Source organism: Melanerpes formicivorus, unplaced genomic scaffold (genome assembly GCF_026170545.1).
Source record: "Melanerpes formicivorus ecotype bairdi unplaced genomic scaffold, bMelFor1.0.p_v2 SCAF_12, whole genome shotgun sequence".
NCBI classification, from domain to species: domain Eukaryota; kingdom Metazoa; phylum Chordata; class Aves; order Piciformes; family Picidae; genus Melanerpes; species Melanerpes formicivorus.
The window spans coordinates 9531036-9591983 of record NW_027142364.1 but is presented as its reverse complement, the minus strand read 5'-3'; the positions used below and the strand labels follow the sequence as shown (position 1 = coordinate 9591983).

Here is a 60948-nt window from a genome sequence, read left to right as displayed (position 1 = left end):
TCCTTAGTCCTCATTCTGTTGCTTATGAGTTGTAGAAACATTTCCTGTCCTCTTTAATGGCTGAAGTCAAATTAATTTCCAGATGGGCTTTGTCCCTTCTGATGTTTTCCCTGCACAGCCTCATGACAAATTCGTAGTCTTCCCCAATGGCCTGGCCCTTCTTCCAATGACCACAAACTCTCCTTTTCTCCCTGCGCAGCAGCCAGATCTCTCTGTTCAGCCAGGCCAGCCTTCTTCACCACCAACTCAACCCTTCAACAGTTTAGGTCAGCCACTAGAAGAAAATTCATCACTGAAAGGGTTATTAAATACTGGAACAGGCTCCCCAGGGAGCTGGATGAATCATCATCCCTAGAGGTGTTTAGAAGACCCATTGATATGATACTAAGGGACATTGTTTAGCACCAGACTTGGTAGAGTTAGAGAATGGTTGGACTTGATGATCTTAAAGTCTTTTTCCTGCCAAAACAATTCCATTATGTTTTTTTAATTATTTTAGTTTTATTACATAAGGCCAATGTGGACAACATGCAAGCCACTGCCTAAGTGTCTTACTCTGTTAGCAATCTTAGGAAACATGTCAAAAGTTGGCATTCTAGATAGATTTGGTTAGTGAAGGCTGTCCAGTCCATTCAGGTGAAGTTGATTCACAGCTGGAGAAACTTCCACTACAAGAGCCTGTAGTACTGTTTCTATATAGGAAACATCCTTCATGAGGAATGTTAATTTGGCATCTGCTTAAACACAGTGTGTATTAAAAACCCTTAAGTACTCTCAAAAATTTTGCCTAAAATCTTCTGTGGCTTTAAAAATATTTGATTACATATTAAAAGTTTTTATTTATATTCTCACTTTGCTCTTTGCACTTGCAAAGCTGGGTGGATGTACCATGTACTCCTTTTCTATGCTAGCAATATCATTGAGATTGATACATGGTCTACAAAATGACTTGGAGATGATTTACTTTACAGTAGCTTGAACTCTGTCTAATTAATGTCTAATACTAGTAGGTGTTAACGTGAGGAGAAGCTAACACGTTTTGTGCTGGCTTTGTGGGGATGCCCCCCAGCCCCAAAACTTGGACAACTCGGTGTGTGATACGGGCTCATTGCACACTGAGGGAAAGAACCCGGTTTTCAGACAACTAACCTGGCCAGACTCCCACTGCTGCCTCACCCCATGGCTGGAGCTCTCCAGGCCCTGTTAAGCAAGCTGTTCTCATGCACATCGTGGAAACAGGACAACTGCTCCTCGGGCGCCGGTGGAGGGACGGGGGCTGCCTCCACAGCTTGGCCTCCTGCTCTCAGCAGACGCATCCTCTTCACCAGTTTTGAATAGTATTGTTTTGCCGAAACCTTGAGGCACAAATGCGAGTACAGCTTCCAGACAGCTCGCCCCCGTCCTTAGTACAACTGCTCACAGCTGTCCCATGGGAGCGTGGGTCTCGCCCCACGGCTAACTGATAAAAGAGCCACTTTGCGGGTGGCTGCTCGCCAGCTTTATATTCTTCTCGGCCACCTGGTTGCCGTGCCCGGTGAAGCCTCCCGATAGCTCCTCGGCGCCGGCAGCGCACTCCCGCCATAAGACAGGGGTGTCGGGCACTGATGTTGCCGCTGCCGCCGCGGGGTGGCGCTACAGCCCCGCGCTGCCTCCAGCCCGGCGCCGCGTCCCCGCCCCTCCGCCATGGCCGATGTGGAGGACGGGGACGAGCTGGGTGCCCCCCACTCGCACCCGGGCTCGGCGGGCCCCAAGGCGGGCACCCCCGACAAGATGTTCTCGCTGAAGAAATGGAACGCGGTCGCGATGTGGAGTTGGGATGTGGAATGCGACACCTGCGCCATTTGCCGAGTGCAGGTCATGGGTAAGAGCCGGCCAGCAGGCCCCGGCCGCCATAGCCGCCGCCCCCGCTGTGGGGCAGGTGGCGCCGGCGCTTCAGCGGCGCCCAGCCCGCGAGCCAGAGCGGGTGCCCGGCCGCCGCGCCCTCCTCCCCTCGCACGGCGGGCGGAGGAGAGAGACGCCGTTTCCGGCAGGAAGGGGGGCTGCCCCTTCTGCGCCCTCCCCTGCGGCCCTTCGTGCTGCTGTACCGGTCTTCTCGAGGTGACCGTGCTGCAGTGCTTCAGAGTGCTGCAGACGAGTGCAGGCCCGTGCGGCCTCCTGGGGCTGCGCACTCCCGTCGGGGAGCATATGCCTCTGCCCCGTCGGGCGCTCGCTGCCCCGGCTGGCCTTGGGCAGCCCTCCCTGCGCCGCTCTCGGGCCCGAGCGCCAGGTGGGTCTCTGCCGTGTGCCTGTGGGCAAGGAGAGCGTCAGGAGGGCTGAGCGTGTGCCTCCTGTGCCCGGCCTCTGCAAAGAGGCCTTCTCCCTGGAGTCTTTGTGAATGTACTGAAAAATGTCTTGAAAAGTAAGGGGTTAATTTACCTGGTTTTGAATTCGAGAATCCCTTGGAAAGCAGCCTCATCGTTTAGTGGCTTTGCTGTTTTCTGACATCTCTTTAACAAATGAGATTTCAGAAAATTCTTTAAACTCTACTGTATATCCAGTTTTTACTGTTGTGTCGAGTCATCTCAGGTATGACTGCCTTAGCAGATGTGCTTGGTGAAGTCTGGCAGAAAATTTCCTCCAGAATACCTTCCTTTTATAGGTCGGAGAACTGTGATACTGCAAATCCAGTCAGGTTTTGGCTTAATAGAAATACAGTGCTGTCATTTCTCACATATTTTTAATGAGACTCTTCTGTGGAACAGAGACAGCAAAAAAATGTACTAGAAGAAAGAAGGGGCAGCCCAGACTCCAGAAGTGGTGGGAGATTTACCTTTTGCACAAGCATGTTTTGGAGATTATGTGCTTTAGTATGATGAACAGAGACCACCCTGGAAGTAATGAAATTGGCTTTGTCTGCTGTGTAAGCCATAATTTAAAAAATGTGTATCCCTGTCCTTGCTAGTTTGATCTCTGAAATTAACAAAATCTTACTCAAGAGTTGTTATAAAAATGTTAAAGTTAGTTTGTATTTTTTCTTAACTGGACCAAGGTAGTACATCAGAAACTTATCTGAAAAATTTGGTAATCATTTTTTCAGAACAAACCACATTGTTAGAAAATGAAACTTGAGCATTACTGACTTCACTTTTGCTGTTTCATATTGACCCTGCTGGACCCAGTCTGGCTTCTGTAGAGCCACTGCATCTGTAGTAGTATTATAGAATCAATAAGGTTGGAAAAGACCTCAGAGATCATCCAGTCCAACCTATCACCCAACACTTCATGACTAACTAAACCATTGCTTAACATGCCATCTCCAGCCCTCTTTCAAACACCTCCAGAGACGGTGACTCCAGTAACCTTAGGTTGGAGGCAATGCCAGACTTAAGCTGGCACTTACTGAAAGTTAGTTTGATTTTTTGCAACGTTTTTTAACAAAATGTTAGCTGGCTTAATTTTCTGCTGGTTTCACTCTTTGCACAAACATGGCCTTCAAGGATCACAGAACTACAAGAAAAAGAAAGATGCAGATGTTAGCTGGGAAGTGTAGGATTGCTGCACTACCGACTCAGATTTGCTTAACCTTTCAGGCTGACACCCTTAGGATGGAGGAGCAGGGACACTTGCCTTGGTATGGGTGCAGTGGTTTCAGTCCTCTGGTCTCTGTGCTGCTGCTCTGCCTGAAACTGCAAATCTAGGACTAGGACAGAAAAGCTGCTTTGGTCGTGACTGTTGGTCTGCCATTGCTTACTGCCCTGCGTATTGAGGTGATCTCAGTCAAGTTTGCTTCAATGTATTGTAAAGCAGTTTGGCTGAATCTTCGGGGCAGCTTGGCTTTTAAATGCTGTGGAAAAACAAATTATAGGAACAGACAATGGGAAACTTTATGTACTGCCTTGCTGTCTTGCTTTTATCTCAGTGAAGAGAAGGCAACTCTTTCAGAGTTTCTGCCCTCATTACACTTTATCACCTGGAAAATGTGGAATGTCTGGGAAGATGAATGCAAAACAGAAGTACTGGCGACACCTGGCAGAGAAATTAAAAAAATACTCAAATCTAAGTTCCTGTAGCACATTGTGGTTCTGGCTTCTAGGAAATATGGTCCAACTAGTGATGTGTAGGCCAGGTCCAATCAGCAGGACACTTGTTTATTACCTCTTCTTTAGAGGAGATGATGTGTTTGCTCCCATAATAATTGAACACTTCCTGTTGTGAGTGGTATGTGCACATGCTTGGATGGCAGCCCATGTTGGGGCAAAGGAGGAGCAAAAGTATTTCTCCATTGTTTGTGTGTAGCACAGTACTAAGCCTGGAATTGGTTATTTCTGTATCTTACCGAGTCCTTAACCTCCCATACAGTCTTATAGTCACAGACTGCAGTGCATAAAGATGATAAATATTTTTAAACAGATACTGTTCCATGTTTTTCCATGCATTTCTGTGGTCAGATTGGCCAGTATGTTCGCATGTGTTGTGCATGTGACTCTTGTGAAAAATGACATGCAGGTACTTAACAAGGCCAACTAGTATATAAAAGGTAGGAGGAGGTGTAGGGGTTGTGGTAAGAGGTGCACAGCCTAAAAAAAAAAAGAAATTGAAATTCTGAATGATTTCCCTAAAAGGAGATGCTGACATCAGAAAAACAAAGACCTGTAATTAGGGTTTGGCTTTGTGCTTGCTTTGGTCTCAATATGCCTGAGAGCCTTGGCACAAATCTACTGGTTGTTACAGCTACAAAATGGAGAAGGCTTTTTTTCAGCAGAAGTTAGAAAAATAAGAAGCCAATGGAAAATAAACAAAACTTGTTGGACAATTTAGAGTCATTATGATCTCTTTCAAATATTCATTTCTTTGTTTTATGTATTGATTTAGATATTAGGAAGGTTATTTAATGATAAAGGGCTGAATTAGACATCAAAACTTGAGATTTTTACCTTTGTATATTGGTTCTAGAGTTTATATTTTCCTCTGTCAAACCTATTCTTAAGATGGAATCCTGAGAATCAAATTCTTCTTGTTGTTTACTTTTAGATGCCTGTCTTAGATGTCAAGCTGAAAACAAACAAGAAGATTGTGTTGGTATGTAGTGATTTCATTCGCTTGTTTTTCAATTGAAGCTTCTCTCAGTGGGATGCATTTTAAAGTTTGGAGGGAACACTGCTTTTATTAGTGCTCTAAAGTAAATTGGTGTTGTGTTCTACATTGTGTCATCTTTTTACACTAGTAATACTTTGTGCTTTAATAAAATTAGTTTTCACTTCAGACTTTCTGTAGAAGAAAACAACTTCAATTTTGCAGTCAGCACATATACATTTGAGAAGTTTAAGTTTCTCTGACCCTGAGCACGACTTAGGAAAGGATAGTGTACACTTTTGAAGTGGGTCGGAAAAGGCTGCCTTTTTTTTTTCCCCTTCTGAGATGCATGCCAGAAAGGACAATGGTAATACCAATAAAAATCTTGTGTTCTGAAATAAATGTCTTGGTTAGAAAGCATTCTGTTCCCCAGTCTTAATTCAGACACAGTAGAGGCAGTTGCTTGTTTGTTCACTTTCCATTTGAAAAAGCAGAATCACTTGAGTTTGCTGCAATACTGTTTAAACATATCTTCAGTTCCATACCAGTACATGCAAAAGCAAATCTTAACTTAGTTCTGATGTATTAGAATTAGAAATAGTGAAAATTGTCTCAAGGAGTTTGCTTTAAACCATTAAGTCAATTTGTAATCCAGCAGTAAACCTTTCCACGCCCTTGTTCTTTCTATTTTGAAGTATGTTGTCTTAAACTTAATCCACTGTTCAGTTTGCAATTACAATTTACATTGTTTTAATGAGAACAAGAATTTCCTGTTCCAGATATCCTATTTTGCTTGCTAGGTGTTCTATTTAAGATAGAAAGAAGAAAATTAAAAAGCATAATTCAAAACATTCTTTTGATTGGTACCCTGGTATAGCAGTAAAGAAAATGTGAACTGCTAAGGGAATAAACTAAAGTAGCAATAGTATTCAGGGTTAGATGGACAATAGATAACCCTTCTTGTTATGTTGAAACAGTTGTAGCTTGTGAATTACTTAGGTTTTAAGATCCCATTTTGAGACTATATGCTGCATCAGATGTGTCTCTGTGGTATCATACATTTAAGTTTGAACACTGCATTTCAGAGGATAATTTGGTTATTATACTCTTATGTACATGGGCTGTATTTTGATACAGAGGATGACAAAGGGAAGAACCTAGACTGTTGCGCTTGTTTCCTGGACAAAACTGGTAGATGCTTTCATACGTTCACAGAATTGTGTCACTTTATACAAGAAGGTGGCAATATATGCTTTAGTTAGTTAGTTAGGTACTAGTAATTGAAAATGAGTAAAAGGATTGATGACAGAGGACTGACTGTGATCAGATTTACTGTAATAGACCAAGCTCAGTGGATACATCAGTGATGACCTGTTTTGACTCTAAAGCTTGCAGTTATTATAGACATCTGAGAATGATCGTTTGGACCCTGCTATAGGTATTGATTGAACAGCAGAGTGACTGGAACATGCTCTTTCTTTCTTCTCTTTCAGTGGTTTGGGGAGAATGCAATCACTCCTTCCACAATTGCTGCATGTCCTTGTGGGTGAAACAGAATAATCGCTGTCCCCTCTGCCAGCAGGACTGGGTAGTCCAGAGAATAGGCAAATAAAAACACTGCTTTGTTTTTGTTTTTTCTGTTTAAATTTGTTGAAATAGTGTATGTATTACACCATATGCTCATTACAAAAGAATGGAACATGTTGATCATGGCATGATTTATTTGGTTTTTTGCCACAAGATCAATGTGTTGTATGCTCTTTATTGTAGGAGGAGGCAGCGGTTAGTCTTACTGCAGATATATCAACAACTGAACAAAGAGAGACACTACATTAACAAGTCTGTTATGATTTGAGTGTTCACTGCATCAGAGCACAGAAATGTGATGGTGCAGATCCTACCTTAATTGCAGTTTATTTAATGTTTTTGCATAGGTAAATTAATTCATTGGAAAAAAAGCAACCTTACCTGTAAGTCTGATATGTGCATAGTTTATTGTCAGGATAAAAATTGTTTCCTAAGTAAAATTTTACACAAAACCACAGTTTCTGAGTTCTTCAGAAAGTATTCTGGTCATTAATCTAAAATGGTGTGTAAAGCATTTGCCAAGTGCTTTTTCCATCACGCTGTACTAAACATTTCTAATTGAGGTTTTCTTCTTGACCTCAGAAGATTTTGTTCTGTTGTATCTCCGAGTCTGTTGCTCTCTTATATTCTATACATGGTTTCTACAACCATAGTATTAAAATTTATGGACATTAATAGTTTTTTAACTTATATTTCTGTTAAAGATTGCAGATGCATTCTTAACAAAGAGGCTTTTGGTACAAAGACACATGTTTGTTTAACTGGGGGCATAACCAGTCTCTCTGGTTAGATGACTAATACAGAAGGCTAACAAAACAGATACAATTTTAAATTGTGGCTTCATGAGGATTCAGTAAGTAGGCATTTCTGTATCATCGTTTTATGGGTTACAATAGATTGCAAATACTGAAATGGGAAAAGCATTGTTTCATTTTTGTGGGAATCTTCCTATGAATTGTGATACTATTTTTTTTTTCTTGCAAATATTTAAGTGTTTGCCTCTGTCATTTCCCTGAACATGCAAAGTAGTTACTATTAATCAGAACGTACACTGGTGAGAGGAGGGGGAGTTTTAATATATGTAACAGAGAGGTTGAATTACTGCTGAAGTCTGTAACAAATTCAGGCTTAATAAAATGGTTAATAAACCTGGGTGAAATTAAAGCAATATATGTCCATATTATTATTGCCCTCAAAATTATGATCTTAAATGCATTTCTCATCAGATGTATTTCTATCTAGTTCTTTTTAAGTGTATTTAAAGAGGTTTATCTTCACTGTATAAAGTGGTTCCAATGGCAGCCTTTGTGTAATCAGGCATACATGCAGATTTTACTGTGTATTTGTTTAATACTTGTAATCTTGTTTTAAAAATGTTTTGTATTTTTTTTAATGCAGTTGTTTGTCTCTTTACACACTGAGATAAAAAAAATCCTCAGTGTCACTGTTACAGTCTATCACATTGTCTATTATCCCACGTAATGCGTGTCTTGAAAACAAATACAAGGATTTACAGTAGTAATTGAAGTGTCTATAGCATTTACACTGTTGTGGAGTATTTCTGTTTGTGTAAAAGGATTGTTGCTAAAATGATTGCAAAAGAATTGAAGTGTCTATAGCATTTATATTGTTGTGGAGTATTTCTGTTTTGTGTAAAAGGATTGTTGCTAAAATGATTGCAAAAGAATTGAAGTGTCTATAGCATTTATATTGTTGTGGAATATTTCTGTTTTGTGTAAAAGGATTGTTGCTAAAATGATTGCAAAAGAAAACCTGGTTGGATGTGGAAATAATTTTTAGCTGTCAAAGTTAAACTATATCTTATCTACCACCTCTTTTCTCTGCCAGAAATTGGTGCCAGGCTTCACCCTCTGACATTTCTTAGTTCTATCTAGTCCCATCAGAGGACTTCTTTGTTCATTTTGCTTTGGTTTTTTAGGTGAATGTGGGAGGAGTCAAAGTAATTTTCACCATGTTTTCAGTTCACACCAAATATGTGACAACATAGTATCATAGTATCATTCAGGGTTGGAAGGGACCACAAGGATCATCTAGTTCCAACCCCCTTGCCGTGGGCAGGAACACCCCACACTAGATCAGGCTGGCCAGAGCCTCGTCCAGCCTGGTCTTAACTGGTCTTAACATTAACTGAGAATTAAAATTGTAGAATAGTTTTCCAAGATGCCCACTCAAACACAGATGCAGTGTTAGGAAAATTAATGTTGAAATCGAAGCAGCTGATATTTGTGTATCATAAGTGTCTTGTTAACCCGTAATTAGAAGTTCCCCTAGAACATGGGGTAATTAGAGAAAACAGGCAGGACTTAAAATTCATTTAGAGATTATCTTGTCCCAGTCTTTCTGTGAGCTTCACACCAGAGAAAATTTCTTCTGTTCTGAATCATACCCTGATACTCCATTAGTGTATTTCTATATAAGTACCCATTTTTAGTCATGAGTTTTTCTTGTACATGCAAAATGAATCTGTTTTGTTTCTCCCTGAAACAGATTGTCTTATGAGTTGGTAAAACTAACTTAAATAGCTATTATTGACTAATAGATTATTGCTGTCTACTTTGCCCTGTTGTTTAATGAATGCAGGGCAGATTTGGATAATTCAGCAAATCTAGCTAAGAGCGTTCTCTGAAAAGTGACTGGAGTAGTGTGTGTGTCCAAAGACTGTATTGTTTCCCTCTGCTTTTTATGAATTTCAGTTCTCTTAGGGCAAGTTTATGTTCTGTAGGAACTGGGAACAATTGTAATTAACAAAGCAGAATGATCTTTGGAACTGCTAATGTGTCTTTCTTATCCAGATAAAAATCAGAGGGTTTGGTTTTTTTGTTTCCTTAGACATGAGTATATCGATAGTTGGTATAAGCTTGAGTTCACTCTTTAGTCCCCAGCTACCAGCCATTTGTACTTCTGCTGTTTGAGCTGTGGTGGCATACTTGCTGAATGTGAAAATGACCTTGATGAATGCTAGGACTTGAAATTAAAGCTTTTATTACCTCCTTTCTTGCCTCTCTGTACCCAGGATACTGTAGGCATATGTTGCTGTGGGTGCCATTTTCAAGAAAGCCACCAACAGAATTCTGCCTGTCTTTGATCTTTTCCAGTTCTGCTTATTTACTGATTGATTGCATGATTTAGCCCTTCATGCAGTCTCCTGCTCCATGCTTGCTTTCACCTGGCAGAGTTAGCAATTGCTGTACAAACCAGACTTTCAGATGCTCTACTTTAGAGTGCACTGTGTTCTCATGCACATAACAGCAGTTTGTGATGGGTGGCCCTTGTAATCACAGTGGGAAAACCACTCCTCTCATGCCATTTTGTAGAGCAGAAGTATGAGTTTATGTCAGATGGATTCAGTGCTGAGAGAATTAAACATGTAAACAAAAAATATTACATAATAGTAGTGACAAAAACAGCCAAGAAAGGCTTAGCACTTACTACAGGGTGTCTGAGAGGTGTCTGTTCTTACTGCTAATGTGTAGTGTTTGTGATGAACACTTAAGCTTGCTCTGAGTGAAGAAAAAGAGGAAAGGAAACTTGATCTCAAGTACAGCTTGATCTCATTGCTACTGGAAGAATTGTGGAACTGCTTTTCTTCCTCCCACAATATCTTCCTAATATTTAAAGAAATTTTTAGCAGCCAAATCACATGACCCCACAGCAGAAGGGGGCTGTAGCCTAGTAAGTGTTGCATGTGATTTTTATTACTTGGGGGGGAGGGAATGAGACACAGACTTCTGGTAGGTAGCCAGTAAGTCAGGTGGAATTTGCATTCACTTGATAATAAGCTTTATCCCTTTGCTGATGTCACTTCAGCCATATGCTTTTGCCATCCTTTCATCCTGCCACTTGCTGTCATATAGCTTAGCAGGGAAAGTAAATGGAGGCCACAAAGCTTGCTTGTCTTGGCAAGCTTTGGCTGGTCAGTTGAAGTGTTTTTTCCTTTTTCTGTGGGAAGGGGATGAAGCAAGAATTGTACCATTTTTTTCCTACATAGGGATTGTTATTTTTAGACCAGCAGCAGGTCTTAGCCGTTGCATGTAATGCGCTCAGACAGAGCCACCTGAGGCATCAAGGTTTGCACAGTGGGGTGCTTAGGGTCATAGATGTTGACTTGAGTTTTGGAAGTGTGGATGCCCAAAGCACTGAATTTTTGGTAATTTAAAGCTCAGTGGTTGGTGTTTGTCTATGTCAGCTTCTGTTCAGACATGGCAGATTTATAATAAAAGCTTTTTATTAGAGTGAATCCCAATTTACATAATTCTTCATACATCACACTCTTGTGTGTTGAGCGTGGAGATACAAGGCTGTCTCATTAACTGTGGCCAGTGTACTGCTGAGTTTGGAGTGTACAGGTGTTGCAGCGAGGAATCTCTTATGTTCTCAGCAGCCAGGGACAGTGCACATAGAGGAAATCTTGGTACCTTTAAAGGTCATCAGGGCTCGTTCTGAAAAACACCAGCTGAAATGCATGCCTAGGATGTCATCTCTCAGCTATACATAGCAAACTCAAAGCTTCTTACAGAGAAACCTCTTACCAGTCACTTTCCACAAATGGTGCATATACCTAAAGGTACTTAGTGAAAATCCTTGAGAAGTATTTAATGCAAAAGCAGTTAGTCTCTCTGGTGGTTTTCAGGAGCCACACACACCACTAGCTGGGAGAAGTGCAGACCAGCTACAGCACAACATCTGGGCCAGTTACTCATTTTGTCTTGACCACCCCAAGAGCTTGCCAAGATGTGTGACATGGGGGGGCTTGACAACCTGATTGCCAACACGGCCTACCTGCAAGCAAGGAAGAGTGGAGAGGGAGACACCAAGGAGATGCAAAAGAGACGTAAAAGCCTCTCGCTGCCCAAGATTGAACAATGCGGAGAGGTCAGACAGTCCATGGTTGCCGATTACGACAACATCTGTGAGCAGCAGCCCATTGGCAAGAAATTCTTTAGAGACTTCTTAGAGACCGTGCCAGAATATATGGTAGCTAGGGACTTCCTGGATGAGGTGTCAAACTGGGAGCTGGCAGAGGACAATGTCAAGAGCAGTACCATGGAGAATATGATCACCAATTTTCTTAAGGCGGGTTCCAAAAATTCTTTGGCTTTCCTGAGCTCTGATTTGTCCAGCAAATGCCAGGCAGCTACTGAGAAAGACTATGAGAATGTCATACAGTTGGCCAAGGAGGAAACCAAAGTCTTTCTTAAAGACAAACCCTTTCAGGACTTCCAGACCAGCCCCTTCTTTGACAAATTCATACAATGGAAAGTTTTTGAGAAGCAGCCGGTAACCGAGAAATACTTCTACGAGTTCCGAGTGCTGGGCAAAGGTGGCTTTGGAGAGGTAAGAGCTGTGCTTTTAAGGATATGGGTTGCCCCTTCCCTTTCAAGACCACCAGGTGGGTTTGCAAAGAGGAACTTGGCAATGGATTAAGAAATTGTCTAAGGTTCTGCAAAACTTGCTTCAGATTGTCTGTTTCCTAGAAATGAGGCTGTTCTCTGTACTGTGATAGTCTCCAGATGCCTGCTAGTGAGGAGCTACTCTAAATTTTTTTTATCTAGGCTGATAAAACAAAAAGGCTTCTTTTGTAATGCTTGCATTGCTGTCCATGGAGTTAATTATTGGTCCACTCCTTGGCACTGCTTTAGTCAGTTCTGGCTCACACACTTCTAGATAATTTTTGGTGCACTTTGGGGTATAGCACAGATCAGGATCTGTTCCCAAAACACAGTATTAATGAGGCTACCTTTTTTGAAATGGAAGAGAGTTTAGCTATATAAATGCAAGAGGTATATGCCACAATGGTCAGAGAATGGGTTCTCATTCATTTTACTTGGTAATACATGGCTAAAAGTGGCATCCTCAAGAACTTTGCATAAGGTCCACCACCAGTCCGGAACAGATTATTCGCTTGTTTTTAACTCTTTTTTTCTCAGCTAATATATTCTGCCAGGAAAGCTAGCATCAGCAACTAGTAATAGACATGAGGTTCCCCATGTCCTGTGTATTACTGTCCTTGATACTCCAGTCTGTAAGTGTAAAATTCCTCCATTTCTTCATACACCTTGCTTCTCTAGGTTTGTGCCATCCAAGTGAAAAATACTGGCAAAATGTACGCCTGCAAGAAACTGGATAAGAAAAGATTGAAAAAGAAAGGAGGTGAGAAGATGGCACTGCTAGAGAAAGAGATCCTGGAGAAGGTCAACAGCCCCTTCATAGTCACACTAGCTTATGCCTATGAGAGCAAAAGCCATCTGTGTCTTGTCATGAGCCTCATGAATGGAGGGGATCTGAAGTATCACATCTACAATGTGGGAGAAAGGGGTTTGGAGATGAAGAGGGTCATCTTTTACTCTGCTCAGATCACCTGTGGGATTCTGCATCTCCATTCCATCAAGATTGTGTACCGGGACATGAAACCAGAAAATGTCCTACTGGATGATAATGGTAATTGTAGACTGTCTGATCTCGGATTGGCAGTACAAGTCAAAGAGGGAAAAAGCATCACTCAGAGGGTAAGTACAAATTCACTGAACACGGGCGGTGGGAAAGGAAGCTGTTCTATTTGTAATGCATTATGAGTCCAAGACTTAATTCCCTGGGATTTGCTCTTTGCTAAAGACCTTACATGGTCATTTCATTCTAAGAGAGATGTGGTAAGAAGATTTGGTTAATTAACTCTCTAGACGCTATATGTAGTAAAATAATTTCTCTTACATAGAAACAGTGGAATTGACCAATTGTTTATCTTAAGGAAAACTCTTGAACCGGTTGTTTTAGGGAGGCTAACACAGATGTCTTGAGCAATAGTGCACAGAGGTTTAACCAAGTACTTGTTTGTTTGAGCAGCAAAGATAAGACTCTTTCTGTATTCAGTTTTTGCTCCTAGAAGAAAATTTCTTCCAGGTAACTCTTAAATGGTGCTACTGATTGTATTGCAGGTGTTCATGGTGCTGCACAATAAACTCCTTCCAACCCTCCCTCCTCCCCCCAGAAGGGAGTTCCTGAAAAAGTGAGCAGACTTGAAGACAATCTCTAAATGTGTGCATATATAGGAACAAGATATGGATGATGGCTGAGTTTTGCTCTGTAAATCAGACTCTGCAGCACTTCAGTTGTGCCTTTGGTCATCCTAGACGAACCTAGATTTGTAAAAACGCCTTGAGGTTTACACAAGAAAGATGTATTCATGTAGCTGAACTAGGAAAAAAGCATGTTTCTCCCAAGGTGTCAGGAGTTTAAAGATATATATATATATATATGTAAAGAATGGAAAGTGTTCCTGCCCATGGCAGGGGAGTTGGAACTAGATGATCCTTGAAATCCCTTCCAACCCTGATGCTTCTGTGATTCTGTAAGTCTGAAATGTGTCTGAAATGAAACAGCATTCTAAACTGGTCTAACTGGCTTATGTTAAACTTCCCAACTCTTTCAAGTTACTCCATACAAAGTCAGTAGAAGAGAGGATAACCTTTTGCACCATGCCTGAAATACACAGGTCTTTTGATGTTTTTACCTTTGGTAGTAATTTTTTTGTTTGAAGGCTGTTTATTTTCCTGGAAATCAAAAAAGCTTGTGCTATGAGTGTTTTCAGTTCTCAGAGAAAGAACATTTGGAAATTGATTTAATTTTTAAATAGGAAATTATTTTAGAATGGGACTGGATTTTGTGTTTTAGATACAAAAATAAACATTTCTGTGAAAGCTGAGGCAGATTTTAACACAGAACTTAAGGGAAGTGGAATGTTGTGTTGTTTGTGAAGGTGGCATTTTGATCAGTGAACCCACAGCTATAAATCTTAGTCTTCTTTGGAGGTTATAGATGCATGCAGTTGTGAGCAGGAAAAATCTTTTTGTACATGGGCACTTTTCATGCTTGTAAATGTGTGGGGTTTGGCAGAAAAAACAAGCAAACAAAAACACAGAATGAAAGCATGTATTTAGACATGTCTAACCCCTTTCTTGGTATTTAGGATAGCATCTCAAAGCGGTGGTGAATAAGGCAGTGTTTCCTCCTCACTTTGTGACAGTCATCAAGTCACTATAATGATTTTTCTTCTGTTGTTCACTTCTGTTGAGGGAAGATATTTGTATAAGTCTGGGGTTTTTTCACCCCAATAACGTAAATGGTTCCAAGGTAGTTTCAGTGAATGATATTTGATCAGTTGAACCAGGCCAAATCTGTATTGCACTGTATCTCCAAGTGAAGTGCCTAACATCATAATGCTGTTTCTAGATTTTGGATGATGATCTAAACTGACAATTTATGGGACAATACTACTGATCTCTAATATAAAACCTTTTCATTGTAATGTATTTATCCATTTGCAAGGAATCCTTCTGTTTTGATGGATGTTGCAATACACTCAGTGTGTGATACATTCATCTTCATTCCTATCTCCAAAACTTCTGACTTCACAGCCTCATAACCCTGTAGGCCTCTCTTATGACCTGGTTCTTCAGTATCATACTCAAAGTACTCTTCTATTCCACTATGAGAATAATGCGTGACTTTGCTTTAATCATGCTCATAAGTCATTCTATTGATTGAAAGTCATTAAGTAATATCCCTAGTGCCAAATGAACCCATGGTTTAGCTGTCTGGTACAGTGAATGGTCGTTCTGTGATTCTGGGGTTTATTTCATCTGTAAGATAAATGTTACTTAGCCAGTCTGACACACATTATGAAGAATTAAAATAGTTGATTTCTGAAAGGCAAGGTAGAAGTGATTTCTAGAATTACATCTCTTGTGGCCTTTCTGTAAGGTGCTATTTTCTTAAAGTTTGGGGTTTTTTATCTGCTGTCTATTGAAAGTTTGTGAGCTGGAGTTGCTTGGTCTTTTCTGTTGTTCCTTGGGTTTTGCCAGAGAAATGTAAGTAGCAGCAATTGTTGAATTCCTTGTTTTTCTGAAGTGCCATTCCAAAGCAAGCTATCCTTGTATTCAGTAAAGCTACCTTTATTACAAGACTGTATGCATTGAGTATGGAGATCCTCATACTCTTAGGAGACCTTTCTAAAACCAGAGCAATTCCCTCCAAAATGTTTTCTGCAGGTGTGAACTAAAGTGATGCTGAAGTAAAATAAACGAGGATTTTCAACAGCTATTTAGAAATCTCTTTCAGTGATGCAAGTTTTTCTTCCTGAGTGCTAATCTCTTCACGATCTCTCTAGTTCTTCAGGTATTAAGTGCTCTTCCTTGTGAATAAGCAAACTAAACCAGAGAACTTTTCCATACCCTTTATATATCAGGAGGATCCAAGTAAACAAATGTGGAGTAGACATCTATCTCAGGCATCTGCTTAAAAAACATTCATCTCCATGTGTTTGACTCTGGCTATACTGGTACAAAAATGTTTCTTAAAGCATCATCGTGAAATAAAGCAACAGGTTTTTTTTTTTTGCTATATATTATGAAGTAGAAACATCATATGATGACTTTCATTGTTCCTTATACATGGCTAAATAGTATGTAATATAAGGATTTATCTGTGTATTTATTTTATTAGAGATTGCAATAAATACCCATATTTCAGTGCATTCTCAAAGTTTTGTCCACCTCTCCTGAGTGTACAAGCCAGTAAAGATCAAACTGTTCTGCTCTCAAAGCATCGAAAAAAATGCCTAGCCTCTCATGTACAAATGCACATCACCCATACATCAGTTGGAGGACCCATAAATCCCCTCTGTAAATCTTGTTAAGTGATTAGGTTATCACATGGCACATGTGATAAGCTAGTTAACAAGTTCCTGTTTTAGACCTTTTCCAAGTTTTCAGTGAAGATTTCTACGAAACTATGATGCTTATATACTGCTTATCAACCAAAGTTGATTTTCTTTATGGATGGAAGGTGGTGGGTTTTTTACTTTAGAAGGGTGACTTTAAAGTGGTCTTCTTAAATACTTGCATGTCCTTTTGCTGTACAAAAAGCATTGTGCAGCTGATAGTTTTAATACTCATATAAGTGAAGAAGTAGCTTTTGTAGCCTTTATAAGTATTATCACTACATTTACTCCTTTTGAGAAATATTTGTGTGCTCAATACCCATTGTCCATAACTATTATAAATCAAGATATCCTCCTTTCAGAAGTGGTACTTACCAAGGTCTAGAAAGAGTTGGAAACCCAGCCTTAGTTTTCTCCCTTTTTCAGTTGCTAAAGCAACAAATACAATCATCTAGCTGTAATTGGTACAGTCATAATTACAGACTTTAGAAAACTTTGCACTAAGGTATACAGATTTGTATTTGTGAAATGTTGGCTGGTTTAGAATAGAGAAATAAAAAAAAAACAATAAAGTACACAAGTCTGAACAATAGCAGTGTTAGAAATAAAAGGAGAAGGCAGTTGAAAGCTACTGAACAACCGTGGATTATGTGGGCTTTTCTCATGCTACACACATGTACCTGTGCACTTTAGCCAGCAGTGTGTCTATGCATACTTAGTCAGGCAGAGTTCTTACTGACAGTACTGGAAACAGAAATAGACTCTTTGCCAGTGATAATAGAATTACTCAAGAATTTAGGAAACATCATTATGGCTTTTTGTATCAATGTGCCTTTAGCATCTGTTCTGTCATACTTAGATTGTATATTAAAATTACAGCTTTTTAAATGGTGATCTTAATTTTGTCTTCTATAATTGAAAAAGGAAATAAGGGGAAAGTGCAAAGATGGAATGTGTACAGGCAAAATATTTTGTCTAGTTAGGTATTTGGTCAATTCTGGAACTAGTTATTTTTGCATATGGCAGAAATGAGGAACCTCCCCCCAGGTTTCTCCACTTGAACAGTGTGACCTGGCGTCTTTTGTCTTGAAGGCTCTGCAGCTTTTTCTCATACAATTCAAAAGTAATTTGTTGTCTGTGAGTCAAATACTTCTGCCCTTAACCAAAAGATCTAAGACAATACTTAATTCCCTGGGAATGGTTGTGAGAAAAGCGAGCATGTTCTTCTGTTTAGATCCCTCATATCCTCTCCATATGGAAATACAGAGGACTTAATTCAGTTTTACCAGAAGTCAGTGCATATTTGCTGCTTATTTTGGGAAGAACTTTCTGCCCCTACTGGGTACAGCTTTTGTGCTAAACAGCTGTCCCATGTAAATAGTGAAAGTGCTTTTATGCAGATTCTCATGAGGTAGAGAGCTTAAATATTGACATAATAACTGTGAAAAATAAGATAAACATATTTTTGTAGTATTTATTAAAGTGCATTCATATCTTCAGAGGTTTCAGGCTTCTTCACCGTTTTCCTGGGTTATGTTTTATATGTTTGAAGGACATAATAATATTTTAATAAGAAAAACATGTTTTGGTTAAAATCTTACTCAAAATGTCCTTTTGCCCTTCTGTATGTTTGTTTATTGTAAGATTCTATTTCTTAGGAAAACAGAAAGAAATCTATTTAGATGTTCCTGAAACTTGCAGTTTAATTTCAAGGCAGTTGAGAAGTGGGAGGAGGGTTTAGACTTGTGAAATAAAAAATAACTCAGCAAGCTATTCTACAGTTGACCTTTAGTCATTATCACATGGCATTCTTGTTGGATAAGATTCTCTAAAAATTTATTCTTTCTTTGCACTTTAAAAAAAGACAGCCCTGCATTTGATCAGGATTAGAGTGACTTCCTGCTATTTTATGGTTTCAAACCCACCATTCTACTTATGCACTTTCAAGGTTGACAGTGACAGCTGATGATGTTTCACTAAGAGAACTTTGCTCCTAAAAATATTGCTAATCACTGTTGTTATGAAGTGCATCATCAGGACAGGTGTTTCAGATTTTTTTTCTTATCTGAAGCATAGGCTTTACAGAATGCAACTTTATCCACTATGAATGTCATGGTCATGAGATTGAAGGGAGCAAAAATTATTGCATGGGATGATTCTGCCTCCTGCAGTTTTGGAGGTGGGAGAAAAAATACTGTAGTCATGTAAAATCGTGAGAATGCAATGTGCCTCATGAAATGCTTTTCCTGTGCAGGGTGTGCCACCCATGAGACACAGTCTTCTGTATGAGGTCAGGAGGAAGTTTTACACAGAGAGAGTGATTGCCCATTGGAATGGGCTGCCCGGGGAGGTGGTGGAGTCGCCATCAGTGGAGGTGTTCAGGAGGAGACTTGACAGGGTGCTTGGTTGCATGGTTTAGTTGGTTGGGTGGTGTTGGATGATAGGTTGGACACGATGATCTCGAAGGTCTCTTCCAACCTGGTTTATTCTATTCCATTCTATGGGAAAAGACATTGAACCCCTTTAAGAGGTTTCTGCATGACTTTCAACCTCATTCTTAATTCAGTTTAATCTGACAGGTAATAAATGCTATAGCATGTTCTAACAAAATGAAGAGACAATATTATTTACCAAGTGCCTAGAACTGGTAGAAAGCTAAATTAAGCTCTTTGAACATGAAAAATGCTATTTAAAGTAATAAATATTACTGTTCGGTCCTTTTGTGTCTTGAGACTATTTATTAGAGAAAAATAATATGCATTCTAGAATGACCTCTTAGGTAAATCATCTAGTGGGGTACTTGTTGGTTCACCATTGTCAAAGATGGTGTTTATTTTATTGAGTAAGAAAGGCAACATTTAGCTGACAATATCATTCTTTAAATTGTTGATTTAGCAGCTTTGACCAGAAGTAGTATTGCAGGAACTGTAAGCTCTGGGAGAGTGAGAAATGTAGTAGTTCTGTGCTTATTGGACCACATGTGTTTACTGTGATGGGCAGTAAATTTTAACAAATGTCTAACGACTCTTTATGGAGACAAAATAAAATCCTGAAATTACAGACAATAATGGGCTTAGTTTTGCCTATTTTTCAAGTTTAAAATCTAGTGAAAGGCAGCAAGCTCAAAATAAATGGAGGAGGCTCTTAACACAATATGTAGTTAAGCTGCAGGAGTCCTTTGCAAAAGGTATAAGAATCCTGGAATCATTTTGATGGGAAAAGACCTTTAAGATTCTCAACTCTTAACTATCAACCCAGCACCACCATGCTCACTAAATCATGTCCTGAACTGCCATGTCTACATGTTTTTTGAACGCCTCCAGTGATGGTGACTCCACCACCTCCCTGGGCAGCCTGTTCCAATGCCAGATCACTCTTTCTATAAAAGAGGGTTTTGTATTATCCAACCTAACCCTCCCCTGGTGCGTAGAATCATAGAATTATTTCAGTTGGAGAAGGCCTCTAAGATCATTGAGTCCAATCATTACAGCTTGAGGCCATTTCCTCTCCTCCTACCATTAGTTTACTTGGGAGAAGAGAACTACCTCCTTTCAGGTAGTTGTAGAGAGCAATAAGATCCCCTTTCAGCCTCCTCTGGACTGAGCAGCCCCAGTTCCCTCAGCTGCTCCTCACAAGACCTGTTCTCCAGACCCTTCACCAGCCTTGTTGCCTTTCTCTGAACACAAACATCTTTATTGTAGTGAGGGTCTCAGAGCTGAACCCAGTACTCAAGGTCTTACAGGGTCTAAGACTTCATCTAGGTTCAGGAGGCATGGACACTGATGGAAGACAACTTTGTGTGAGAAGCTGTCTCTGTGTCCCAAAGCCTTGAGCTGCAAACAATTGAAGTCTAGGAAAGTATTAGAGAAGTATCAATGTGCAGACCAGGTTCTTATAGTCTTTCCTATGTATCCATTTTGTGTTCAATTTACAGACAGTATGACAGACAGGCCCTATGGGCCTTTGATTTGATGCAACCAGTACCCATCTAACTTGATTTACATGTAAAAGTATTGTACTTCCAACATTAGACATTGTCCCAAAAGCTAAGGTGGATGAAATCCTGTGAATTTCAGTGATAGACAGGAGGTGGTTGAATCCCCATCCCTGGAGGTGTTTAAAAGATACAGAGATGTGGTGCTGAGGGACATGGTTTAGCACCAGCCTTGGCAGAGTTAGATGAAGATTGGAATTTGTGTCCTTGAAGGTCTTTTCAAACCAAAATGATGCTATGATTCTATGCACAATGCTTAACTTACAGGTGCTGTCCCTACACTGGAGGGCAAATACCCTTCTCAGGCCACCTCACAGTCTTGTCCCCACAGTCACACTGGAACTGAACAAAGTGTCTCTTCAACATCCCCTTTTTGGGAAAGCCACCTACACATACACTGGTAGTCTGTTTGCATTCCTTATAAAGAGCTTCATAAAATACTGACCATACTAAGTAGATGTAGAGTTTTCTCTCTTGTTAGTATTGTTTATAGAATATCCTGTACTCATGAAAGAATAAGCCATTAACATCTCTGAAATAAAGTATTACTATTCCTACATTATAGATGGGAAATGGTCAGGAGAAATTTACAGGGAAATTAAGGGGAAAATCATGTTACAGAAGAGCAGAGAATTCTGATAATTCTTGATTTCTAATTATGTGGTTACAGGTCTGTACCAAGTGTCCTATATGCTCCATCCCTGTAATATCTGATTGCTTCACCATCTATGAATGCATATTTCTTCTGATGACACCTCATCAAGTTGGGCATGCTAGCAGGTTCTATCTCCAGCAGGAGTCTGAGGCAAAGAGTGACTTAGGTGGGATAACACAGGAGGAAAGCATGAAGAAGCTCTAGAGTCCGAAGTTGAATTTGGTGCCCAGTTACTGGACTGTCCTTCCTTTAAGCATTTATTCCTTTATATTTATGTTATATGAAAATCAGACTGTAAAACCCTGCTGTAACTGGGTCTATTTCTCTTCCCAAGTGTGAGCATAGGGGCAGCCTGCCCTTAATTGTCACAGAGTGGCTTTCTCTTTTCGTTTGTGCAACTTCCTTGATTTCAATGACTACTGATCTCCAGCCTTAAAAGATGAAAAAATGGTGGTAGAGTTTTTTATTGCCCCAGTTAGTTACTTTGAACCCAGAGGCAATTTTATCTCCTTATTTTCCTAACGCAACAGAAATTTGTTTTATCCCTTTTGTGCTTTTATCTTTGTGGATTTTTTTCCAAGTCAAAGCAGCTGTCCCTGTTAAAATTATGTCCCTGTGTGAAAATGAAAAACACTTTGGTCTTGAATTTTGTAGCTCCTGAAGTCTTATACTATTTTACTCACTATCTTTTCCTGGTACTCTGAACAGTCCTCCTTGTGTTCTTCTGAATCAGCAGCCCGTCAGTTTATGATGAGGCATCCTGTAAGGTCCTTCCCCTTGCTAATCATTAACAAGATGCTAAAATCTTTGTTTGAATAAGATTTGATTTTATCTTCTTTTAAAATATTGTTGCCTGATCATTTTATCATCTGGTTCCTTGCTACTGTGCGCACATGTGGTGTGAAAGTGTGGAGGACTTACAGTTCTCTGACTCACTGAAATTATCCTCCATTCCTCCTCACATTGGCTTTTGGGAGAAAAATGAAGATTGTAAAGTGAGTAAGAGAGGCAGACCAGTTGTTCTTCTCTACATTTAGGGCCTGTTAGCTCGTGTGCAGAGAAGAATTTTCTGTGGTCTGTTCCTGCATTCCTGCAGGGTCTATTAAGGCCATTGCTGAAGGAGTGGAGGAACAGCTGGACAAGAGAACAAAGCAGGCAGTGGCACCCCTTGGAGGAAGGAAGGACCAAGCCCCAGGATACAGCTGATAGAGCTAAACTCAGCTTGCTTTTTTTTCCTCTGTTCAACAGTTCTTGTGCCATGGCAAACAAAAGATAGACATTCTGATTTGCTTTACTGTTTGGTTTGTGGTATCAATTGAGTTTGTTTTGCAGAGATCTGTGGGAAAAGGTAAGAGATCTAAATCCCATTTCTTCTCATTTGTCTGTTTCTGTGCTGGTGAAAGCTCCAGAGAGTTCTGTTTCTTTCTCCCTGTGCATCTGCTAGACGCTGGGATAACAACAGTGTTCAAGGGATCTTCCCATCTTGGGACAGCAGTTTGAATAGGATGGATGAGTGCACTTGCTGTGGGCCTCCTTCTGCTTGAAGCTGTGGTGTATCGAGTGCCCGCGGACTGTACTGGGAACTAAGTACGCTTCAGGATCACACCTTGTATTATTAACAGATTATAATTATGTGACCTTTTAAAAATTTATACAGGATCATGTTTCACAAAGGAAAAAGTTGTGTAGTTTCAGATGAGTCATCTCTGTTGTGCCCTGTCAAACCACATTCAAGGCAACAATTCTACTTAACAGAATTTAATCACTAATGTGTCCAAAGACAACATTTGGTCATTACATTTTAAAGGATTATTGAAAAATTGCATTTTTGGGTAGCTCTCAAGATAGAGAAATAAAGGGAGAAGTAGCTCTGTTAACCCTTTTGAAAAGCAAGTTAGTAAAAATGTGATCAACTGCAATGTAATGACTATTTTTGTGTTTCAAACAGCAGGTGCCAGTAAGGCATCCTGCTCATCATCACAAAAGACAGTGTTAGCTGGAGAGTATGCAGAAAATAACTAGTGTTACACTAACTACACTTCAAAAAGCCCTGTGCCTCTGCACTTGCATATGATTTCTGCCTTCTGTGAAAAATGTGGGGTAGTGTAACATTGTTTGGCTCCTTTTTAATGTTTGGACTTTGTTTGGTTTGGTTTGGGTTTTTATTCACAGAATCACAGAAACATTCAGGTTGGAAAAGACCCTCAGGATCACCAAGTCCAACCAATAACCCTACTCTACAAGGTTCACCCCTAAACCATATCCCCAGGTACCATGTCTAAATGACCTTTAAACACATCCAGGGTTGGTGACTCAGCAGCCTCCTTGGGCAGCCTATTCCAATGCCTGACCACTCTTTCTGTGAAAAATTTTTTCCTAACATCCAGTCTAAACCTACCCAGTCGTAGCTGGAGGCCATGTTGTGTCCCATTAAACACTTCCAGTACACTGAATGGGTAATTCCATGTGCTTATCTGTCACTATAAAGAGGACTCAAGCAATTGGCACATATGGTCAAATGGTTCCTAGTCTTACCAGGAATCCTGTAGGAAAAAAGAAAACAATGTACTTGGTCTTGGTCAATGTCCAATGCACATCTTAGAATAGAATAGAATAAACCAGGTTGGAAGAGACCTTCAAGATCATCGCGTCCAACCTATCATCCAACACCACCTAATCAACTAAACCATGCAACCAAGCACCCTGTCAAGTCTCCTCCTGAACACCTCCAGTGATGGCGACTCCACCACCTCCCCAGGCAGCCCATTCCAATGGGCAATCACTCTCTCTGTGTAAAACTTCCTCCTGACCTCCAGCCTGAACTTCCCCTGGCGCAGCCTGAGACTGTGTCCTCTTGTTCTGGTGCTGGCTGCCTGGGAGAAGAGACCAACCTCTGCCTGTTTACAGCCCCCCTTCAGGTAGTTGTAGAGAGCAATAAGGTCACCCCTGAGTCTCCTCCTCTCCAGGCTAAGCAGCCCCAGCTCCCTCAGTCTCTCCTCATAGGGCTTGTGTTCCAAGCCCCTCACCAACTTCGTTGCCCTTCTCTGGACTCGTTCCAGCAAGTCAACATCCTTCCTAAACTTGGTAGTATAGACCTGATAGTGATGAATGTGGGTTTTTAAATTTTCCCTGTTCCCATTAAAAGAGCATAATTTATCCATGTAATATAAGATGTAGTAAGAAAATATGGGGTTTGGTTAATAACTTTTGAATGTATTTCTAAATAGTGTTCAGTGGAAATAACTACAAAATCATACAAACCAAGTGACAGACATGCTTGACATGACAGACCTACTTGGAGGTATCTATTCATGGCCAGATAATTCTAATGGAATTACATATTCATTACCAGCTCATGGTAAATAGACCTCCTTCTCCAAAATAACACAGTTAGCTTTGAATTAATTTGCTCTCTGTCCTTTTTATCCCTTTTGACATTTGAGTAGAGTTTACAGTATATTTATTTGACCTGTCAAGAGTAACTTCACTCATGGCTTTGATTCACTTCTGCTTTGGGAATCAGTGAATACATTCTCCACCTAACATTCTACTCTTTTGGTGCTCAGATCTCACTACTGCTAGTCACAGTTGTACAGTTTAAAAACTCCTATCACTAAGCTGCCATTTTACATGCTTAAATAAATGTCTCTTGAGTCATTCAGGATGCTTTTCATGTCACCACAGAATCTTTTACCACGAAAGAAGATCTGATTTTTGACATCTGGTTTTCCATAATGATTAGAGGAGGGATCTGAGATTTTGGCTTCTCTCTATTGCTGTCTACTGCCCAAAGATAAAATTAAATCTTCATTTGAAAGATGTGTGTTCTTCCACTTCCAGGGGTTGAATAATTAATCTTTGTGTGTGTGTGTGTGTATGATCCCTAATACAGCAAATGTCTGTGGCTTTATCATCTTTCTTCCCCAGATTGCAGAGACTTGTCTTTCTTCCCCTTGCTTGTTTATGTGTTTCTTCCCTCTTAAATATCACTGCTGACTACTTGTGAAGTGTGTTTGTTTCTGCAGAAATTATAATGTTTGAGTGGATTTTGTGTGTCTGAAGTTAAGAGATTAGGTTTGGATTCCTGCTTCTGAAGCTTCTCAGCGTCAGGATTGGGAGAGAGTGGTTGTTAAGATTAGGTTCAAGTTTTGATGAAATTCTGTGAGAAAAACAGCTCTCATAAAACTGTGGAGTGCTTGGTGGATCAGAGGAATGGTATGTTTATAGACATCTCTCTGCTTGAGCTGGATCAGCTCAAGAACAGCTCAGAAGATTTCAGTGCTGCTAATGTAGGATTTTGAGGAGTAATCCTTGTTCACGGTAGTCTTTCACTTTGGTCTCAAGGGAAGCTGTTGCTGGCCCATCTCTAATTTCTACGTTGTGGTCATGCAGTCTTCATGATCTGCAATGATAGTCTTGGCTTTGTTCTTGAGAAACAGGAGTACCATGTCAAAGCATAGTGTTCTTCTGTATGATGTGACTTAACTGACAAGTATGTGGAAAATGCACATGAAAGAGGCTGAAGGTGCTTGGCAACTGTTTATTTGGAAATAAAACAGCTATGTAAGAGAGAACACAAGTGGAGGGAAAGAGAGCCAGTCTGAAGGATGCTGCCATGCATTATTTACGATTGCAGAATTCTGGCTTCTCCATGTCAGATTGATTCCCTTCCCGAATGATGATGCTAAGTTGCAGCAAACTAATGTCTTACCAGAAAGACTGTGCTGTCAGGGTACATTTTGATGATGATATGACTCAGCAATTCCCAAAGGCATTAGTGCCTCAGCTTCATCTGAGTAAAGATAAGAAGGTTTATTCCTTCACAGAAAGAGAAGGGGGAAAAAAAAAAGACAAAAATTATTCCAGAAGTCTATTTAGTGTCTGTGTTCACCAGCTGGCAGTGAGCTCTATGTGCATCCTTTTGTACCAAACTTTCTCTGTTGCTTTCAACCCCTCCTCTCCCTTCCAGGTTTCATGATCTTCTGAGGGTGGATGGGTCTGGGTTCTGTGATCCATAGTTGAGCACTTGTCCCCCTTTCTGAATGGAGCAGTAATCATACATAAAAATGTAGTACTGCCAGGATATCTCTCAGTATTAACTTTTACTTGGAGAGCTTCACTGCAAACAGTACAAATTACCTGTGGAATGATGTCAGCTGCTGCACTGCCCATACAAGTCCTCTGTAATTCTGTGAGTTGATTGAGAGGCACAACTGTAACCTTTTCTTTTGCTTTCAAATTGCCTGGTATTTTTGTTCTTCTCATATAATTCTTGGGTTTTAACCCAACAGAGGATTTTACTCTATACCTCTGAAAATTTAAAACAAACAAACAAACAAAAACAAACAGGGGAAGCAAAATGGATTTGCTTTTCTGTCCATTAGGCTGATGTTGCAATTGAGGCTAAGATGTTCCCTCTTGCACGTGTTGTTTATGGTACAGTCTAAGCCATAATGTGTAGTGGCATGAGCCAAAGCTTATAAAAGACCTTCAAATACTGTGCCTAAAGATGCAAAAATTAGATGAGCTACTCAAACACAGAATCACAGAATAATAGGGGTTGGAAAGGACCAGTGTACCCCCTATGATACTTAGAGATGGTCACACAGGAACATATCCAGACAGGTTTGGAATGTGTCCAGAGAGGGAGATTCCATCACCTCTGTGGGCAGCTTGTTTCAGTGCTCTGTCACCCGTAAATTAAAGAAGTTCTGCCTCATGTTTAGATGAAACTTCTTATGTTCAAGTTTGTGCCTTGTCCTGTCACTGGGCACCACTGTTCCATCCTCCTGACACCCACCCTTTAAGTATTGGTAAGCGTTTATGAGATTCCCCCCTCAGTCTTCCCATTTGCAGACTAAAAAGATTTCATTCTCTCAGTCTTTACTCATGAGAGAGATGCTCTAGTCCCCTAAACATCTTTATAGCCATTTTCCTTACCCTCTCCAGCAAGTCCCTGTCCTGTTTGAACCAGGGAGCCCATAAAACCCCATGAGATAACTTTAATCTCTTGATCTGTGCTTTTTACAAGTATCATTTGCTCAGTTGAGCTCTGGTTTTAGCTACCTTTTGGTTTTTTTGCTTTGCAGTGAATCTCTTAATGCATCTGGCAGTAAAAATGCCTGTCCTTCTTTCAGTGGAATTTTGCACAGACATGATTTTTCATCTAAAATTGTAATGCTACTAATACATCAATCCTAGTATTTCAAGAAGATATAAAAGAGGTTCAAGCAACTTCTGACATATTATCACTGTTAGCTGAATCTGGTTACTATACAGAACAAGATACAGCATTGGATGCAACAGGAAATGTTTGGTCCACTAAGCGAATGCTTTTGTGATTGAAGTCTCATGCTCAGTCATCTTACAGTGCATAGAAATGCTGACACTCTCTCCTCCCTCCCAGATGAGTTAGCTCCCTGTAGAGAGGCAGCAGGAGCTTATTTGAATGCTGTTCCCCAAGGGGAGTGAGTAGGCCTGGAAACAAAGCAGGCAGATTCCCCTCTACAAGGGAAGGATCCATTAGTGCTGTCTAGTAGTCTTTATTCAGACAGCTTTATGCAGGTAGGAAGTAATAACTCTTTCACTTGGATGAACATAATTTACTACTTACTGTTTTCATAGGTTTACTTTCTCACAATGATTTTAAGAGTTTTTCTTGGCCCTTGATTGTAGGACTTCCTTCTAGAAGCAAACAGGGAGTGTGGATGAGAACTTCCTCATGCAGCTCAGCTATGGGCTTGATGAGTATTTTATTATTGGCAGCTGATGCCTGTCTTGGACCAGTTATAACCACTGAATGTGGAAGGAGTCAGCGATTGTTTGTCTGCCTTTTGTCTTTGTTTTTGGATCTTTTAAAACTGATTACTGGTTGCATCAATAGGACAAAGTGAACAGCACTGTCTTCAACTGAAAAAGAATTAATGGGGAAGAAGAAAGCAAGCTTAACATTAATTTAAAAAGAATCCACCTTTAAGTAGGAATTGCACAGATGTTTCACATTTGAAAGGCGTATTTAAGACATAAGAGCACATTTAAGGAGTTTCTAGATGAAAGGCACATAAACTGTACCAAGTTTCTAGATATGAAATATTTCAATTGTATTGCTGGCATTTTGGAAATATTATAGGCTAGTCTGCTTAATTGTCTGCAATTGTTTCATTACTGACATTGTATAGTAAATCTGTCTCTGTGTTTGCAACAGGCTGGGACAAATGGTTACATGGCTCCAGAAATCCTGAAGGAAGAAGATTACTGCTATCCTGTGGACTGGTTTGCTATGGGGTGTAGTATTTATGAGATGGTTGCTGGGCGAACACCATTCAAGGATTACAAAGAAAAGGTCAATAAGGATGAGGTTAAACGAAGAACTCTGGAAGATGAGGTGAAATTCGAACATGCCAACTTTACAGAAGAAGCAAAAGATATTTGCCGGCTGTTTTTGGCTAAGAAAAAAGAGAATCGTTTAGGAAGCAGGTATGCCTTACTTCTCAAACACAGTAAAAGCCAGATTAAAGCTGCAATATTATTATTTTACATATTGCAGAAAATGAGATTAGGTCTTGACTAGCTACAGAGTATTAAATTTCCCTTTTCACTTCTGGGAAGAGAGGTGGAAAGTCTTGAAGAAAATAGGGAAGTAAGGACTTGTTTTGCAATAGTGTGATTGTCCATCCTCACCCCAGACAGGAGTTCTCTTCTTGGTGGTTTCTGGGTTAAACTGTCTGTAGTTTTGGGTGAAGGGGGCAGCCCATTTCTCTTGCATCTTACCTTTCCTGAAGGTAAAGGATGTTCAGATAGATACCTGGCATCTGTGCTAATGCAGACTGAATGCAGACTCTTGGGCTGTATCATTTACTGGAATGATGTGGGCAAAATTCCAAATCTGCAGTGTGGATTCTCTTCCCTGCAGACAGCCTTGCAAGGCTACATCATTGGCTTCTTACTGAAAAGACCTTAACCCCTCTGCTTTACTCAAGTGCTTACAAAAATTCTTGTGGAGGTTCTGTCTTCCTGACTTATCCCGTGGGAAAAAGGGAAGAAACAAATATTGGGGCACAAATTCTTGTAAAACAAACATTTTTCAGGGACATCAGAAGTGGCTTTGCTTTGATGGTGACTGATGGATGTGTCCCTGACTCAGCAATTTCAAGTACATGTTCAAGTTGGACTTGATGATCTTTGAGGTCTTTTCCAACCTTATTGATTCTATGATTCTATGAATAAAAAGAAAATGGGAAATCTAAACGTTACAATATTAACCTTGTAATATCTCTGTTCCCTCCCTCTGTGTGTATGCAAAAATCATTTAGCGTATTTCTAATGAGACGTTTCTCCATTTCTAATGGAGACATTTAGTCTTGCAGCATTTTCTGACATAAACAGATGTCAGGGTAGAAGAGAATGACATTTAGAGAACCTGAGTGAATTGGTCAAGTTCATTCAGCAAGTCTGGAGCCAAACCAGCAACAGGCTGTTCATTTACTGTAACCACATTCTCTTTGCCAAGAGAATCATTTGCAGTCATTCTGTCTGCTTACTGTTAAATTATTTCTCAGTGGTGGGAGAAATGTACACAGAATGATGGTTGCACAGATTATGTTCAGTTTTCTACTCTTGAAGATGTTTTTATTCTTCTGTACCATACTTACAGGAGAAAAAGGATAGGGTGTGTACCATGCGTGGGCCTGATACAGAGCAAGAGCCTGCATGTACCTGTTAAACAAGGCAATACTATTCAGGACAGCTCATCCTTACGTAAAGATTAGCACTGTAATTCTACTAAGGACAACAAGACCTTGGGTTATCTATATAACTGCCTGTTGCATAAGTTAAAGCTGCTCAAGGACAGCTTTAATTTGTACACCTGACCTTTTCAAATACTCCACCCTTTTGCTGAAGACTCAATGCTACAGGCTGACTTGGGAAATACGTGACCTTTCTCCTCCCCTCAAGCTTTTCTAGACTGACATCTCTGAATTCCAAACCTGCAAAGTGATGCAGGATTTTCATGGAGGAATACAAAACTGACCAAGTTTAGATGAGTTCGTTTGCTCTTTAAGTTATGTAAACTTGCAATTCAGACAGGAAGAGCTCAAATCCTTCTCCAGCTAGTTGGAAGGTGCCTTAGCTGGTTCCAGTAGATGGCGTTCCAGTAGCTTGATGTCTTCAAACTTTGTATGGGTTTGGTGGTGTCAGAAAATACATCAGGAGGAGAAAGACTGCAGCAGTCTATTTTGGAGCCATCACCAGCTTCTAGTGTTTCTTGTCTTATGTTAGAGAAAGCAAAATAAAGTGAAATTTCTGTGAGTGCATCTGCCCAGTAGGATTGTCAGCACTACCAACCCATTAGCATCCCAGGGCACCAGTTAATTTGAACAGCAGCTCTAATGCACTTCAGGCTAACAGCAAATGTAAATAAATCACATCAGGCTGGAGAGCTACTCAAGTACTTCGTTATCACTAGCTACTTGAGGTAGGAAATGATTTTAACTATATGTAGGCAGAGGTGATGATGATCCCTGCTGGCTTAATCTATACATTCATAATTGTGCTCATATGGCTCTTTGGGGTTGAAAACATACATTTTTCATTGCCCAGGGTGCCTAGATGGCAGCAGCCCAGGTAATGTTCATCAGGCTGTGATTTAGCATCCTGGTCATGCTGTGTTCAGTGGTTAGTGGCTGATGGTAACCAGCTTGGGAGAACCAGGCAGCAGGGGCACAGGGAGTTGGAAAGGGCAGCTGATAATTTTACCTCAGCTGTGCCTGGAGAGCACCAAGGCTAGGTGGAAGTGTGGCAGGACAGCATTTGAGGAACAGGCATTAGTGGCAAGCCAGAGAAGCTGTTCTGCATACAAGGTGTAAGGTCTTAAAAAAGGAAGATTTTCCTATCGTCCCACAAAGCTGCTGCTTCTCTATGGTGCTTCTACACTTTGCAAAGATAAAAAGGCTTGCCAAAAGTTTGCATATATTTTGTTCTGGAATGTTGTCTGGAAATACACGAGGGCTCACAGTTTGCTAAGCGTACGGTTTTAGAAGGAAGTGGGAAAAGAAAAAAGCAACATGTGCACAACTACCATTTTCTGAGGCCAGAAACCAGATAAATCTGCTTTCCCATGTTACCATTTTCAAGACCGATATATCCATAGGTACATTTAAAACAGAGTGCATGGGTGGAGGAAATACAGTGGTTCTCTCTGCTGTTCCTTTCCCTAGAGTGCAAAAATCAAACTGTGTATGCCTTGGCACCAGAAGTGCAACTCAGAAGCTGTGATCCTTGGTCATGCTTTAATGAGCACACATAGGAGGCTCAGATTATTCTTACCATCAGAATATCCTACAAGTCCCTCTGTGGGTCTACAGTGGAAGATGACTCACTGTTTCTTGTACAGCAAAGGTTCTCCCTGAGGTCTGCAGTTGTTTTTCATAAGCTGCACTTAAAATATGCATTCACAATTAGTTTAGTCCCTTCTGGATTTTATTATCACATTTTAACAATATTAATAAAAGATTGTGTTTGTGACAGTGGCACACATACTTTTGCTAATGTCATACCTGTGAATTTCTTGCTTAAAATCTGGGAGTGTTTATGAGAGCAACATAACTTGAGTTTCCTGATGTAAATGCTTATCTGCTCTGAATTAAGATAGAGCCAGAAATGTCACTTGTCAACAGATTGCTATTCAGTCACTCTTTAGAGTCAGTCTCTAGGTTTAGGTATTACTAGGTATTTTTATCCTAGTTACTATAGAGCCAATGATTGGATTTCCATTGTTGGACAGTGAGCCCTGTCCAACTGTATTTTCGTTTCTGGTTGAAGTGTCTCTTAGGATCCAGGTGTCTCAGTGCTCTGCCAGAAGCAGCACTGCAGTTATTATATGGTACCTTGCCTGGACTGAGAGGCAGAGTAACAGATAAGAGGATCAGGATGTCATCTTCTTCTTCTTGGTTTGCTTATCTTGTGCAATACAGCATTCTTCAGTTACTGCATTAAATATCCATCTCTGTGTGTGTGTGTGTGTGTATATATATACGTACATATAAAATCTCCTTTATTAAAGTATTCTTCTGTATACAACACAGACAATGCCTGTATCTCTCTGAAAGCAAAACATCATACTGATTAACAAACTTCTGCTTTATTGTAGAAATGAAGATGATGACCCAAGAAAACATAGTTTCTTCAAAACGATAAATTTCCACAGGCTAGAGGCGAACCTCATTGACCCTCCGTTTGTGCCAGATCCATCAGTTGTTTATGCCAAAGATGTTGCAGACATTGCTGACTTCTCTGAAATACGGGGAATTGAGTTTGATGACAAAGATAAGAAGTTCTTCAAAAAGTTTGCAACAGGTGCTGTCCCTATACCCTGGCAGGAAGAAATTATTGAAACAGGACTCTTCGAAGAACTGAATGATCCTAACAGAGTGGAGGGGGGTTACGCAAATGGAGGTGAAGCTAAGTCAGGAGTTTGTTTGTTGTTGTAAATACCACATTGTTAACAAAACATAGAAACCACCTCAGAACTTTCCACATTCTGACGCTGTTTCAGAAGCTCAGTGTGGCGGTTTAAGAAGAACCATCGGTGTAGTATGACATTGACAGGCTATGTAGGACTACCAGCTGTATAGACTATATCGTTTTCCTTTGTTCTAACAAAGGAGATAATATTCTTGTTTTATTGGAGATTTATCACGATGAAGAACCATATATTTCTCTGAGAAATTTAGGATGATAGAAATTCTGAAATACAAAAAGAAGTGATAGAGTGAAGAGACACCACATTCTGAAAAGGACTGACGACTATTTTGAATACAATGATTTGTTGCTTTTTCTGCTGTTTCTACTAACACTTCCTCTTTGTTCTAAAGTTCTCAGGAAAGATTTTTTTAATTCTCAAGTAATAATCTCAGTTAGACAATGGAGCTCATACACCATGTCAAACTTGGAATATTATTGGTTAGCCAATCTCTCTGTTGCTTTCTTAATTTCTGTTAGCTTGTGGATGGTTTGATTGTAATATGTCCAAATTGTCATAAAATATAAAAGAAGGCTCTACATTTCACTAGGAAATAGGGCCAGCAGGATCAAACTCTTTTCAAAGGTAATTTTAACAGCGTGAAGTTAAGCTTGCACCAATTTAACTGAATAAAGCATTTATTTATTTATTATTATTAAGTGTATTTTTTTATGGGATAATTACTTATACAAAGTAAATATATTTGGTAAGTAAATGCACATCCTTTTTGACAAGCAATTTTAACCTTTTATTAGCTTTTCTGCTATTGATTCTCTATATTGGTAATGAATTAAGCTACAGGCAGACCAAGGCAATTTGTGTCTGACTTTTTCAGTGCAACGTAAGTCTTAATTCAGTAGTTGCAGAATGCATCCTCCTGTTAAGCTGTGTAATGGGGGAAAGGTTATGTGTGCAAGTTGAGACCCTCTTCAAATGTTCATTGACATTCTGCAAATGTTGTTCTGTTTTATTTTTCAATTTTGTGACAACCTAAATTGAATTTGGAAACATTGCTGTGAATGTTTGCTATTGCTGAAGTGTATTACTCATGAGATGCATCCTGATGATTTTCTGTGGTAAGAAAATAGGTAGTAATTGTTTGCAACAACTTTTAAAACTGATTCTTCATGCTGTTCACTATCATCTCCCTGGCCATAATTTATATTGACTAAAGTGGAAGTTGAAAATTCTCCATTCCTTGGAGTCCTCTTATTTTCTATAAAGCAAACCTCCTACTGAACTCAGAGACTTATTTTATATAGGCACTGGGACTGAACTTGCACATCAGTTTTAAAAGAGCAAAACCAAGAAATATGATGTCTGCTAGAGCTCAGTCTGTCATGTGCAACACAGAGCTTTAGTATCTATTTATATTCCAGTAGCTCATCCCCAAAATTGCTGTAGCTTTAAGTACTTTAAGTGATTCAGTCACAGATCCTAAGCAATAAATTGGTAATACATTGTGGTGTTCTAAGTAGAAAAAGGATTGTTCTTTTTTTCCTTTTCAATTTGCTTTTCCAGTGCTTTATATACTTAATTTTAAAGTGGAAATAATGAAGAACAGTGTTACTTAGGATTAATGGATAATTCTGTTCATGAATTATAGCATATAATTGTCTGCCTTTGAGGGAAGACTTTATATCAAATGATTTTAAACAATATAAGCTGATTTCTGTTTTGGGTCTTTAATTGAGAAGGATGATCCTGAAAGACACTGAAAAGCAGCGGAGGTTGAGAGGAAAGTCATGTGGTTCTGCCATGGATTTAGGAGACTACTTCCACTGCTGACACCCAGGGATTTTATTTCTCATTGCTCTCACCTGTAGAAGGCTCCCAAATAAACCAACCAAACAAAAACAAAAACCCACCCAAAACCCCCAACCCCTACAACTCTCACGTCCAACTCATTACAGCTAGGAGAGACCTTTAGTGCTAGTGGCATCAAACATTTGTCCTGAATGAGTACACCTCAAATCCAGAGAAATGCCATTTCACAAATCCCCCAGAGCCACAGAGCAGTTTTCTGAAATGGCTGTAGGTTTTCTAGAGCCTAATAATTTTTCACTATATACAACTTCCCATATGTGAAGAGGTTATGTGTAGACAAAAGCCAGAATTTAATGCTAGAAGACTGAGAGACCATCAGCTGTTTAGTCTGGAGAAGAGCAGCTTGAGAGGAGATCTTATTAATGTTTATCTGAAGGCGGGGTGTGTCAAGACTGATAGGATAAAGGGCAATGGAAGTAACTGGAACACAGGAAGTTCCATCTCAACATGAGGAATAACTTTACTTTGAGAGTGCCAGAGCACTGGAACAGGCTGCACAGAGAGGTTGTGGAGTCTCCTTCTCTGGAGACTTTCAAGACCTGCCTGGATATGTTCCTGTGTGATCTGCCCTAGATGATCTTTCTTTAGCAGAGGGGTTGGAGTCAATGATCTCCAGAGGGCCCTTCCAACCCCTGCCTTTCTATGATTCTATGTATTCCTTATGATACCAGGTCTGCAATACTGAGATCTGTGAATCCAGGATATCACATGTGCAGAACATTAGGTTATTTAGTTTTAGAAGCACTATAGTGTAAATAAATCCCATCAGGTTGTGTATCAGTGCGATACTGTAACATGAAATATTTAATGAATCATTCAAAGCAGCACATCAGAAGGCTGATAATGCACACAGTTCAGCACAGTATATAACAGAGAAGAATGTGTCAGTTTGGCATTTGTAATTTTAATGTTCAAAAATTCTGTAATTCAGAACATGGACAACTTCTGCTTGCCTTCTGAAGAGGTATAGCAGAGCAAAGATGCTCTCTGAGAAAATTTTCAGTGTGTCTTTTAAATAATTTCAGCTCCTTTCAAGGAATCGGTAGAATATTTGATTCTTTTCTTCTTCCTGCCCCTGTGAATTTCCTCGTTAAACTTCCAGGAACAAAATCATTTTACCATCCTGCTTTGCTTTTCCAAAAGAAAGCCAAAAAGCTTTGCCTGTTCGATGGATTGCCTCATTGCCGCTAGTGATGCTGCTCATGGGAGTAACTTCAGTGTGTGCGCAAGTGGGCAAGATCAGGGCCCAGGACAAAAGTATCAGACAAGAAATTAGATGTTTAAGATAGAAAATGAGGGATGAAGTTGTGGGAGGAAAATAGCCTTGTGGTTGTGGGAGACAAGTTCTTTTGTCAAAAGAAAATTATGTCATTTGAAACTGCTAATTTTTTTTCTTCTAGCTCTCTCTCTTTTTCCTCCTTTGCCAGTTTTGTGGCATCTCGCCTGCCTTTTTCAGGCAGATAAAATGCATTTAAGCATTACTCTAAAAGCCTGAATTATGAACTCTGTTGCCATCTGTGGAAATACTAACATTGTGCTAACAGTGCTGTCTTTCCTGCCCTGTTTTTCTTAGTACTGCTATTAGAACTACTTGATAATTTTAACTGAAGAAGGCTGAAATGTGAGATTCCAAATGGCTTGAAATCTGTTCTTATAAGGACAGAATTTTAAGGCACCCCGGACAACACTGAAGAAAGGCTGCTGGCATGGAGAGTATGTAAAAGGAAAAGCTTTCTATTGTATATCAAGTCCAAATTTTCTGTGATACCACCCCCATACCATTACCCCACCACCTTCACTGAGCACAAAGAGACAAAATGAGGGTTAGCATTAACCTAATGAAATTGTTGTTCACAAAGATTAATTTCCAGTGGCAATAAAGCTCTAGCTGTGTACCGCCAGTTGTTTCGTGGCAAAGGTTCATTTAATCAATAGACATCTTGTGGTGCAGCAAGTAGTTCATTTGTCTGCTCCAGTATGACACAGATTTAATAACTGGGATCTGCACACAATTTCCAGTCTACCGAGTGGCATCTGTATTAGAGAAGGCAACTTTACATTAAGGTAAGAGCCTTCCATCAAACCTCGTATTTGACATAATTGTTGATTCAATCATAAATGTCAGTACAGAAAGTAAAAGAACTAATAACATCTGTAGTTGAGCAGATGCCTCTGATTTTGCAGTGTAGCTGTTAGGCGAAGCATGGGTTTGTATGCTTTTAATATCAGTGTTGTGTTATAGAAATAAAATGTGCCTAATGTTGTATTTAAAATATTGTTGTTTTTACAGCTTCTAATGATGTATTTGTAACATTTCTCTAATCTGGATATCCACATCCACAGGTAAGTAAGTATGCTTGTGTCCCTTACCTTAAAAAGTACAAATAGCTTCTTTTACACTTTGATAATATCTTTTTATCATTAGATTTTTAATAGCAAAATATTTATTGATTTATTTATGCAGTAATGCACTGCAAAAAAAAATACTTTCATTATGTGCAGTGATTTTTCTCTATAGGATTTAAATTAAAAATTAAGATCTTAGCAACTATGGCTCATGGCACTACAGAAGTACTGAAAATCTTACCAGGTCTGGGAATTCTGCTAAAAGCAAAGCATACATCCAATACTACCTAATCAACTAAACCATGGCACCAAGCACCCCATCCCATCTCTTCCTAAACACCTCCAGTGATGGTGACTCCACCACCTCCCTGGTTAGCACATTCCAATGACCAATCACTCTTTCCGTGAAGAACTTCTTCCTAGCATCCAGCCTACTTAGTGTTCATAAGGGAGAGGAAATCTTTGAGACATCTTTTACCTGGAAAAAAGGAAGAGTAAGAACATGGTGGGATGTCCCTGTGTCTCTTATAATGCAAGTACCTACATCTCTGGGAAAGTACAGCAGGTGACATCTGTAGGTAGCACTTTTCAGGTCATTCTCTTGAATCCATTTCCTTTACATGACATTGTACATTGTTCTTACATTTATCCCACATCTATACATTCTTCTGTCACCTTCAGAAGGGCTGGCACAATTCTGAACAAAACCACTTCAACATTCAGGGAAACTTAATGTTCATTCTGTGGCTTAGGCAGACAAAAGGTGCCATAAAAGAATAGCTGTCAACACCATTTCAGTCAAGCTTTGCTCCAAGTGTTGAAAGGCTTTGGGGGGGGAGGGTGTGTGCAATGAGATGAGAAATGTGTGGAAAACACATGAGTCTCTTTGAAAGGGTTCCTGGATCTGTTCATTCTATTCCTTTTCCTCTGACAACTTTTGGACAGCTGCACTGGTTAATTCCTCCCTTCCCTGTTGACCAAGTGCAGGCACAATCTGGTTTAGTAGGTATTTTATCCTGTTAATGCTCTTTATCCACACTTTTCAATGTGTGAGCTTTGTTAGGAAGCCAATTTCTTCCAGCTGTTTTGTTTTCTGATTAAAGTACACCAACTGGTGTTATTGCAATGTTTGGTAGAATGATTTATGAAGAAAGAAAATTTTCATTTTCCCTCTGTGCCCAAGGATTACTTGATGCCAAACATAACTAGTTAATTTTGACATGTGTTTGATCAGAGTTCTCTACCAAACATATATATTGGCCTGTGTGATTCATTCCAGTTATCCTGACAGTTACATTTTGCAGAGTGGAAAGGTACAGCAAGGCTGAATGACATGCTGTATACATGTCCTTACGATGGGAGTTCCTCATCATAAATGTTTTGGTGATTCTTGTTTTTATAAGGCATGCCAAAGGCATGACTGCAGATAGATCAGTTGTCATAACTTGTAATACAGTGAACAATAGCAGAGTAACTGTTTAAAAAAACAGCTATTGTACAGGAATGTTCAGTGATGTTTGCTTTGCAGGACTCCATGCAAGCATGACATGGGGTGTGGTAGACATGTCTCGTGACTTTTGAATCACTGGCATAAAAGTTCTGCTGCAAGTAACAACAACTTTGCTGCTACTCCTGTCTGCAAGCATGCCTGCAGTAGTGCATACTATTCTGACTGAGTGGTGTGTGACTGTGGAACTGCGAAGATAAATGGTTCTGATATCCTGGACTTCCCAGAAGATGTAGAGCAGAACATATTGCCATAGGGGTTGCTTCTGAGGGCTTAATCCTGCTTCTTGCATCATCAGCATGAAAGTCAGATGTGACTTTAGCAGTATGAAAGTGGAGAAAAAGAAGTGCTGCATGATGCATTGCCTGCATGTAAACTTTTAGGAGCTCCTTCTCTAGAGCTAGTAGCAGTAGAGCTATGTCTTGATAGAAAGAGATGATCAGAGTGGAACTGGTGAGATAATGTCTGCAACCGTACCAAACAGAGAGGCTCCTAAGGGCTCCTTGTTTGTGCACTTCATTCTATGAAGGAATTCATTCATAGCAAGATGTGTAATTATTTTTGTCATTATCAGTAATAAACACATTGTGAGCATAAAGAATAACCACTAGTATCAATTACCAATTCAACCTGTTCCTCTGTAATAAACTGGAAGGTGCCTGATTTACAAACAAGCCCAAAAGAATTTTGCTTCTGTTCCTAAAACAATGCCACAGGATATCAGGGACAACAGGAGGAAACACTCTGTTGAACTCGTACAGAAGAACAATTGACAGACAAGTAATCTCAGATATGGCATCTGTCTTGCAAATCTGTTTGATTCTGTCCTAATGAGGCAAAAAAATATGATGATGATTCTAAAAGTCATTAGGAGAAGTGGTTTTTTTGGATGAATAGAGGAAATTTTTTCTTTTTGTTCTTTCCAAGGTACCTGTTTCTTCCCTTCCTCCAGACTGACTTCTATACTGTCTCCCATTAGGACATGGTATATTAATGCATTTCTGCAAACAGGTAAGACACTTCTTGACCACAAAACCATGATGGAGTCGGTAAACACGGAGCTAGCTTGAAAATGTAGTGAGAGATCAGCATCCAAAAAGATAAAAAATATGAAATAAACATATATTGAAAATTAGGCTACAGTTTAAGGAATATTTTCTTAAGCAGAGGGGGACTGATTTTAACTCAAGTAATTTCCTTAGTACAATTACTGTATGTGTCTGTCAATCAACTGTATCACTGGTGCAGGCTATTTTAATCATCATCCACTTAGAAAAAAATATTCTTCCTAATATTAAGTAAGGTTTGAGGATGTCAGTATCTTACAGAATTGCCCAGAGTGAAGGCAAAGACTTAATTCTGGCTGTTTGGTTAAGACAGGCTGTGCTGACAACACTGTGTACAAGTATGTAAACTTTTGTTTTCCCACACTAACATACTGAAAGTGAGAAGTGGTAGTGCTGAATTGTGGAACTTGGCATTAAACTAATGAGCTGTCAGAGCACACTTACACAAAAAAACTAAAAGCTTGAGGTATTCTATTAGAAAGGATGAACTCCACAATTACTAGATACTCATGCATCTCTTGACACTTAGATTGGTTTTATGTAATGAACACTAAAAGCTGTGGACAGCTATTTTCCACAACAGTATTTGCACAATTGCATCTTTTTATCCCATACAGAGAAAGTGGAAAATGTATCCTGTACTAAATGATAAAGACACTTTGTATGCTGCTTAAAATAATCTGATAATGATGCATTGTCTGATTGTGGTGGTGGGAAACTTCAACCCACCACACTGATACAACTAAAGAATCAATAGTTTTTCATGCTTTCATCTTAGTATTAGACATCCCATAGTAAGATTTTTTTTCTCTGTTAAATCAAGCAAAGGATAAATATTCAAGCCCTAGTTTTCCTGAATTCCCATCCAAGATGATTTTCCTAATAGCTGCAGTTCACATTTTTGGTTCTCTCCCTATCTTTCTATGTCAACACTAAATGAAACTGCTCTATTCTTTTTTATGTGCATGCAAACATGGTGACAGATGCTGAATGCCAAGTCCTGTGATCCATGAATTCATAACCTAATCCAGGATCTACTACCCATGAGAACCAAAGATGGATACATACTCTTATATTTGGTCTTTCTAAAGATTCTTACATTACACTTATTCCAGGCAGAGAAAGGAATAAAGAAAAGGATAATCTATTCAGAATTTTCCATATGCTTTGTACATAAAATAGCAGATTGAGTGCTTTAAACAAAGGAAGGAAGGAAACTTTGATTTCTTGCCAAGAGATTGAAACCTCCTGATCTCTCACTAAGCTAGTATATTTACTGCCTCACCTTAAACAGCTCATTTTTCATCTGTGAAACAATAGCAGTGAGGGAAGCAGGCTCTGCAAGATGGCGACACTGTAAGGAGCCGCTCCACTTAAAGAGACTGATTCACAGTCAAATTTAGATATGGACCAGAAAACACAAACAGTTCCAGGTGTGGGGCATTCCCATATGGTTCCTAATGAAATTTTACCTTTTTGTCTTTAAGTACATGAAAGTTGCTGGCTTTGTGAACATGGCTCTCCTACTGCTCAGAAATTATTTAACTGCACTCAATATTGAATAAAATATGACCCTGATTTTCAGGATTCCATGTGCTGGGTTTTATTAAAAATGTTGAGATTTACCACATTAAAGAACTGAACTCCTTTCAAGTGACCCGAATGCATTGGTTCTGAAGCTTAGCCTCCCTCCAAGCTGCTGAGTTAGTTCTGATGAAGTTTACACTGTCGTCTTAGAGATTTCAGTCTCTAAGCAGATGTGGAGCACAAGTTCCTAGAGAGGTTGCATATCCTCTTTCAGTGAGGAGATTAAGATGTTTTTAGAAGTCTGAAGTCAAAGGCTAGCCATGGGTACCATAGAAGAGGATTTTTAGCTCTGTGATGCTAATAAAGCCAAGAGCAGACAAGTGGGATGAAATTAGGTGAAATTATCTTCTGTGCAGCAACAGAGCATCAATCCTGCACATCCCTTTCAGCCTGTTGTCTTAATAATATTTATGCAAGACTGCTACTAATTGAGGTGTCTGTTTAGCCCTCAGGTGTAAAACAGATGGAAAGTTTTTCATTTTAGAATTATAAATTAAAACAATAATGGAAATTACTACTTTTGAGGGGAGGAAGTCTTAATTACTGAGCTCTACTAGCAAACATCATCTAGTTTTTGTCTGGATGGGCACAGGAAGAAATTTGTTACTCCAAGATCCATAGAAAAGCTCTTGCTCCAGACTGCAAACCATTGTTCTGAAATGGCCATGATCTTGATGTTGTCTGAAAAATAAACATTTTTAAATCAGTTTTAAGAGAGGATACACAGAACTTTAAATCTCCATTTCAATCAGGGATGGCAGGAAATGCATTAATTGTGCTTTCTTCCTGCAATCTTCTGGTAAGGAAAAAAAACAGACTCATTCTGTAAAAGCTATTATTCTAAATAACAATGGAATTTTAAATTTTTTTATAACAAGAGAGGAAATGCTGTCTGATATTTTTTTCCTATACAAATCCAAAGTAAACCAGGTGAACAATCCTCTCTTAATTTCGTTGGCTTTTTTCACTTTATATAACTAGCAAGCTGCAGTTAATAGGAGCAGAACGGATAAACAAGAGAATGAAGAAATAATGTTTCAGACTTTGACATCTATCTTTGGGACACTTAGATGATATGAAAATATTTGGGCTCTTTAGAAGACATTATTTTCCAACAAGAAGTGAAAAACAGTTACATAGCTTACAACCAGCAAGCTAGAACTAGGCCATGTAACTGAGCCATGCAGACTATGCTGAGGCCGTGAAACATCAGAAATGGCTTTGGCAATTGAAGATTGATGGTCTGGACAATAGGTCTTGTAAGGATCAGCTTAGGGGTCATTTAGTCTGGAGAAGGGGAGGCTGAGGGGAGACCTCACTGCTCTCTACAACTCCCAGAAAGGAGGCTGGAGTGAGATGGAGGTCAGTTTCTTCTCCCTAGCATCAGGTGACAGAGTAAGAGGAAATGGCCTGAAACAGTGCCAGGGGAGGCTTAGGTTGGATATTAGGAAAAACAACTTTAGAGAAAGTGTGGTCAGGCAGTGGAACAGGCTGCCCAGGGAGATGGTGAAGTCATCATCTCTGGAAGTGTTCAAGAAATGTGTGGACATAGCACTTTGGGACATGGTTTAATGGCCACAGTGGTCTTAGGTTGACGGATGGTGATCTTAGAGATCTTTTCCAACCAAAACAATTCTATGATTCTATGATACAGTGAATGTTCTGCTAAATAGTACATAAAAGCTAGCTTGCTATATATATTTTTTTAGCTAATGTATACTCAGAAGGCCTAATAATAGGCCTTGTGAGTTGCAAATATCATTAAGTAAGCCACCAGAGTTTTAAAAATGTAACAGTTGAGAGCTATTCTGCTTGAAGTCAACAAGCAAATGAATACCTTTTAAAAACTAGTGACTCTTCTAAAAACATTATCATAATATGCTTTTAAATATTTAAGATTCTTTATTCTGTGAAAAAGTGGCATGTTATTTACTGGATTAGCAAAAATGTCTATAAAGACCAAATTTGAACCCATCTCCTAGGTTTCAAAATGAATCTGGAATGCTCAACTCCCTCACAATAATCCCAAGGGGAAATGGGTTAGTCACATCCATGTCTCTACTCAAGAAGACATAGTTTAGGCATAGCATTTAATTTTCAACGAAGAGATGTTTTTCACGTTATTACCCAGCTGGCTCGATATGGGTACAATTAAATCAGATGATTACTCAAGATCACTAAGGGAGTTAGTGACTCGACTGGGAGAAGAAAGTTGGAGTGGGAAAACTGAAAATGCTGGTTCCCATCGTGGCACAACTTCTCAGTAGCATTTAAGTAAATTAGAGGGGAAGCCTATTGTATTTCACAGTCATCTGCACAAACTACCAGCATTGTATAGATTAAATTTACATCAGTAGGGAACTGTAGACACAGAAGGAATGAAAAAACCCAAACCTAACCAAAACAAAAGACCTTCCATGTGATAGCTATCAGAACAGACATACCAGATGAAGAACAGGAAAAGTTAAACAAAAAAATTGTCTTCCAAATCTATTTTGTCTTTGTAGGTATCATGTTTAGGAGAAAAGTAAGTTTGTATTGTGAGCCTTTTTTGCTTGTCTTTAGTGATTTATTAACCAACCTTTATGAAATGTAATTCTAGGATTTTTCTAATTCACAAGTGTTCAGAATTCCTTTTTTGTTCTCCTTTTTCTTTTCATTTTCTTTTCTTTTCTTCTCTTTTCTTTTCTTTTTTCTTTTCTTCTCTTTTCTTCTCTTTTCTTCTCTTTTCTTCTCTTTTCTTCTCTTTTCTTCTCTTTTCTTCTCTTTTCTTCTCTTTTCTTCTCTTTTCTTCTCTTTTCTTCTCTTTTCTTCTCTTTTCTTCTCTTTTCTTCTCTTTTCTTCTCTTTTCTTCTCTTTTCTTCTCTTTTCTTCTCTTTTTTCTTTTCCTTTTTTCTTTTCTTTTATTTTTTCTTTTCTTTTTAATTTTATTTTTCTCCTTTTCTTTTTTCTTTTATTTTCCTTTATTTTCTCTTTTCTTTTTTCTTTTATTTTCTTTTTTTTTTCCTAATTATCTTTTCATGTTTCCACTTTTTAAGAATCTAGAGACACGTCACTACTATCATGAGACCGTCATTCTGGTACTGCTTTTATCAAATCTGATTACTATAAGACTTTTGCTTGATGCAAGCATTGTTTACTGATAAAAGTAGTAAGTTGTCATCTTCTGTGAAAACAAAGCAATGAAATGTGCACATCGGCTTATAACTGGCATCACAAAAATTGATGGTAAAGGAATAATGAAATTTAACATTTTCTAACCTCATTTCAGGGTCAGGACATGGTCCTCCAGTGAGAATAGAGACTCTTGCAATTGCTTTCTGCCCTCACCTTCTTTCCAAGTCCTACCTCACTTCTCCAAGCTTCTTGTTCCATTCAACATCAATTTTTCAAAAGTTTTCCATTTTCACAGAGTCTTCATTTCAGCCTCAGTCTCCTGGCTGAGCCAGTACTGGCTTTGTCCTTGGCTTGCTGCCTGAGTCCCCTGTTGAACTCAGGATGTGGTTCTGCCAATCTAATTGTGGGCTTCTACTGAAAGGGTTAGTTCCATTCCTCCTATTGTCTGCCCTGGTCTCCCATGTGAGCCGAGTCAGGGAACTAAACTCATATGATTCTTTTCCTTTAGTTCAGCTCTTTCAATCAGGTTATCAAGGGATAAAATGGACACCAATGCTAAGAATCACAACCTGGGTTGAATGGGGCAGTGGAATAGGGAGAGGAAGGACCATCTCGTTCAGTAGCACTTCACAGTTAACAGGAGTTTCACCATTAAACTTAATTTTGGGCCCCAAACTTTTCACCCTGCCTTTCTTGTTCTTCATTTTCCCTCTTCAGCCCCTTTTCCTAATTTCCCTCTGCCCTTTCTGCTCCTATTCCTGAGCTACCTATCAGCTAACAACAGCCATCTTGCCCAGCTCCTTTTTCTGCCTCAGTCCTTGTACTTCCCTGGTGTCCTGTAGACAGACCTTGTCAGTACCAATGCCTGAAGTCCCTCAATTGCCATTTGCAAAGCATAAGCTCAAAATGGGAGAAAAATGCTTCGGCAATTAAGACAGATACCTTATTTTATAAACTCTTCTCAAATCAGCTTTAATTAAGCTTTTACTTGTCCATGAAAAAATAAATCTAAACCCTGTCTGTGTTATAAAAGGGATAAAAACACTAATACTTATGAATTAAAATCCCTACAAAGTGAGCTTTCCTCTCTTCAAGTCCTCTGTATTATAAATAAGTAGATAGATACTTTTCAACAAGAGTTAGAGGCTCTTTTCCCTACTGTAAACAAATTCTGAGTATATGGGCAAAAGTCTACTCTGTGTAATGCAAGTCAGCTCCCATTGACTTAACAGGAGTTGTCATGCTATATATGAGAGCAGAATCTCGTCTCTGTGAATAAAGGAGATTTTTCAGGAGTGAGGGGGCTTTGCACAATGAATTCATTTTTACCAGCCCTTTCTGATTCATTGGCAAACTACCAAACACAAGAACTGTTTCTGTAGTCTTTCTGCTCTCACAATGACAGACATTTTCTTGTTCATTTTTAGTGGGAAGTATTTTTTTTTTCTTCTCATGAAAATGTGTATGTTATGTTTCTTGGTATTTTGAACAGTGAAGCAAAGTATTTGTCAGTCATAATATTTTTGAAGTTGGTCCTTCCTGAGTTTATCATATGTCTTCTGGTTGCCGTTTAAAACATACCAGAGGATAAAGAAGCAGCTTTGGGTCTACCTTACACATATGTCTCTTCCAATTCAAAAGCTGCTTTGAAAACTAGATTATGCAGACTCCTGTGGAAGTTACAGCAGTCCCAAGGAGCTATGCAAGTGATGCCAAAATTGTGTCTTGCTGTGGACAGCCCTAGACCCAAACTACAGTTGAAGAGGGTGAAGGATAGCTTTTTCAGTCATCAGGAATCCTCCAATGGGCCAAAGGGCATTTTCCTTTAGGAACTGAAAAGGAATTTAGCCTATGCTAAGAACTGCTCTCTGTAGAGTCTCTGTACTGTAAACTGGAGCAATCTTGCTTCCTATCATATTTTATTTTCTTCCCAGAGTTGTGTGTGACAATTTTTTAAAAGGACTTAGCAAGCATCTTTGTACAACTAATGTATTTCATGTCTGGATTACTTTTTTTTGGGTATGGTTCACATTTTTATCATTATTATTTTGTTCATAGCAAGTCACGGTGTTTTCTTCCTGTTGTGCTTTGGAAAACACACATTACCGACTACACCATTACAAAGATCAGCCATGCAGATAAAACTATCTTTCCAGAGAAATAGGAAATTGTAACTTGAGGATTATTCCCAGTGCCAAATAGTCTGTGAGGTGATGAGCCCAAACCTGGTCACTTTCCACCAGCGTCACTTTCCTTTCTCTTTGGGGAACCCAACAAAATATTTCAGTAACCATCTGACCAAACATAGGCAAACCCCCTGTGGATAGCAGAGAAAATTGGTCTTACTCTCTGGATGGTGTCTGCAAGTAGAGGACACTGCTTCTGATCCAGGATACCACCATTTGACAGTAAGCAAAGTTTTGCTGCCTCTGCACGCACAAGTGGATTTCTTCCAAAGCTGAATTAAGAGCTGTATTTAAAAAGCATACCTAACCTCATGTTTAAAACCCAAGCAAAGTTGTACCCATTATCTCTCCCAATATAAATTATTTAAATATTTAATTTCCCTCATAGTCAGGAAATGTAAACATTAGGTTTATCTAGCTACTGTTTCCAGCAAATGGACACCATTGCCTTTTTCAGTGAGGTCGAAAAGGTCAGACTATTGAGATTTCTTTTGTATGCTTAAGTACCTATTCAAAGTAATCCAGTCTCTTGTCAGGTTTCTTCTTTCAGAAGCTAAATAAGATGAAATGTGGAAGCTTTTTATTGTAAGTTAATGTTATTTTTTGCTCCTTGGATAATTTTTCAGCACTCTTTGAACTACCACCAGTATTTCCATTTTCCTGATGATGTAAGTATCACAAGTGGGTGCAGATTTTTTGTAGTGTTTCTTTACGAGTGCATGCAAAGGGATCCTCTTTCTGGAGGACAAGTTTTAATAAACACTAGGCTGTGCTTTGCTGAAGAAATGAACACACCAATCTTTTTATCCTTTCAAAATACCACCAAGGACTTTATACAACTGCCTAGATGGCTAACACAACATGTCATCTTAGGGATTAGCATCCCGAAGGATGCCACTAGATATCTTGCCACTGACAATTCCATTTTGAAATGTCAGTGAGCCAGTTCTTAGTCCAGTTATTTCTATATAAATCAAGTGTTTTGAGTCAAAATGTCTTGTGGCACTAAATCAATAACTTGAAGAAATCCAAGCTGAAAATGGAAGTGCAATTAGTTTTATCAGCTGAACATTTAATTATTTAAAAGCAAAAAAAAAAAAGCTTGTTCCTACTTATCACGGCCCTGAGTGCACTAATAGGCTTAATTGCTCTGAGCTGTCTGACTTCACCCCTGCCCACCATGGCCCCAGAGCCCCATTTCATCAACCTGATGCTGCCAGAATTGTGCTGGACTCTAGTTCTAGCTGTTCTTCTGCCTGGCCATAGGCCCTGTGGGTCTGGACCTCAGCTCCAGGGCTGATGTCTAAGCCTGGGCTCTTGTCTGCTGGCCCCCAGGCCAGCCCTGTTCTCTGGCTGGGGGAAGTAGAATGGTCCCTGGCTGCAAGGCCATGTCCAGATGCACTCACTCCATGGGGTCCCCTGTGGCTTCTGGTCCCCAGGGAGCTGCTGGCCTACACTGTGCCCTGATGCTATCTTGCATAAAAAATGTTAGGTGAGGATGGGTTGTAGGCTGCAGCTGACCATACCAAGAGGAGGCTGAGGGGAGCCCTTATTGCTCCCTACAACCACCTCAAAGGAGATGGAGTGAGGTGGGGTTTGGGCTCTTCTCACATACAAGAAGTGACAGGACAAGAGGAAAGAGCCTCAAGTTGTGCCAGTAGGTTCATTTTGGATATTATGAAAACTTTCTTCACAGAAAGGGGTATCAAGCATTGGAAAAGGATGCCAGTGGAGGTGGTGGAGTCACCATCCCTGGAAGTATTTAAAAGATGTGTTGATGTGGGGACATGGTTTAGTGGTAGTATCTTAGCAGTAGTTGTGGGATTTTGAGTTCAAGGTGAGCAGTTGAAGATCTCCAAGGTCTCTTCCAACATCAACAGTTCTATGAGTCTATGACTCCATAGCAGATCATGTTGTTGACATTCATTACTTTCTACTAACAAAGACTGGAACATGGGTAGACCTTCCCATTATTTTACCTAAGATCAGTGTCTAGCTAATGGGTTACCTTTTAGCAACTCACAGTTTGATTTTTAGTGTGGATGAGGACCCACTCCTCCAAGTCAAGCTGGGCTGTGTGAGACTGCTGATTCGAAAATGAGTATAACAAACTGAGCCTGCTGAATGCTACTAGTTCCTCTGATACTTTAGCTTACATTTTCTTTAATGTTTTATAAAGATGAATAAATTTAAAGGCTGAAATTTCATTGCATAATCTACCAATTTAAAACAAAATCTGATTTACTCTCCCATTCTCTTTGTCCTGTAAACTTTAATGTAATTTAATAAAAAGCAGTGGGTATAGGCACATTTGGCTGACATTCCTTAGAAGTGCAGGATACCTACTTGAATAAACTGGGGGGGGAGGGGGGAAGGGGGCAGAGAAATCAGCAAAGCAGTTGTTAGAAAGGAATTACAGTCTTTTGTTTGGTGCTGTTTAGAGGAAAAAAGAAACATTGAAATGGCTTAATTTTGGCCTGAAATTGAATATATTAGCTGATCAGTATGACAGAGTAAATAGTAAGTGATGTTATCTTCTGCTGCTGTTTCAAATAGAAAGATTTAGATGATGTGCTGTAACAGATGAAAAGCGACCACTGGAGTCAACCATTGAGGAGGCAGATAAGTTTATTTTCGGCTTCATATTTACTGCTCTCTGGCACGAATAATAGTGCAATCATCAAAAAGATTTAAACTAATTATTATGCTATTCCTCTTTTTTAAAAGGCCTCTCTTACATTTTCAAGCTGCAGACTGTCTTAGCTTTATCACTTGAGTTTGATCGACTATTTTAAGAACCACTTTAATGTAGTAGCTCTATTACACTTGAGTTCTGCAAAGTGCTTAGCGTTGGAGATGACCCACAAGCCTGAGTCATGGGGCTGGTGGTGTGCAGTGGCTGGCAGTGGCGTTGGGAAGAGGGAATTGCTGTGCCGAAGTAAATGGAGCCCTGTTCCTCTGCTGCTAGCCGAGATGGAGAATGTTTTTTGTCCTGTTATAACTTCAACCTTTAGGAGTGTGGTAGTACTTGAGCTTTTGAGGTCTTGTGCTCAAGGAAGTCACATTAACACCCCTTCAACTGCATTTTTACACAGAACGTGTTCTCTTACACAGGGTTTCAGGGTGGTGGCACAATTAAAGGGAGTTCTGCGACAGGAATTACATTTGCTAATCTTTCTGTCTTCTGGTACTTTTCCAACACAGTTGTGTTCAGGAACAGTTCCTGTGGAACAGCATCTCTCACCCTACAAAGGCACTCTTGTTCGGTCAGGTATCCGTCTAATGCTGGGGAAAAACGGGGTCACGAACTAACCGATTGCACGGTTAGGAAGTGAGAAAGCAGGACCGCTCCACCGTTCCAAGACTGCCCAGAGAAAGCGTGAGGCTCTCCCATGGCGCGGTTGGCCTGCGGCTGAGGAAAGGCCCCCGGGCGGAGCTGTTGCTGGCCGGGCCGGGGGAGGCGGCGGAGGGGGGCTCAGGTGCCACCGCGGACGCGGCCGAGCCGCAGCACACCGCTGTGCCCAGAGCCGGCCGTGTCTCGCCGGACCGCTGCACACCGCTGCAGAATCAGCGGCGTCTACCCGGTGCCCGGGCTGGGACAGCGACCGAGGCGAACTCGAGGTAGGGCCGCGTGCCTGCGCGTGCCCAGCCCCCTAGCGGAGGTCGCTCAGCAGCTGTCCGCCAGGGGGCAGTGTCGCAGCGGGCCGGGATTGGCTGGCGAGCGCGGCCTGATGTCGCGGCGAGTCCCGCCTAGCCGCGGAGGTGGAGGGAAGGTCCCTGCGTGACGGCTGCCGCGGCGGCAGTTCCCTAGCGGGTAGGAGCGGGCGCTCGCTGCGGCTTTCTCTGCCGGGGAGGCTCTGCCGTCGGGCTGTGCGACGCAGCCGCTTCTCCCCTCGCCATGTCTAAAGACGCAAAGAAGCCCTTCCGCCAGAGCATGGCCGAGTGGCGGCAGTTCATCTACAATCCCAACAGTGGCGAGTTCCTGGGGCGCACGGCTAAGAGCTGGGGTAAGGACTGCAAGGCGGAGGGGAGACGGGCAGAACGGGACCGGACGAGCCGCCCCGGGCCGCCGCCGCAAGTGTGGGGCGGCGAGGATTAGGCCGAGTGCGGGGAGGGCAAGGAGGGTGGCAGCGGGAGAACCCCCGTGGTGATGCGGGGAGCGAGGTACGGGGCCGGTCAGGTGAGACGGCCCGCCAGGCCGTGGCGCGCACGGCCCGGTAACCGTTACACCGCTGCTGCCCGTCGGTCTAAAAATAACCCCGGCAGTGACAGCGGCGGGGAGGCGCTCCCAGAGCAGGTGGGGGTCGAGAGAGGAAGAGGAGTTTCTGGGAGCGCGTCCCGAGCTGACTCACCCTCTCGCCTCACTACGCAAATGCAGCAAACGGGGCTCGCAGGCTCCTCCTCCGCGTGACCGGCCCAGGGCCGGGGGGGGAGGGGGTGTGTGAGGGTGGGGGGCTGCCTTGGTGCGGCTGTGACGGGCTTCCGCCGGGGAGGTGTGGGGCCGGCTCCCGCCCCGGCTGACGGAAGCTTGCGCGCATCCCTGCAGAGGCCCTTCCCCACCCGTTCCTCATCGGAACCGCCGCCCCGCTCTCTAGCACTGCGGGAAATGGGGAATGAATGAGCGCCCGTTGCCTTTGTATTTCTGCGCCGTAGCTGCGGAGCAGAAGGAACGGAAGAATGGGGGAGAAAAAAAGGGTGGGGGTGCGGGGGGCAGAAAACAAGCAACCAACCAACAACAACAACAAAAAAAACCCAGACCTGAAAGTTTAGGAGCCCCAATTCTAGATTGTGTATGAAAGAACGATCGTTCCATGTTGCACTGAAAGGGTTTCTGGGCCTCTTACTTTGTCTCAAACGTAAGCTCATGAAGATGTTTATTTTCCTATTTTCAGGTAGTCTTCCTATTGCTTTTCTCTGCGCTGGAAAGCATGTTATCATACTCATGTTGCTTCCAACAAAAATATTTGGGCTTTCTGAGTATGTTTTCTCATATTAAGCAGTTGTATAAATGCTTAATATTAGGATGTTTCTTCAGTTCTCCTGGGGCATATTTACTGACTTCAGAAAATGCTACATCTCCTCCCAAAGCTTGGATGTAGTTGGGATACTTAATAGTTGTACTTACAAAAGCAACAAGATTCTCAGCGTGGTGTAAAGGAACAGGCCAATACATCCTTGGCCTTGACACAGTCTCAGTGAATAGTAATGTTGAAATAGTGAGGAGGAGCCTTAAGCAGACTGTGCTTGGTGTGTGCTTTCTTTGTAGTGCCAGTATTTCCTGTCTGTCAAGAGAGGGTCCTAGCTCTGACATGAGTTCTTTTCCATTCAGATGGAAATAAGAGCTGGTGAGCTACTCTGTCAGTTGAATAGCAAAGGAGAGGAAATTTCCACTATGGTGTTCTCTAGTGATCTGTATGTACAGGCAGGTTTCCTGAAGTTGCCAGGGCTGGATTGCAGAAGTAAGCCTGTGTCATGAATCTGATGAGCACAACCACTTTGGGCACCTTAGAGATTTTCATAAAAAGTTACAAAGTGAAGTTGAAAGGGCTCTTTCTGTTTAAACCTGTCTAGTGCAATAAATCCCTGACAATGTTACTAGTCTGTGCTAGTCCAAGGCTTAATAGCGAACACTTGATACAGACTGTAATTGGTAATTGTGCTTCTACAGCTGCTCCCTTGGTAGGAAGTGTTTTTCCATATTGAGAAAGAATGATTTTACTTCATTAGTAAGTTTTCTTAAGTGTTTTAGGTGATTGGTGCTGTATACCTTTTTCTTAGCCTGAACAAGTGATGACTTCAGCAGCAGTATAAATTGTCAGAGTATCTTTTTATCAATATTTCTCTGTTCTGGTGTTTCCTGTATAACATATTTAGCTTATTTAATTTAGTTATATATATTAAGTAAGCTACAGTCTTGACTGTTTTGAGGGATGGTGTGTGGTTTTCTGCTTGTGGGTTGTGTTTTTTTAATTGCAAAACACCAGTTGAGTGGCTCTCTTGGCACAGAAGAGTGTGCAGTTTGGTCTTGCTTCTGTCCCTGCAGTACTGACATGAATTTTGAGCAGTCTCACTGGCTACTGTTCCTTTTCTGTTGCTGGTCTCCTCTTTGAAAGGTGGGGAGGTAGGAGAGTTCTGGTTGCCAGTCTGCTTGGCTGTGGTGTCTCCAGGGGCAGCATGATAAGAATTCCATTGGCTGTTTCTTCCATGTGTATTTCTCCTCTCGAGACAGCTTCCTCACAGAAATAAGATGGAAGCAGTAGAGAAACTGTTACATCACTATTCACATTATGTACATGTTTTGCTCTAGTCTAAGACAGTTCTGGAGGCTTAGGTGAATTGGAACTACAAGGCAGTGATTCTCTGAATCCAAGTGCTATAGTATTGGAGCACTCCTCTTTATTTGCCATTTACATGCCAGGATTTGTAAGAAAGTCAGACATGAGCAGCTTCTATACTCATTTGTCATGTAACAGAGGTATGCTGCCTTTTACAGTTTGGTAAAAACCCTGTATAAGTCTCCTCTTGCTGTAAAATAAGAGATTTTTACCTTTTTTACAGACTTGAAGGATAATTCAATTTAAGTCTTTTCACAAATTGATACCCAAAGTTAATGGAAAACTCCCACCCAAACCCTTGCATTTTTGATTATCTGTTATAAGTTATTGTATTAGAAAATACTAGAACAAACTATTGATGAGTTAGTGGTGTTTTTGGCCACAAGGCATAAGGGGTACTATTAGTCCTCTCAGAGGTGATGGGAAGGAGGATTGGTTCTGTTTCTACACAGGGTGTAATTGGGTAGGGCAAAGAAAAGAGAACTTGGAAGACTGCCATGCGGGGCCTTCCTGTGAGTAAAAAGCAGATTAGCGTCTGACTCTGCCTGTAATGGCAAGGTGCTGTGCCAGCCTAAAATTATAGCAAGGAAAGATTGAGATCATCAGGAAAGTATTGTAATAGGACACTCACAACATGTTCAAATGTGTGCATGATCTTACAATAGATACAATAAACACTTTTTACACAGCGTTACAGAAACATAATTTGTGCCCCAAAACAAGGCAATATGGAGTCTAGCAATATTCCATTTATGGTTGCAGCGATGTCATGTCAAGCCTGTTTAAGCTTTTCTGTAAAGCTCGTTGTATCAAGGTGTTCAAGATAGAGGTGGCAATGTCTAGAAGAACATAGAAATGTGGAGCTACTGAATATTCTTTTGAGTGCTTAGATGTATTCTTCAATACACGAATGTGGGCCTGAATTTAAATAACAGGACACTACAAAATCTCCCACCAACAAAACCCAACAGCATATTTTTAGATAAGCTTCCCACCATGTCAACGGATTTACAGGCTTGTCAGTCACCATCACAAAAGATGCTGTTTTGCTTGTTTGGTCTTCATGGAGTTGTTGTTGAGACACGGTGCTGTTAAAGTTTTAACTCTTTTGCTGATTTGATTATTATTTATTGTTGTTTTGAGCAGAGGTTTTGCTAAGGTTTTTTTGCGATTTAGCTTTCTTCACAGGTACTGTCATGCTGAAAATTCTGGCATCTGCCACTGCAGTACAAGCACTCAGACACGGAGGCTCAAATTGTAGAGACACAGTACTCTCATTTTGTGTTGTGACAGATGGACAGTTCACGTAAAAATTCCAACATGGCCAGGAATATGACTGCAGTCAAAAATCTTACTAGAAATTTGCATGACACTGCTTATTGTAAGAAATGAACGTTTGATAGATCAGTCGAATCTATTATTTTTCATGACACCGATCACTCTGAGGAAAGAAGATTTACCTTCTCTTGTTGCAGGTGTCAGTAAGCTCTTGCAGCACATTTAGGGTATTTGGGGGGAGTGGGAGGTTTGTTTGTGTTGTAAATGTTTAATTGTGACACTAAGCACTGGCTTTTGTGATTCTTCACAAGCCTTGCACTTGACAGATTTTACTGTCTCCTGAAGCATCTAGCTATGTTGTATGTGGAGCCCTGGGTTATTATGAAAGAAACTGTAATACAGGACCAAGGTTTAGTTTCTTCCTGAAGTCTTCCTTCCCTCCTTTTTCCTCTCCCTTCCCCTGCCATCCCCAAAATGTGAAAAACAGTACTTTTCCAGTGCTTAGGGAATAAAGTTGAAACATTATTAGATCTTATCTAATTTGTATGTAATTTAAGGCAATCAGTCTGCAAGTCTCTTTGTCCTTGTTGATTTGGTGGTAGTCACTGATAACAATGCTTAGAGATTTAAATCTTACTAGTTAAAAGATATTAAGCCTGCATTTTATTTTAATTGTTGCAGATAATGTTGCATAGTTGCTTCCATGTGTGTCAGGAATGTGTTTATAATTGTGGCATGTAAAGTTGGAAAACTTGTATTCAGTGTGGAAAGGATGGGCAGTTATGTGTTATTTTGCATTCACCTGTGATATTTTGCATTTACCAGAGTGAGAAATTCTAATTTTCATAGTGGAGAAGTGTTTTGATTCCTACAAGTGAACTAATGGTAGCATCAGTGTGTACAGGAATAATAGTGTTGCAGATTTGACGGTTGCTTATCCACTTGGTTAGGCTGTGAAGGGGTTTGGGAACTACAATAGGGGGAAAAAAACCAATACAACCAAAACAAACAAACAAAACCCCTAGTTATTTGTAAGGCAAGATTTTGATTTTGACAGTTTTCCTTGTGTGGTAGTTTCAGCATCAAAGACTGAGATTCAGTTTTGGTGTAGCAAGGTGTTCTGCCACAACTGAATTGGGTGGCATGTTTAATGTGGTAGCTCTGCTTTCCTTGGAGTAAATGTACAGCATAGCTTTCCACTGTTCCTTCAGTACATCTTGTTCCCTCAGAAGAAATCCAGTATTCCGTTTAGCAGAGCTTCTTGACAGGTTATGGCTTGTTCACTGTGATTATCTTTGGATAGTGAATACTAATACTCTCACAAAAAGCAGTTACTCTCTTTGGGGCTGTTAGAAATTGAGGAGCAGGGCTTTGTTGTTCGGGTTTTGCCTCTTTAGTGTGGCAAAGTGGCATACACGGGGCAGTTGAGTTTCAGGGCTGTTAGTAGAAGCAGGCAAGGATTTTTGTAATTTGTTTTTTACCCAGTGAAGTTAGGCATCATCTTTTGGAAACTAAAATACAAATGTGTTCCAAAATAGCTCAGTAGAAAAGATTTCCCTGAATTTCTGGCTTTTATGCTAATTGCCAGAGAAGAAGCTTGTCTTAAGTATCAAACTCATTTCTGTTCCATTGGCATGGATTGATGAATGTCTTGGTAACTTGATGGAAAGTGTACTTTGTAGCCAGCTTCATGAAAGTGTATGCAATAGTGGATTAATCTGTAGGGATCAAAATGAGAGCTGACCAAAGATTGTCTAAGAAAGGGTTTTTTTGTTTGTTTTTGTGATACCCAAAATACATTGGGCATTAATCAGAACATTATTGCTCTCATTTGGATCCAGTTAAAGCAATTTTAAGCTTATAGATAAAGCAAGTTGTTCATGTGCCAAATGCAGATGCAACTTCTGTTGCAGCTTTTTGTTGATTAAGATTTCTACTATTTGTTTCTGTGTGCTTGTCCTGGATTCACTAGGGTTAATTTGATTCACGAGAAGTTGGAAGGGGCCACACTCAGGACAACCAGCTGAACCAGCCAATCATAGAATCACCTGGTTGAGAAAGACCTTAAGGTCCATGAGTCCAACCATAACCTAACATCTCCCTGTACACAGCTGCTAGACCATGTCTCTAGGCTCCTCATCCAAAAATCTTTTAAACACCTTCAGGGACAGTCACCCTTACCATTCCCTGGACAGCCTGTTCCAGTACCTGATGATCCCTTTGGTGAAGAAAATTTTCCTAATATCCAACCTAAACCTCCCCTTGTAAAACTTGAGGTCATTTCCTCTCATCCTATCACTTGTTACCTGAGAAGAGGCCAGTCTCCACATTGCAATGAGGTATTCCATACCATACAACATCATGCCCACTCTTTAAGAGGATGTATAAGAGTAAGACTGCAGTGGTCAGGCACAGTGGCTTTTAGGAAAGCACAAGAACTAGTTGGCAGCATCACATGAGCCATTCCCCTTTTATGTCACTCCCTTTTACCTCATTTGTACCATTGTTATTCCTGTTCTTTGTGGGGTTCCTCTGTGACTGGGATTAAAACCATGGCAATCCTTTTTGGCAACCAACTGAGAACCCACCTGTGTTGATACCAGTCGCCCCTGTGCAGAAAAGGAAATGCACAGGAAAATCAGTCTGTTTGGTGAGGGATGAGGATGAACCAGAACCACCTGAGAACACGAGGAAGAGCCAGAGGTAGTTTACTGATCCCTGAGAAAGCCACAAGATGTGTGGTAGGACTTCAGTTGAGATCCAGGTAAGCACCCTATCACCTGCCTGATCGGGGATGGTGGGGCCAATAGTTTGGAGTTAAAAGGGCAGGGAAGCCAAGCAGCTGGGATCCCTGTCTAGAGAAGGGGGTACTGATAAGGTGATTGGAAAACCGACACAGGCCCTTGGCCTCTGGAGGTAGTCTCTGTTGGATATGGTGGAAAGAAAGGTACCCATTCAAGGGGAGCAAGTGGACCATCAAGGAGAGAGGAATCTAGTAGCTGAGGAAATTAGATGTGCTAGAGGTGATTTATAACAATCAGAATGATAAGCAGTCACCCGTAGATCCAGGTAAAGTCCAGTGCACACCACCCATGAGGCAGTAGTTCCTACAGAGCACACCACCATCATATGCCAACTCGTTGGCAGTAGTCTCCTGGAAAGATGTCCAAGGACAGCCAGAGAAGGGCAACGAGGCTGGTGAGAGGTCTCAAGCACAAGTCCTATGAGGAGAGGCTGAGGGAGCTGGGGTTATTTACCCTGGAGAAGAGGAGGCTCAGGGGAGACCTTATTGCTCTCTACAACTACCTGAAAGGAGGTTGTAGCCAGGTGGGGTTGGTCTCTTCTCCCAGGCAACCAGCACCAGAACAAGAGGACAGAGTCTCAAGCTGTGCCAGGGGAAGTTTAGACTCGAAGTGAGGAGAAAGTTCTTCACAGAAAGAATTACAGGCCATTGGAATGTGCTGCCCAGGGAGGTGGTGGAATCACTGTCCCTGGAGGTGTTCAAAAAAGGATTGGACGTGGCACTTGAAGCCATGGTTTAGTTAGTCATGAGGTGTTGGGTGATAGGTTGGACTTGATGATCTCTGAGGTCTTTTCCAACCCTCCTGATTCTATGATTCTATGAATTGGCTGGCAAACTCTCGCAATATGAGAGAAGCCTCTCTTCTTTCCTTTGGGCCTCTGTTTCACCTGTGGAGTTGTGGCTGACCTGGGAGTCCCATCAATTCAAAGCAGATGTCTTCTTCCTCACCTGTACCATCCTGTATATCAGCTGTTGGGAGCAGACATTCCCCTGCCCAAGAGGTGTATATCACAGGGCACCCTGTGGTTTTCCCTGTGTGACCACAGAAAGGACATGAGGTAGTGGGATGGAAAACTCACTTCAATGCCCCCTGCAAGAGAAAACAATCATGGAAGGGAATACCTTCAGGAAGAACTCTGCTTCACTTTTCAGTGGTGTCGTGAGTTAGGCTAGAGTAGGGTTCAGAAGAAGCTGTGAGAACTCACAGACAGGACAGATAGCTGAACCAGCCTGTGGGGTTCTCCATCCCATACAGTGTCATGCTTGCTGTGTAAGGGCAGGGCTGGCACAGGCAGGTGTGGCTTTTGGTTGCAATGCTTTGGAAAGCTTCGGCTGTGTCAGCTGAGCCTTTCACATTTTGTATTACTCCCTTTATATATTACTACATTTCTACCATTGTTATTGCTGCCCTTTTCTATTACACTCTCCTTATCTCAGCCCTCCAGGTTTTGCGTTTTTCTTCTGTCCATCCTACCAGAGGGTGTGAAGGGGAGCTGTGTGGGGCTTGGCTGCTGTTGGGCCTCAAACCATGACAGGGTTCTTTTCAGCTTCTAAAATAGCTTCTGTCCTTAGAAATAGTTTTTAATAGATGCCTAGCTGTCTCATTCACATACTTTGCCACTTAACTTTGAAACACTGTGTTGTATCTTACATCTCAGTGGTTCCCAAATGTATTTTAAATAGCTAATAACTTTCAGATTATTGCAGATTGGTAAGTAACTTTCTCAACATGTGGAACTGAATACTAAAATCATGCTGAAATCCAATAACTTTCATCTGGTTGCTGCAGAGAGCCTATGGTAAAGATAATTTGGAAACCACCTCATTATTTGAATGCATGTACACTGAGTTCTTTGGGGAGATGCAATATAGGTACTTGCATCTTTAGCAGTCAGGGATTACTGAGGGCTGTAGTACAGTGAAAAATAGTTCAGTGCAAAATGTAAGCATAGTTTCTGGGACAGAAGCCAGAGGTTAAGTTTTCTTCTATCATCTTCCACTGGACAGTACAAATCATTGTGGTACAATTGTTTTTGCTTTTTCCACTTATGGGAGGGTGAAAAATACTGCACTTGATTCTCGTATAATCAAGTATCAGTGCTAGAGTGTTGCACGACGGTGCTTGTCTTGAGTTATGTTGCTTTGGCTTTGTGATAGCAGCCTTATAGCTAGAATATTTTATATGAATTGAATTTGTGTCATTGTTTGGTTATGGTTTTGAATCTGAAAGATTTTGTGTATGGCGCTCTGTGCATGCATATGCATTCCTTAATACTTGTATTGCTCTGTGATAGTTTCAGGCTGTGCCTTCAAAATTTTCCACAGATCTTGAAACAGAAAATAATAGAATGTAAATAAATCACTATTGGGTGTAAAAAGGAAAATAGTGGTAAATTCTGAATAATCCCATTGGACAGATAATCTGCCATAAAATTTAGACAGGTAAACTAACTTTCTTTTGGTTTCCTTGCTCTAGTAGACTAACTTGTGCTTCTGCTGACTTTTGCTAACCTTGAATGCATTCTTATTGTGGCTGAGTATTAACAAACAATTCTCTGCTTTTTTTCTCTCCTCTATCGTGTACAGGGATTGGGGGGGAAGGGGGAAGGGTAGGAGGCAGGGAATAGGGAAGCTATTCCTTCCTGGTTTTGTCCAGGAAGGGTTCTTGTGCTGTTTATAAATTGTAAATACCTGTATATTTTGTACATATTCCTTGCATTTCATTTTAGATTGTAGTTTTGCTTGTAAATACAGCTTCATTTGTTTCCCACTGAGCTGGTGTGGCAATTTAGTGTTGGGGGGAATTTTCAACCCAGCACATGGCTCCCATTCTTTTTGGCAACATCTGTGTATGTGTCCTTAAGTCTCAGGTGTTCAGTCTTGAAACAGAATCGCACGCTCGTTTTTAAGGTTAGTGTTGTACACTCCGTAGAACATTTTTTTGTTGGATTTTAAATGTCTTTTAGTGAGCCTTCCATCCATAGGAGTGTTTATGTTTCATCTCTGGTTGGGAACTATCCTCAGGTAAAAACAAATATTAAAAGGTAATCTGACAATAAAAATCAGTCTATGTTCTCAGAAGTACTGAGAACAAAGTCAAGGAAATAGAGCAAACATTGTGATGTTATTTTTTGGCTTTAATGAGATACACTGGCATGTGTCTATCAGGGTCAAAAATCAAATAATGCAAGAATACAAAACCTTGTTTGAAAACTTGGTTACTGAAAGAATTCAACTGTCCCAAAATTTAAAAGGCTTTTAAAATGAGGGATATGCATCATACCTCTGAGAAAATGGGCAGAGAGTTCTTTGAAAATCTGCTGCTCAGAGTCCCTGTCATCTCTTAAGTAAGGTTTTAAATTTGGCCCACCGGTTGCCTTGTCTTCTCAGTAAACAACTGATCTGTGTCTCCAGAGTGCATGTCTGTGCATGCATAATGAAAAAGGAGGTGTGAGGGGGAGAATAGGGAAAAAAATTAGAACACTTCATCAGAGTGAGTTTTCAAGCTGTTTTCCTAAGTAGTGTTCTCAGCAATTTGTTGCAGCTAAGTGATGGAGAGGTACAGTGTCACAGTGTGTAATTTCCTTGAGGCTGTTTCCAGAGATTTTGAGAACCAATTCCTTAAGCAACTGTCAAGTTGAAACTAGCACCATCTGTAAGTGCTGAAGTCAAGGAACAGATTTGTGAGGTAGATTAGTAAAGCAGGTGGATGTGTTAGGCAAAGGCTTTTAATAAGTCTGACTGGAAGGCTTGGTTTGTTTTCAACTATGTGCAGCCAAAAACATTTTCACTTTGAGAAATTTCTTGTAACAAGATGTATGTGCAAATGAATGCTGTGTGGAGTTCTCTCCAATACCCACTATGTTATTGAAGCACCGATCTCTTCTTACCTGTTCAGAATCTAGTGTAATAATATCTTTTCACATTTATTTTGCTCATCTTCCCTATGTCTCCTTCCCTTCCAGATACAAAACTATAATTCCCTTTAAAAATGAAACTATTCTGTTTCTTGTGGACTGTTCAGTCATCTTTACCAGCTACACTAATGTCATGTGTTCACTTAGTTGAATCTATTGATGTAGCTCCAAGAGTGTTCATCTGCACTAGGGTAGGGAGGCTCTACAGAGAGATTTGGATAGTTTGGATTGATGGGCCAATGTTAATGGTATGAGCTCCAACAAGGCTGAGTGCCAGGTCCTGCACTTGGACCACAAGAACCCCATGCAACACTACAGGCTTGGAGAAGTGTGGCTGGAAAGCTGTCTGGCAGAAAGGGACGTGGGGATTCTAATTGACAGGTGGCTGAATGTGAGCCAGCAGTGTGCCCAGGTGGCCAAGAAAGCCAATGGC

General features: G+C 40.5%; 3 protein-coding genes across 3 annotated transcripts in view; all 3 read left to right on the top strand.

Annotated features, from left to right (window-relative positions):
- The first annotated feature begins 1661 nt into the window (after positions 1–1661).
- RNF7 (ring finger protein 7) lies at positions 1662–6698 on the top strand. Its single transcript, XM_068145243.1, has 3 exons — positions 1662–1861; positions 5011–5058; positions 6546–6698. Exons 1-3 carry the CDS (start codon positions 1684–1686, stop codon positions 6662–6664), a joined length of 345 nt encoding a protein of 114 aa, XP_068001344.1. The 5' UTR covers positions 1662–1683; the 3' UTR covers positions 6665–6698.
- A 1660-nt stretch (positions 6699–8358) lies between these two features.
- Positions 8359–33200, top strand: GRK7 (G protein-coupled receptor kinase 7). Its single transcript, XM_068145242.1, has 4 exons — positions 8359–11994; positions 12729–13166; positions 28229–28500; positions 32174–33200. The coding sequence occupies exons 1-4, from the start codon at positions 11392–11394 to the stop codon at positions 32511–32513; spliced, it is 1653 nt and encodes a 550-aa protein (XP_068001343.1). The 5' UTR covers positions 8359–11391; the 3' UTR covers positions 32514–33200.
- Positions 33201–49924: 16724 nt separating this feature from the next.
- Positions 49925–60948, top strand: part of ATP1B3 (ATPase Na+/K+ transporting subunit beta 3) — a 26153-nt gene continuing 15129 nt past the window's right edge. The window contains exon 1 of the mRNA XM_068145237.1: positions 49925–50189. Coding sequence (XP_068001338.1) covers positions 50081–50189 — 109 coding nt within the window. The 5' untranslated portion in view covers positions 49925–50080. The remainder of the gene's footprint in view (positions 50190–60948) is intronic.

Excerpts from the sequence above, each read along its gene's own strand:
- GRK7 (XM_068145242.1), top strand. The coding sequence starts at position 11,392 with ATGTGTGACATGGGGGGGCTTGACAACCTGATTGCCAACACGGCCTAC. Across the intron at positions 13,167-28,228 it reads GAAAAAGCATCACTCAGAGG|GCTGGGACAAATGGTTACAT; the intron begins GTAAGTACAAAT and ends TGTTTGCAACAG. Across the intron at positions 28,501-32,173 it reads GAGAATCGTTTAGGAAGCAG|AAATGAAGATGATGACCCAA; the intron begins GTATGCCTTACT and ends GCTTTATTGTAG.
- RNF7 (XM_068145243.1), top strand. The coding sequence starts at position 1,684 with ATGGCCGATGTGGAGGACGGGGACGAGCTGGGTGCCCCCCACTCGCAC. Across the intron at positions 1,862-5,010 it reads TTGCCGAGTGCAGGTCATGG|ATGCCTGTCTTAGATGTCAA; the intron begins GTAAGAGCCGGC and ends GTTTACTTTTAG. Across the intron at positions 5,059-6,545 it reads CAAACAAGAAGATTGTGTTG|TGGTTTGGGGAGAATGCAAT; the intron begins GTATGTAGTGAT and ends CTTCTCTTTCAG.